We start from the raw sequence: 72,089 nt of genomic DNA, 5'->3' as shown, positions 1-72,089 counted from the left end.
TTCCAACATCAAAACTGTGCACCGGCCACACCATTTGATGAATGGAAAGAGACATCTGTTACAAAACACCAACAAGTTTAAAGACAAGTTCGATACTGGGTTCAAGGTAGGGAGGGATGTATTTGTCGAGATTGACATAGTATATTTGATTGTGGTGTTTAAAATGCAAACCATGATGTTGAAGCCCCCGAAGTCGGTATGCTTTGCTTACTGGTTGTGTGGTGCATTGGCACAGAAATCTGTTGGTGGAAAATTTGTTGCATATATTTTATATAATTATAAATATAGCATCAAAATGTTGAAAATCTGATTTCCCCCTAGCTGATCATTGTCTGCAGCCGGTTCTGATGGTAGTGTAATGAAACAGGCAGGAAGGGTGAGCTCATCCGTGGTGGTCGGTGAACCCTCAACCTTCTGGCCTGCATGGCTTCGAATGTGCCACAAAAGCATGCTGAAGTGTCAAAATCGATATCCACGTTATATGTTATTTGTGGTCGTAAACCATTTGTATTACAGTACGGGGGGAGGGGGGATCATTAAGCAGAAGTCATTAAACTAGCAGAAACCAACAGCACTGTGCATGTTCTTCACAGCAGCACCACAATCTGGCCCAGTCATATCGGCAGCAGCAGTCCAGTCCAGCAGAGTATTCCCCCTCCGCCTCAGATACAAACACATCTGACAAAAGGCCAGATGTCTCATTTGTCTGATTAACCCAGATCTCTTTGGCCAGGCATCTAGTGAAGTCTGCACTATTCATGTCTTTAACATTTGTGTTTTCTTACTACAGCTTGACACACCGATTCTCTCCCATGTTTGAGTTGGATGGAGAAATTTGAGAAATCCCTCGGCTGTCACACGTGACACATAAATATTATTCCAATTACAGCGTGTCCAGTCCGCTAGCTGTCAAATTACCAGCGCCGGTAGCTGAGCCGCACCTCTCTCTCCCGTCTTTCCCACACCTCCAGACAGAAAGGCAGGCGAGACACAAAGAGAGAGAGGAGAGGGGTGGAGCCTAGCCAGGCAGGATGTGTGTGGCAGGCAAGGTGGTTGAGCATTTTAAATTATCAAGTGATCAGACAGACCCAGAAAGACCCAGACAGACCCAGACAGACCCAGACAGACCCAGAAAGACCCAGACAGACCCAGAAAGACCCAGACAGACCCAGACAGACCAGACAGACCCAGACAGATCAGACAGACCCAGACAGACCCAGACAGATCCAGACAGATCAGACAGACCCAGACAGACCCAACAGACCCAGACAGACCAGACAGATTCTACAAGGCTGTTTTCCCCTCATATTTAAGGTCCCTCACTATACGCCTTAGTGTCTGAGATTTGTTTTTGCTTGAGTTATTTTGGTTTGTTTCCTCTTACATAGGCACATCAGCACTGTAGTGTGCTGGCAGTAGCAGTCAGTATGCAAGGCTATGTCATCCCTAGCAGGATCCACAAGTAGCTGTGTGTGTTTCACATCTCCCAGTGACACCTCAGCTCTGGAGACCCAGGGGCACGAGCCACCTGACGTGTGGGAGAGTTATTTCAGGCGTTTGAGAGCATCAGCCAGACAGAGAGACAGACAGCGTGGTGTGGAGCAGAGTGGAGCGGCATCACACACCCTGCTCTCATTAGTACCAAGCTCTGGAGGAAGCTGAGTAATAGCTGCTGTGCTGTGACGCTCAGCCCAGCCTGTCTTACAGCCTGTATCAGGCACAGCACAGCACAACACAACACAACACAGCACAGCACAGCACAACACAGCACAACACAGCACAGCACAGCACAACACAACACAGCACAGCACAACACAGCACAACACAGCACAGCACAGCACAACACAACACAGCACAACACAGCACAACACAACACAGCACAGCACAACACAACACAGCACAACACAGCACAACACAACACAACACAGCACAACACAACACTGCACAGTATAGCCACCCAATCAATATCAGACAGGAAGGTGGAGCTGCTTGTGTGAAAAATACTAAAAATGATGTATTATTATTATCATCATGATTTTTGTAGTAATAGTAGTATTAGTAGTAGTAGTAGTAGTATTAGTAGTAGTAGTGGGCGGCAGGTAGCTTAGTGGTTAGGAGCGTTGTGCCTGTAACCGAAAGATCGCTGGTTCTAACCCCCGAGCCGACTAGGTGAGAAATCTGTCGATGTACCCTTGAGCAAGGCACTTAACCCTAATTGCTCCTGTAAGTCGCTCTGGATAAGAGCATCTGCTAAATGACAAAAAAAAAAGTTGTAGTAGTATTTATTATGCAATTACAATACATTCATAACAGATTTCACAACACACTGTGTGCCCTCATACTACTACAAATTTACAACAGAAAATCCATGTGTGTATGTGTCTGTGCCTATTTTTGTGTTGTTTCACAGTCCCCACTGTTCCATAAGGTGTATTTGTATCTGTTTTTTAAATCTGATTATACTGCTTGCATCAGTTACCTGATGTGAAATAGTAGTAGTAGTAGTAGTAGTAGTAGTAGTAGTAGTAGAGGTAGTAGTAGTAGTAGTAGTAGTAGTAGTAGTAGTGGTAGTAGTAGTAGTAGTAGTAGTAGTAGTAGTAGTAGTAGTAGTAGTAGTAGTAGTAGTAGTAGAGGTAGTAGTAGTAGTAGTAGTAGTAGTAGTAGTAGTAGTAGTAGTAGAGGTAGTAGTAGTAGTAGTAGTAGTAGTAGTAGTAGTAGTAGTAGTAGAGGTACTACTATTAGTGTTGTTGTTTGTTGTTGTTTGTTGTTGTTTCTGCTGCTGCTGTTTTGTTATTGGAGTGAAGCAGATGCAGTCAGGGGGCACATAGCACAAAGTGAGAAGAAATTATAGGTTGAAGGCTGGAGGCCAAAGGTTGGGTACTTGAGCGATAAGGCACTCGGGGGAAAGGTAGAATACAAGCATGGGGAGGCAAGTAAGGGTCTGGAGGGTAGCTAGGAGAAAATAGGAGAGGGCTGAGACTGGAGGGAAGGCAGTAGCAGAAAATAGGAGAGGCTTAAAGCTAAAGAGGAGTTACCATAGAGGCCTGGAGTGTTATTGAAGGGGAGGCGGAGGTTGTGATTGTTGCAGCCCAGAGTCTACAGGGCTTGTTATGAATGCATTGCTTGGTTTCGACAGCACAGAAAAAGTCAAGCAGTCTAAGTGTCGAGCTCAACCATTTCTGTTGCCATTATCCTGTCTTCCTGCTGAACTCATAAAGACAGCTTCCAAGGTTTGCTGTTGACAGGTAATCAATCTGAGCGATGCCCATGTGTAGGTCAGTGTCAAGGAGCAATACGATCAGGCTGTTTCAGCATCTTCTCTAATCCCCTCCACCTTCAAAAGTCTGGGTTGTTACTCCTGTTTTGAGAGACAGCAATCTTCCCCTTATGACCCATAGTAACCCTTGGCACTCCACTCCTCATCCTCCTAGGATTACTGACTTGAACTGTGGTCAGTGCAGAAGCATTGAAGCTTATCCACAGATACAAGGACGGGGCTGTCCCCTCTGCATTCTATTTCACTTAGCATTCCACCCCTGTTCCACAGCTCCACTCACATGTCCGCCCTCATCAGGCCTGCCTGTAATCAATGGGGCCGGGGACAGGAAAACAAAGAGTGCGTGAATACAGCAGGGCTTACTTAAAAGAGAGGCCAGGGTAAACAGTGACAGGGCCAATTCATGTTACCAATCTCACAGCAAATGGAGGTCAGCAGGTAGAGCACCACAGGTTAATGAAGATACAAGAGGAGAGGAGGAGAGGAAGGAGAGGAGGAGAGGAGGAGAGGAAGGAGAGGAGGAGAGGGAGGAGGAGAGGAGGAAAGGAGGAGAGGAGGAGAGGGAGGAGGGGGAGGGAGGAGAGGAGGAGAGGAGGAGAGGAGGAGAGGGAGGAGGAGGGGAGGAGAGGAGGAGAGGGAGGAGGAGGGAGGAGGGAGGAGAGGGAGGGAGGAGAGGAGGAGAAGGAGAGGGAGAGGAGGAGAGGGAGAGAGGGAGGAGGAGGAGGAGAGGGAGGAGAGGAGGAGAGAGGAGGAGGAGAGGGAGGAGAGGAGGAGAGGGAGGGAGGAGGAGAGGAGAGGGAGGAGAGGAGGAGAGGGGGGAGGAGGAGAGGGAGGGAGGGAGGAGAGGGAGGAGAGGGAGGAGAGGAAGAGAGGGAGGAGGAGGAGAGAGAGGAGAGGAGCAGAGGGAGGGAGGGGAGGAGAGGGAGGAGAGGAGGAGAGGAGGGAGGAGGAGAGGAGGGAGGAGGAGAGGGAGGGTAGGAGGAGAGGGAGGAGAGGGAGGAGGAGAGGAGAGAGAGGAGAGGAGAGGGAGGGAGGGTAGGAGGAGAGGGAGGAGAGGAGGAGAGGGAGGAGGAGGAGCGGAAGAGAGGGAGGAGAGGAGGAGAAGGAGGAGAGCAGGAAAAAAGGAGAGGAGGAGAGCAGAGCAGAGCATCTCAACTACGGCAGAGAGGAGACAGGGTCCAGTGGCTCAGAGATAATGTGTAGTCTGAACACAGACACCACATGGAAACACTGAGGGCAATATCCCCCTCTTTCATCCGTTTCTCTCTGTTCGATCTAGCTTTTCTCTCTTCTTTCACCTTCCACTCTTCAGTCCTCCTCTCCATCTGTTGCCTCCACCACAGACACAGGGAAGAGAGCAGCCAGCCGTTTCCCTGCGGACTTGCCTCCCTACCCTCTCCTAATATCTGGCAGCGAACCAGCCAACATTATGTGCAAAGAAGTGCTCCACTTTCTGAACTTTTATAACAACCTCCAGCACCCTGTCTGAGCTGTCATCGATAGGGGAGGGGAGGGGCTCCTAAAGTGCTGCTGTGGCGTGCGTGCTCTGCGGATAGGTCAAGAGCTTCTCCAGCATCCTAATAAGATATGTGCCAATTAAAGCCTTCTGGTGCTGCGGCTTCAGCCCAGATAATTCACTTAACCAGTGGATCGCTGCTGGCAGGTAACATTTGTTTACACATCTCTGCTTTCACGAGCTGCCAACCAACCATGCCTCTGACGGCTCTGCATGATATTAACACAACCACCCCCTCCCATCCGACTACGTACAGTATAACACTGTTACTCGCAGTTTCCATGGAAATCAGCTATACGAAGGCACTGCACGCGTTTCCTTACCTTGAGCTTGTTATAAACTAATAAGCAGCAGTGTGGTGATGCCTTGGCTAGAACAGCTGTAACGCCTCGGAGCATGAAAGTAAACTACTCTGAAAACAATATACTGAAGATGTTCATGTGGAGGCAGCAGGCATCTCCAACTTTATTTTAAATAGCTTTCTTTCAGCTTCCACTGCATTCAGTTCTATTCCACTGAATATTGATGTGGTTCAATATGCTTAGCTTGTACTCTTACAGCTGAGCCATATGAGTCAAGCCATGTGTTATTAATGCATCATGGGCTGCTGATTAATGCAGACTGGTTGTGGGTTGTATACATGCTGGCCTGACCTCAGATTTCCACTAATAAGACTGTAGCCTATGACCCCTGCGATTACGAGCCTGTCCAATCTCTGACCTTCAGTTGGGATCAAAGGTTGAATAGAAGCCAATACATTTGCAGCGTCACGCAGCGCATATATGATGTATTTTATGTGTTCACTAATAAAACTATCCTTACATGTACCCTCTAAGGACCTGTGAAATGGAATTGTGTTTAGATGGATATTAGGGAGGAGTGGGTGTACAGGAGGTCAGAGGAATTTAGCAACATAATTGAGATTTAATTCAACACACGTATCAGAAGAGTGTCTAGGCCTATGCCCTTGGGAAATATCTTCTTTTAAATTATACCAGAATCATAAGATGTATGATCAGCTCTATATTTTCATTATTGTAGTCACACATTCTCAGTTTTTGAGAGTTAAAAATCCCCATTAGAAATTCTCTATATCTTCTACCACCCATAACCGGTCATCACCCTGTATCAGTTCCCCATGACTTCCACCATACAGGAAATCTCATTTTTTCCTCATACAGCTGTGCCCTCAAGCAGTTTTAGATAATGTCCAATATCAACCAAGGTGATGTGGTCATACTGACCTTATGTGTAATTACAGGGTCATAAGAGCCAATCACCATCCAGCTTCATGAGAGCCATCCAACAGACTGGCCAATAGGCCCACAGACAGACCAGAACTCACTCATTACCAACCCTCCACAGCTGCAGGTCTCACAAGCCAAAACGGAGAGGATTTTGGCACTAGCTGCCGAATGCTGTAACATCTTTTTATCTATTATTACAACCTGCAACATCAATGGACCAGAGCTTACAACCTAATGCCACTGTGTCTTGAGTGATTTCTGCTGTTAAACCACATCACAGTCAGTGTCTGTATTCCCACACGTTGAGGAGGCATTTCAGGAGCGCGCGCGTGTGTGTGTGCGTGTGGGTGTGTGTGTGTGTGCGTGTGCACCCTTGGTCATGCGCAGTGTTGCCCCACGTTATTCTTGTATTGCTAATTACTTCAGTAAATGTGAAGCTCAAGTTCCTTGTATTCAGAGTCTTCCTTATTATATCCCTAAAGTAATAAGAGATAAGACACTACAGGCTCTGTGAGCTGAATGACGGATGGAAGGCTAGTGGCTGCTGGCTGTGCTGCTCTTTACCCACCGTGGGCACAAGCCTGGAGGGGGGCCTGGTCACTAAGTCTCTCTGTCTTCCTCCAGGCTCTCTCCTGAGTTTCCTCTGGTTAAGAATAGGGCATTTAAAAAGTCCCTCCCTGTGTCCATGGCAGTGATCCTTCATTTAACAAGCTCATTATTTCACCTTGTTTTTGTCCCTCATGCTCCTCGCAGCCGCGGCTGCGTTTGCGTGAGGTGAGCGGCTGTGGTGGCAGCGATGGGGGGAGGGAAGGAAGGAAGCGTTTGATGTGTGTCGGTATCGGAGGAGAGCCGTAAAGAGACAGAGGTCTTTCAGACGGAAAGGCGATAATGGATCCCACTAATGATGTGGCCTTTGCTTTCATGACTCCCACAGTAACACCGACCTGGTTCTACATTGATTAAGATTATGATTAAGATGTTGGCGCTGAGGAGGGTACGCGTCTTGCCGGTTCCTGCTCAACTTTTCTACTGAGCATTTACTTAATGTTCGTATTTTTATATTTTATTATTTCTTATTGTTGTTGCATTGTCGAGAAGAAACCTGCAAGTAAGCATTTCGTTGGACAATATATACCATTCGTATCCCGTACATACGACTAATAAAACTTGAAAGATGAATATTCAGGTACCTGACGTATTGAAAGGATAACCTTGGGAAGCTGAAGGTTGGGGATGTAGGGATGCAGAGTGTTCTCTGAAGGTGTTAGGCAGGAAGGCAACGCATCTGAGGACATCACATAACAATGCATTAATATCCATTATCCACCTTCAATCTGCTCTCAATGGCAGCTACTGTAATGGAAGATAAAAATAACTGAGAAAATAGTTATTGAATGAAAGGAAGAATATTTCAGCTATGCTATCCATCACAATGAATGTGTTAAGTCAATGGAGACTCACATGCTCATTTGATTCACCTGGGTTTTGTACTATTGCTGCAATTTGTGACACAGCAATAAAAGACAAATGAACACCACTGTTTACTTGCATCTCAACAGTTCACCATGGACTTTGTGAATTCCTAACTTGTAAAAAGGAATTTGCTGAACCTCATAAGGAAGCAAATTTTAAAATCTATCATTGTTTCACAGCCTGGAGAAAATCTATAGAATAGTTCATTTGAGAGTGAAATTGACTGAGTATGAAATTGCAATCAAACAGCAACATATATTAGTTTCAACCAAATTCATGGTAGAGACATAAATGTTGTTTACGAAACGAAACACACAGCTTTTTACTGTAAGGCATTTTGATGCTATTCAGGGTATTCCCTAGCACCCAGAATGCATTGGTAGCCAGATAAACTAGGAAAGAGAGAGAACATGTATTAGTAAAGGCAAAGGTTAATTTCCTTTTTATTTGAAATATCAGTGAAATACTGAGATTTTTATAGCTATGTATTGCACATGCAATGACCTATCCACCAGGTCAATCACATCTAAATTCAAGTCAATTCAGGAATTGAATTGCATTCCAGTGAAGAAATGTACTCAACTGTATTCAATTCAACAGATATGAAATGAACTGGCATTGACCCCAACGAGGCCCACATTGGAATTACTGATTGTACTAATTTGAGGGGAATCCAGCACAGGGTAAAGCTGCCTTTAATCCAGCACATTAAAGCCACACAATTAAATATAACACTATTATACTGTTTCTCTATGGGTAAAGCTATGGTTGTGACAGTGAGCAGCATCACTAACAAAAGCCTGGTCCCAGATCTGTTTGTCTATTTTTCTGGCGTCTACGCGGAGCAATGCTGGTAAAATAAACAGATAAATTGCGTCTGTCATTTGTAGAAAAGGAATTAGAGGAATTTTTATGATCTTCCCTATGCTAAGTAGACTAAATATGTAGTTTAAAATTAATTTTAATGTATTGTAAAATGTAAGATAAGGTCTATCAGTCAAATAGGCTACATATTTGAAAACAATTGCAGCCTACCTGTGTTGATTTCGATCATAGGCATATAGCCTAGGCAGGCTTGCCAACCCCATACAATGTGACAATTATCATACAGTAGGAGTTGGCCAGACAGTACAAAGAGATCTGGTACCAGGCTAGTGAGCAGAGCAGTGTCAGTGACAACACAGTGCTCCTGACAAAAACAGCACTTAGCAGGAAGCAATTATTAGACCTCAGGAGATTTCAATTACCAGTCTGATGGGGTTCCAGATCAATGGTGAAGCATGTATCTAGATGAGATAGTCCAAGAAAGATGCTACAGTGTGTGTGTGTGTGTGTGTGTGTGTGTGTGTGTGTGTGTGTGTGTGTGAGCCATTGGAGCCAAGCAGTGCTGTGTGTAGTGGAAATGTTATCTTAGTAATAGTGTGGTGTGTCCTGTTAGATATGCATGTGTTTTATATTCAACAATGTCAACTGACATACAAGATGCACTGAGCCATCATTAGGGTTAGGAGATCAAATAAGGCTCCGACACCCGAACAAGATTAGAAAATGTCAAACCGAGTGCCATCACCTCCCTCAGCCTGCTACAGAGGAATAAAGAGAAGCCCAGACACTACAACAACCAACCCTCCAAGCCCTTCTCCAGTGCATACTAATCTAAAACAACATTGTATCTGGCTGTATGGTTGTATGGTTTTCTCCCAGCCCCTCTGAGACGTATCTAAGTGTGAGAGGAGACAGGGGCCTTGCAGTTCTCATCAGTTAAGGGGGGTGGTGGGCCGTGACCCACATCTGGGGCCCCTCTCTCTGCAGGTTCCTATCACTTCCCTCTGTAGATTGGAAGTGACAGGCCACTCAGGCAGAAGTGTCTGCGCCCCTCTCCCATTAGCAGCCGCACAGCCGTCCGCCGAGCTGTCGGCCTGATTACACATCAATGGGAGAGGGGGGGGGGAGGGGATGGGGGGATGAGGGAGGGTGGGGGGGGGGGGGGACCCCGGGAAAGACGACACACTAAACACAACGCCTGTCTGTCCTGTCTGTCCTGTCCCACTGGTTGACTGGTTCAATCACATCTGCCAATAGACACGCCACCACCACCTGTCCAGCTCAGACACTCCTCTCTATGTCGCAGAACCAATCTATCTTTCCTAGCAACCCCGCTAAGAAATCAACCTAGCACATAGTTCACTGACTCCCTACTCACCCCACTACTGGGACCATCACAACACAACTCATTTACCAACTTTTCATGGTGCTGCAGGTTCATTACTTAAATAGATCTAGCTAGCTACCTGTCTCTGTGCCCCCCTGTGTAAAGCAGCTAGTGCGGAGGAGAGGAGAGGAGAGGAGATGCAGTGAGTCAGCAGCAGTAGGCCTTCTACCTGATATTACAGCAGGGGGAACTCACTCCATTACTTGGGTCTGATGCATCAAAGGGCTACCTCCTCAACAAGCACTAACAAAACATGTTGTCTCATTTGCTTAAGCGTTCACTCTCTCTCTCCCCCTCAATTCAATTTCAATTTAAGGGGCTTTATCTTTCTCTCTCTCTCTTCCCAGGTGTGAAGCTAAGAGGAACAGCTCGGCAGTCCAGAGAGGTACGTTGTTTTCTACTCCTCCTCGTTCTTTCAAACAGACAGAGAGAGAGATTGTGTCAGTTTCTTTCTTATATCTAATAAAGTGTTGAGTGGCAGGGCTGTTTCTCTCTCTGTGTGTGTGTCTGATAACATCAGTATAGAGAGGCTGACCTGAGGCCTCCCCCTAATGGGCAAGCTCTCTGCAGCCCATGGAGAGTAAAGTAGTCTTGGTTTATGCGAGCTGGAATGGCTCATAGGAGCAGGAGCCTATCTCCTGTTTCTGTAGCGTGAGGCAGCTTGATGAACAAGTACATCCCCTGGAAAGGATGCTAGTCTATTGCAGGGCCTTACCCCCAATATATCTCCTTAATGCTGAGTGCCAAACAGACTGAGGTGCATTTTTACAGTCTTTGGTATGACTCGGCCGGGTATCGAACTCCCAACCTTCCAGTCTCAGGGCAGACACTCTAACCACAAGGCCACTGAGTTGGTCCAGCCCAGGGAGAGCCCGGGGTTAAAGGCTCTGTTGAAGTCTTGGTGTGAGGCTGCAGGAGAGAGAGAGAGAACGCGAGAGATAGGCCACAGCCAGGGATCCGACTACTAGATACTGTAATACCAGCCTGGAGATGAGGGGGTTGTGTCAGTGAGTAGCTGTAGGAGAGAGAGAGAAAGAGAGAGGGGCACATCCAGGGCTCAGACTACTACCCCCTTTAATACCAGCCTGGAGATGAGGCTGGTTCAGTGTGAGGCTGTGAAGCTGCAGGAGAGAGAGAACAGCCAGGGCTGGTTGCTACGTCAGGCACGCTCCTTCTGGTTCCTCTTTTTCCTCCCGCTGACCTCAGTTTGCTCTGATCTCCCGCTCTCAATAGAGATGAGAGACTTACATTAGTGTGAAACCTGCATGTGGGTGTCTGATGTGGATTGGCTACACTGTGGCTGATCCTGCTCAGCTTCCCAACATGAAACGGTCAGGGAACCATTCCTACTACTCCTTCCTCCTTTGGAGATTTCCCAGGGGATGTAGGTGGGAGTACTGGGCATCTGATCCACTGGATGTCAGAAAGGAGATGAGCACTGATTCATGATGTGCTCCCATCACCAATGAGGATTATACATGCAATCTTTTAGCTTTATGTTGCCATAATGGCTTTTAATTGAAATAAAATGTCAGAATGCATGATAGCCTCAGGCCATCTTACCATGGTAATCTGCCTGTAGATGATTCTAATTTAGATTTCCTATTAAGTGTTTATAAGACATTTATACGACATTAGAGCTCCGTTTATTGGTAGTTCACCCAGAGTCATTTACGTTGTGTGGCATTTCAATCGGAAAGGTTGAAGAGTTGGTCACGAGGTAGAGAAACATCACCACCAAGTGTTGTGTCTGAACACTGCAGAAATCAGGAATTTATAGATTCATTCTCTAAAGTTTTTTCCCACCAAAGAGTGTTGGTGATTTAGCTCACGGAGTGTTTCACTGAATAAACACATTTTCATTTTGAATGCCAGAGAAGTTTAAATAATCAACACCTGTTCAATCAAATCAATAAAATGTATTTATGAAGTCCTTTTTACATAACCAGATGTTACGAAGTGCTTATACAGAAACCCAGCCTAAAACACCAAAGAGCAAGGAATGCAAGTGTAGAAGCACCTGTTATTGAAGTCTTGCATACATTTTACATCTTGCAGTGCCATGTGTAAAGTCGATGTGTTATGTTTGTCCGTCAGGCGCTGTGTACTCAGGACGGTGAGGGTGTGAGGGTCGGCCCAGGCCAGGACCAGAGACTGGCTGTGAAAGGCCTAACCAGCCCCATCCCCCCCATGCAGTTCCCTGCCTTCGAGTGGACCAGACAGTCAGCTACCCCTGGCTCTAGGGAACAGGACATGGGCTCCCTGCGCGTCACCAAGCGCCACAGGAAACTACTGAAAACCAGCCCTGTGGTCTCTAACAACTCCCACAACTCCTCCTCCTCCTCCTCCTCCTCCTCCTCCTCGGGTTCCCCGGACTCTCCTGAGGAGAGCTGGCAGTGGCACAGACTGTCCCACATCCAGGAAGCTCGGCGGAGGCTGATGAAGGAGGTCTGTGCCAAGTACAAGAGCAGTATTTCCAGGACAATCACACCTCACCACGTGTCCCGGATCTATGTGGAGGACAAGTACAAGCTGCTGTACTGCGAGGTGGCCTATTGATGATCTGATTATTACATATTGATTATTGGACTTTTTAATATTGCTGTTATATACTGATATTTATGTTTTTGCAACTTATAATGATTATTGGTGTATTTTGTCATTGTGACTATAATGCTGGCTGCAATGATTTGACAAACCAATATCCCCATGGCGGATTAATAAAGTATTTTTGTTATCTTATCTTATCTCTTTAGGTGCCCAAGGCGGGCTGCTCCAACTGGAAGAGGATCCTCATGGTACTGTCTGGCCTGGCGTCATCCACCCACGAGATCAAACACGACGCCGTCCACTACGGCAACCACCTCAAGAGGCTGGACAGCTTTGACCGCCAGGGCATCACGCGGCGCCTGGAGACCTACACCAAAGTCCTGTTTGTCCGCGAACCCCTGGAGAGGCTGGTGTCCGCCTTCAGGGACAAGTTTGAGAATCCCAACACCTACTATCATCCTGTATTCGGGAAGCCCATCATCTCCAAGTACAGGGTAAACGCCTCCAAGGTGGCCCTCAGGACGGGCAGCGGAGTGACCTTCCAAGAGTTCATGCAGTATCTGTTGGATGTGCACAGGCCTGTGGGCATGGACATTCACTGGGAGCCTGCCAGCCAGCTCTGCAGCCCCTGTCTGCTGGACTACAACTTCATCGGCAAGTTTGAGACCATGGAGGAGGAGGCTAATTTCTTACTACGTAGGACTGGTGCCCCACATAACCTCACCTTCCCCAGTTTTAAAGACAGGAACCCCAAGGCTGAGAGGACTTCAACTCATTTAACCCATCGCTACTTTGCACAGCTCAGCACTTCAGAGAGACAGAGAGCTTATGACTTTTATTACATGGACTACCTTATGTTTAACTACTCCAAACCTTTTAAAGATTTGTATTGATTGACTCTCTAATCTCTATTTGAGTCCTCAAATCTCCCCTGGCTTTAAGTGGAGAAGTGCACCATAAAAATGACTTCCTTTTAAAAGTATTACTAGAAGATCATCATGTGAAAACAATGCCTCGGTCAGGCATGTCAATGTGGTACTAAATACCGATGCCTAACTACAAAACATTGAACTCACAAACAATTTATCACTGCACAGTCAGTGATGTGAAAAGACAGTTCAATGCTTTAAAATGTGTTAAGTGAAGTGGTACCCACCTATCAATTTTGCACTTAGTGTAGCAAATGTTTCAAATTCTCCAAAAACATTTTGACACAGACTGAGCATTAGTCTGCCACACCTCTGCTGAAGAGTGTGCCTGGGCGGTCATATAGGAGACCATCCCCCTTAAGAATCCCTAAGTACTACTTTACCACACCATCTCACTACCCTTTAGAATACACATCCGCATCACTGTCATCAAGGCTTTTTCTGACACTGATGTTTAAAAACTGTACAAAGGGCATTCAGATGACTATATATATTTTTCTATGTATTTCTATAATGGATATATTCAGTGCTTCTTTGTGGGGATTTTCATTTCTGATATCACTGATTGTTATGTCAGTAATGATATGGTGAGTGTGTGTAGAGAATATCTGTCTATATTTATGCCTCTTGGGTCCCCCTGTACATCAGACCCTGGAAAACACGTCAAACTCATTCCATGGAGTGCCAAGTGTCTGTGGGTTTTTGCTCCTCCCTTGCACTTGACTGATCAATGAAGGTCATTTATTAGTTAGGAACTCCCCTCACCTGGTTGTCTAGGTCTTAATTCAACACAAATATAAAGGGAATAACAAAAACCAGCATACACTCGACCCTCCGTGGAATGAGTTTGACACCCCTGCTGTAAAACAAGCTGGTTAACACATGGACACGTAGAAACTCCACTCCAATCTTTCCCTTATTCCCCAATATATCACTGCAGTGTTAGAGAGAGCAGAACACTGACACCGTCTCTTATACTGACACTGACAAAGTCACAAAGCAGCTTATCCTCCCCATCTCTGCCGGTGTGTGTGTGTGTGTGTGTGTGTGTGTGTGTGTGTGTGTGTGTGTGTGTGTGTGTGTGTGTGTGTGTGTGTGTGTGTGTGTGAGTGAGAGAGTGAGAGAGAGAGAGAGAGAGAGAGTGAGAGAGAGAGAGAGAGAGAGAGAGTGAGAGAGAGAGAGAGAGAGAGAGAGTAAGAGAGAGAGAGAGAGTGAGAGAGAGAGAGAGAGAGAGAGAGAGAGAGAGAGAGAGAGAGAGAGAGAGAGAGAGAGAGAGAGAGAGAACAACTGGAGCTGCTGCTATGATCTCTTTTCATGGCTCTGTGTGGAGCTCTCAGAGCTGAGGAGGAGTAAGCCCTGGCCCACAGCCCAGACACACTCAGATCTGCTACTGTAGGTCCCACACAAGACAGACAACTGTGAGGACAGCTTTACGATGAGATCTCTCAACAGGGTAACAACTAACACAACCCATAATAACACATAATCTACTGTCCCACAAACTGTACAGGCAATGGGTTGTAGGATCTGTGTGATAGTGTTCAGAGAAGCCAGCAATTGGAGCAGTATTTCAAAATATCCTCTTTTACCCCCTATGAACAACACTGATTTATAGCGCCACAGTAGAGTACCACAACTATTCTGCACAGTGGAATGGCAGGGAGCGGCAAGCATACTTGGGGCCAATCAAACACAGTTTCCTGGATAAGTCAGAAACATGATTCTTCCCTGGCTGCTAGAATGCTTGGTTGGTTGGCTTTGTGAAATCCGTCTGTAACAGAAGAAACTCAATTGCGTATGCTGTTGTGTTGTGAAGTGTATACAGGTCATATTATTGACTTGTCCCTGAAACGTGGTTGCTGGTTTTAACTAAATAGTCCTCTAATAAGTAAGCAGAATGATCCTCATATTCAATTGTGTTCTACTCCACAGCTCTAGTTAGAATGAATAACCCAGACAAGCCAGGGAGTGTGTCTAAAAGGATACAGCACAGAGGGAGATTCCTTTCTCTATGTCACCAATGACAAAGAAATGCACATTATTTGAATTATATATAGACACTATATTGAGATTTAAATATATTTTTTAAGAAGAAAAATAAAGAGATTACATATTTATGATGGCACATATTATAGGATTATGTCAATGTAGTGTGTTGGCTTTTGCAGTTCCAAAATCTATATGTTGTTTAGATGGTGGTCTGATTCTATGTAGTTAGCCAGACATAGCATAATATAGGTGTTACTTTAACCTACAAAATGCTCCCTCACTCACCAACCCTGTTCTATGGGGTTTCTTGAAAATGTAAGTATGTGGGTATGGGTACAACACAGATATATCAAAACTATTTACGGTAACAAGTGAATGTATAACTGTTTTATCGTTGGTGCAAAAGTGTATAAATACCTGTACATGGTCTGGAACCCTTTGCCTTATTTTACACTGCCAATCAAAATGTGTATTTCAGGAAGACATTCTGCAGGTGGTTGGTTTCTTTCTGCTGAGTGTCTACTAATAAACTGTCTTTAGCATTTTCACAACGCTGCTTCTTTTTCATGTTTAACACTCTCAACAAACCATTGAAATGATTTTGTCCCCAACAGTTTCCACAGTATTGCATGTGGAGACAGTCAAAAATAAGTTTTTTTCAGGTAAGAAGACACACTCAAACCAAAGTTATGCACCCCTGGTTTACGTATACTCTTTTATTTTGTCTTTCCAACATATCCCTATTCCAATTCGTAGGAGAGGAAAGAAGGCCTAGAAAGGAAATCACACTACAAACAATCTCAAGGAAATCGTGAATGTCATGGACACATTAGAACTAGTAGATATATGGAGGCTTAAATATCCTGATCTAGTGAGATATACATGGCGGAGACTCAATCAAGCTAGTCGTCTTGACTTCTTTCTTATGTCATTTTCGTTGGCACCAAAAGTTTAAAAAGTGTTGATAGGGGACAGAATGCGGTCGGACCATCATATAATTGGCATATACATTACTCTTACTGAATTTCCACGTGGGCGAGGATATTGGAAATGTAATCAAAGCCTATTGGATGATAACTTGTTTTTAAATAGGACAGAGGAATTTATAACTAATTTTTTCTCGACATAACATAGGTACAGCAAATTTGTATCCCTTATTGTATCGGACACCTTTAAATGTGCCTTTAGAGGCCATGCAATTCAGTACTCATCTCGAAAACAAAAGCAATTTAGGTCAAAAGAGTCCACACTAACAAAGGAAATAGAAGGTCTAACAGAACAGATAGATAGCAATAAAAACTGTAACATAGAGGCTCAGAATAAATTAGAGGAAAAACAAAAGAAATGGAGAAACTTATTCAAGAAAGATCAAGTGTAATATATTATAAAAATAAAGCAAACTGGATGGAATATGGGGAAAAATCATTTTTAATCTTCAACATAGGAATGCTACCAAAAATAATTTATTGAAGCTGGTTACAAATGACGGAGTCACCCATGATTCACTAAATTATATTTTGTAGGAGGAAACAAAGTACTTTAAGCATATGTTTTCGTTTCAGTCGCCTCCATCTCCTTTATCTGAAGCAAATTGTAGAGATTTTTTTTCTATTGATAAAGTAAAATTAACAGCCATGCAGAAAGACTCATGTGAAGGTGAAATTACAGAGGAGGAACTTCTAGATGCAATTAAAGACTTTAAGTCCGGGAAAACTCCAGGGTTGGATGGCATACCAGTCGAGGTATACCAAACCTTTTTTGATATAGTCAAAAAAGGTTTGGACCGTTATTAGCATGTTTTAACCACTCCTATGTAAATGGTAGATTATCAGACACTCAAGAAGAAGGTCTGATTTAATTATTACTGAAACAGGGTACAAGTGAAAAATATAAAGATCCAGTCCATTTAAAAAATTGGAGGCCCCTTACACTTCAGTGTTGTGATGCAAAACTTCTAGCACATAGAATTAAAAAAGTATTGTCGGACATTATTCATTCTAATCAGACAGGTTTTTGACATGGGCGATACATTGGAGATAATATAAGGCAAGTACTGGAAACAATAGAAGACTATGAAAAATCTGGGAAACCAGGCCTACTATTCATAGACTTCGAAAAGGCATTTGATAAACTACGACTGGGGTTTATATATAAATGCCTGGAGCATTTCAATTTTGGACAATCTCTTATAAATTGGGTTAAAATCATGTATAGTAACCTAGGTGTAAATAGTAAATAATGGCTATTTCTCAGAAAGTTTTAAACTATCAAGAGGAGTGAAACAAGGTTGTCCACTATCGGCATATCTATTTATTATTGCCATCGAGATGTTAGCTATTAAAATCAGATCCAACAATAATATCAAGGGATTAGAAATCCAGGGCTTAAAAACAAAGGTGTAATTGTACGCTGATGATTCATGTTTTCTTTTAAATCCACAACTTGAATCCCTCCACAGCCTCATAGAGGATCTAGATACATTTTCTAACCTATCTAGATTACAACCACATTATGATAAATGTACTATATTAAGTATTGGATCACTAAAAAATACAATTTTTACATTACCATGTAGTTTACCAATAAAATGGTCTGATGGTGATGTAAATATACTTGGAATACATATCCCAAATTAAATAAATGATCTCACTCCAATACATTTTAATAGAAAGTTAGCAGAAATAGATAAGATCTTGCTATCATGGAAAGATAAATACCTGTCAATTTGTGGAAAACTCACCCTGATTAACTCTTTAGTATTATCTCAGTTTACCTATTTGCTTATGGTCTTGCCTACGCCTAGCGAACAGTTTTTTAAAATATATGAGAAAAAAATATTCCATTTTATTTGGAACGGCAAGCCAGACAAAATTAAACGGGCCTATTTATGTAATGAATATGAATTCGGAGGACAGAAATTATTAAATATTAAAGCATTAGACCTATCACTAAAGCTTCAGTCATACAAAAGTTATACTTAAATCCGAACTGGTTCTCTAGCAAATTAGTAAGATTGTCTCACCCAATGTTCAAGAATGGCCTTTTTCCCTTTATTCAGATTACAACATCTCACTTTAAGTTATTTGAAAAGGAAATAATCTCCCAAATATCACTATTTCTAAAACAAGCCATATAAAGTTGGTTGCAATTTCAATTTAATCCTCCAGAAACGACAGAACAAATAATACAATAAATATTGTGGTTAAACTCAAATATACTAATTGATAAAAAAAAAAAAAAAAATTTACAAAATGTTTAAAAAAGGTATAATATTCGTAAATTATATTATCGGTAGGACTGGTGGAGTTATGTCGCACATGCAGCTAACAAAAACATATGGAAATGTCTGCTCTACCCAAAATTACAACCAAATAATTGCAGCATTACCGCAGAAATGGAAAAGGAAAGTGGAAGGGGGAAAAAGTAAGGAACTTGTCTGTCGGCCTTGCATTAAAGAATATAATTGGTTAAAGAAAATTGTGATAAATAAAAAGTATACCAGTTTCATTTAAGGACCAAAGGATTGACAGCCGTCCCATATAGATTGCAAAATAGTTGGGAAGAGATTTTAGACGTAACGATTCCATGGCATAGTGTTTATGAATTGATACGCAAAACTACGCCGGATTCAAAACTTAGAATTGTTCAATTTAAATTATTATATAAAATTCTTGCTACCAATATAATGTTATTTATATGGGGAATCAATCTTCCCAGCTCTGCAGATTTTGCTGCGAAGAGACACAATCATTAGATCATTTGTTTTGGTACTGTCCATTTGTAGCTTGTTTTTGGACACAGGTCCAGGAATGGCTAAAGGATTGCAATATTTACCTGGAGCTAACCCTGCAGATAGCACTACTGGGTGATCTGAAAAGTCATAGTCAATCGTTCAATAATATAATAATACTTTTAGCAAAAATGTTTACATTCAATTTACGATCTGTAGAAACAATGAGAATAGAAAAGTTTTTGTAAAACATCACAGTACAGTTGAAAAATATATGGCAAATAGAAATCCAATATGGATGGTGTTACGAGATAGATGGGAGGTGTTGAATGGAGCTGAAGGATGGGACTAATAACAACAACTAATAACAACAAGATAACTAATGTAAAGCATACTGTGTCCATAATAAGTATATAGCTTATAGGTTGAGAGCTTTTGTGAAAGAGCACAGTTAGAAAAATATGGCATATAGAAGCAAACCAGATGGACATCATGAAAATGATCGGAGGAAGTTCAGGAGTAAAAACAAACAAAATATAATTATTGTATTTATGTGTCCATAAAATGTATATAGTATGTATGGGCTGGAAGTAGAGGCCTAAGCATTGTTGTTCACTAGTTTACTCCAATTGGGGAAGGGGTGGTGGGGTTGGAAAGTAATGAAGGGAAATATAATTTTAAAAAGGATATGTGTGTATGTATGTATATGTGTGTGTGTGTGTGTGTATGTATATATATATATATATATATATATATATATATATATATATATATACAGTGGGGGAAAAAAGTATTTAGTCAGCCACCAATTGTGCAAGTTCTCCCACTTAAAAAGATGAGAGAGGCCTGTAATTTTCATCATAGGTACACGTCAACTATGACAGACAAAATGAGAAAAAAAAATCCAGAAAATCACATTGTAGGATTTCTAATGAATTTATTTGCAAATTATGGTGGAAAATAAGTATTTGGTCAATAACAAAAGTTTCTCAATACTTTGTTATATACCCTTTGTTGGCAATGACACAGGTCAAACGTTTTCTGTAAGTCTTCACAAGGTTTTCACACACTGTTGCTGGTATTTTGGCCCATTCCTCCATGCAGATCTCCTCTAGAGCAGTGATGTTTTGGGGCTGTCGCTGGCAACACAGACTTTCAACTCCCTCCAAAGATTTTCTATGGGGTTGAGATCTGGAGACTGGCTAGGCCACTCCAGGACCTTGAAATGCTTCTTACGAAGCCACTCCTTCGTTGCCCGGGCGGTGTGTTTGGGATCATTGTCATGCTGAAAGGCCCAGCCACGCTTTCATCTTCAATACCCTTGCTGATGGAAGGAGGTTTTCACTCAAAATCTCACGATACATGGCCCCATTTATTCTTTCCTTTACACGGATCAGTCGTCCTGGTCCTTTGCAGAAAAACAGCCCCAAAGCATGATGTTTCCACCCCCATGCTTCACAGTAGGTATGGTGTTCTTTGGATGCAACTCAGCATTCTTTGTCCTCCAAACACGACGAGTTGAGTTTTTACCAAAAAGTTATATTTTGGTTTCATCTGACCATATGACATTCTCCCAATCCTCTTCTGGATCATCCAAATGCACTCTAGCAAACTTCAGACAGGCCTGGACATGTACTGGCTTAAGCAGGGGGACACGTCTTGCACTGCAGGATTTGAGTCCCTGGCGGCGTAGGGTGTTACTGATGGTAGGCTTTTTTACTTTGGTCCCAGCTCTCTGCAGGTCATCACTAGGTCCCCCCGTGTGGTTTTGGGATTTTTGCTCACCGTTCTTGTGATCATTTTGACCCCACGGGGTGAGATCTTGCGTGGAGCCCCAGATCGAGGGAGATTATCAGTGGTCTTGTATGTCTTCCATTTCCTAATAATTGCTCCCACAGTTGATTTCTTCAAACCAAGCTGCTTACCTATTGCAGATTCAGTCTTCCCAGCCTGGTGCAGGTCTACAATTTTGTTTCTGGTGTCCTTGGCCATAGTGGAGTTTGGAGTGTGACTGTTTGAGGTTGTGGACAGGTGTCTTTTATACTGATAACAAGTTCAAACAGGTGCCATTAATACAGGTAACGAGTGGAGGACAGAGGAGCCTCTTAAAGAAGAAGTTACAGGTCTGTGAGAGCCAGAAATCTTGCTTGTTTGTAGGTGACCAAATACTTATTTTCCACCATCATTTGTAAATAAATTCATAAAAAATCCTACAATGTGATTTTCTGGATTTTTTTCTCAATTTGTCTGTCATAGTTGACGTGTACCTATGATGAAAATTACAGGCCTCTCTCATCTTTTTAAGTGGGAGAACTTGCACAATTGGTGGCTGACTAAATACTTTTTTTCCCCACTGTATATATATACAGTGGGGAGAACAAGTATTTGCTACACTGCCGATTTTGCAGGTTTTCCTACTTACAAAGCATGTAGAGGTCTGTAATTTTTATCATAGGTACACTTCAACTGTGAGAGACGGAATCTAAAACAAAAATCCAGAAAATCACATTGTATGATTTTTAAGTAATTAATTAGCATTTTATTGCATGACATAAGTATTTGATACATCAGAAAAGCAGAACTTAATATTTGGTACAGAAACCTTTGTTTGCAATTACAGAGATCATACGTTTCCTGTAGGTCTTGATCAGGTTTGCACACACTGCAGCAGGGATTTTGGCCCACTCCTCCATACAGACCTTCTCCAGATCCTTCAGGTTTCGGGGGCTGTCGCTGGGCAATACAGACTTTCAGCTCTCTCCAAAGATTTTCTATTGGGTTCAGGTCTGGAGACTGGCTAGGCCACTCCAGGACCTTGAAATGCTTCTTACGGAGCCACTCCTTAGTTGCCCTGGCTGTGTGTTTCCGTCGTTGTCATGCTGGAAGACCCAGCCACGACCCATCTTCAATGCTCTTACTGAGGGAAGGAGGTTGTTGGCCAAGATCTCGCGATACATGGCCCCATCCATCCTCCCCTCAATACGGTGCAGTCGTCCTGTCCCCTTTGCAGAAAAGCATCCCCAAAGAATGATGTTTCCACCTCCATGCTTCACAGTTGGGATGGTGTTCTTGGGGTTGTACTCATCCTTCTTCTTCCTCCAAACACGGCGAGTGGAGTTTAGACCAAAAAGCTCTATTTTTGTCTCATCAGACCACATGACCTTCTTCCATTCCTCCTCTGGATCATCCAGATGGTCATTGGCAAACTTCAGACGGGCCTGGACATGCGCTGGCTTGAGCAGGGGGACCTTGCGTGCGCTGCAGGATTTTAATCCATGAAGGCATAGTGTGTTACTAATGGTTTTCTTTGAGACTGTGGTCCCAGCTCTCTTCAGGTCATTGACCAGGTCCTGCCGTGTAGTTCTGGGCTGATCCCTCACCTTCCTCATGATCATTGATGCCTCACGAGGTGAGATCTTGCATGGAGCCGCAGACCGAGGGTGATTGACCGTCATCTTGAACTTCTTCCATTTTCTAATAATTGTGCCAACAGTTGTGCCTTCTCACCAAGCTGCTTGCCTATTGTCCTGTAGCCCATCCCAGCCTTGTGCAGGTCTACAATTGTATCCCTGATGTCTTTACACAGCTCTCTGGTCTTGGCCATTGTGGAGAGGTTGGAGTCTGTTTGATTGAGTGTGTGGACAGGTGTCTTTTATACAGGTAACGAGTTCAAACAGGTGCAGTTAATACAGGTAATGAGTGGAGAACAGGAGGGCTTCTTAAAAAAACTAACAGGTCTGTGAGAGCCGGAATTCTTACTGGTTGGTAGATGATCAAATACTTATGTCATGCAATAAAATGCAAATTAATTACTTAAAAATCATACAATGTGTTTTTCTGGATTTTTGTTTTATATTCCGTCTCTCACAGTTGAAGTGTACCTATGATAAAAATTACAGACCTCTACATGCTTTGTAAGTAGGAAAACCTGCAAAATCGGCAGTGTATCAAATAATTGTTCTCCCCACTGTATATATATATGTATATATATATATATATATATATATATATATATATATATATATATATATATATATATATATATATATATATATATATATATATGTATATATATATGTATGTATGTATATATATATATATATATATATATATGTACATATATATTTGCGAAAAAAAACACATGGGGGATTGGAAGTGATGCAGACAATTACATTGATGGAAGTTACAATCTATCTGAAATATTAAAGCTGATCTACACCCCCCTCCAAAAAAAATGCCTAGATACTCTTTCCCAGTCCACAAGAAATGCTCTCTTGAAGGAGTAGGTATACAGCTCCTGTGAATGTATTCTACACATTTTGCCATGAGGCTAAGAGAGAAAGGTTCTGTTTTAAAGCTAATTTCCTACAATTCTACAAATGTTGCTTTGTTTTTTAGTGGAGCCGAGTGATGGAAGAATATGTCAGCTCAAATTGATCAATATGTAGAGTAGACAGTATTTGAATAAACGCTGTAGGCTGATTTCCACAACAGCCTTCTGTATTAGTCATGAGAACAGTCAGGAAGTTTACAATTCTGTTTAAATCCATTCAGAAAACAAAAGCCATCCATCTACCTCATTAGTGGGAGAAATCTCTTGACATGCAGTGGAGAGAACTTCTATGTTCTTTCAGCTCCAGGCTACAGAAAATAAGGAATACAAGGAGTCTGCTGGAAGTGAAAAAACATTGTAGAATTTTTTTTATTTTATTTCAATAATAATTCTATTTTCTACTAATGTCAGTTAAGCCCACAGCTAAACATTCTAATTCTGCCTGTGAGGTAAACATGAACATGGCTGAAGAAAATTGTGGCAATGTTTCTGCTGTGAAGAAATAACACCGCTCTCTGTTGGTGAGTATAAACACTTCTGCACACATACATACACACCCACACAAATTCGCTCGCTCGCGCGCACACACACAAATAAATGATTGACACTGTGATGGCATGACAACATGAATCAGATCAACGGTTTGGCCCACTCCCATTCATTACCATAACAAATTTGCTGCTTTGCTTTCACTTCTCAATTCAACGGGTTGCATTCAAGAGACATCTATCTAAATAATATTTCATCAAAGGTTGATGATGTGGGTGAGCTCATCTGATTGATATGCATGCCAGAGTAATTTTCTCACTTTCACATGAATTTCTTGTTTGTTTTGACAATGTGCTGGAACACACTCAAGACGTGTCCTCTGCATTGAACTATTTGGGAGGAAAGCTCATTAAAATGATTTGCTAGGGGTCTATTAATAACTTTGATTCAAAGCAAAACGAAACATAAGAGATGTTTAGCTTTTTCTATTGAAAATTCCCAGAACACATCATTATTGAGGACATGTCCTTAAACACTCTGCTTTAAGACGTGATCTTATTTGGTTAACTGGCTCATCCACCAACAAGCTGTTGAGCCTGGATACAGGCCTGGTTCAGCATTTGGCAGGATGGCAAGGCTGTGTCTGGCTAACGTCTGAATAGTCTGCCTGCGGTTATGGAACCCCTACCTGTCCCAGACCTGCTGTTTTAAACTCTAATGATCGGCTATGAAAAGCCAACTGAGATTTATTCCTGATTATTATTTGACCATGCTTGTCACTTATGAACATTTTTGAACATCTTGGCATGGTTCTGTTATAATCTCCACCCGGCACAGCCAGAAGAGGACTGGCCACCCCTCATAGCCTGGTTCCTCTCTAGGTTTCTTCCTAGGTTTTGCCTTTCTAGGGAGTTTTTCCTAGCCACCGTGCTTCTACACCTGCATTACTAGCTGTTTGGGGTTTTAGGCTGGGTTTCTGTACAGCACTTCGAGATATTAGCTGATGTAAGAAGGGCTATATAAAATAAAATTGATTGATTGATTGATTGAATAGAAATTTATATAATAATAATAATAATATGCCATTTAGCAGACGCTTTTATCCAAAGCGACTTACAGTCATGCGTGCATACATTTTTGTGTATATCCACAGTTAAAATCTTTGGTAACATTTTAGTTGAAGGGCACCTACAGAAGGACGTCATAACATATTCAAAAGCCATACAAAAACACTTTCATGACAAGTACATAAGCATTTATGAAATGTAATCTGTGTAATCGTATGTTAATTTCTATGGCACATACACTAACGGCCACATTATTGCTCTATTGCCTGCTATTGGACAAATCCAACATGAACACAAGGTGGCAGCATATGATCTGAAACAAATGGCATGACGTGAAAATTCTATTGAACAAAGAAATATTGCATGCTGAAATAGTGATGATGTAACCACAGTGTGAGTTCATACACATGCCATGTATAGTAAAATTGCCATTTGTTTCAGCATATAATTCAAAAGTTGTCACGGCTGTTGTCAGAGCTCAGATTTGACATGAAAACGTCTGTGAAATCGGCTGCAACACTTTTAATTAAGCTATATGCTGACATTGACATTAATTATGCAACAGCTTTAATGAACTTGTATCAATAAACACAGGATCTATAATTAAGCTAGTCACGCAAGCTGGTGGGTGGGCATAGAGTAGTTCTCTAACCTTCAGGCTATAGCTATCTCTCTACAGAGCCGATACAGCTTGTTTGGATCTTTGCAACATTTGGGTGATAAAAAGATACTCCTGTGTGTCTGTTACTATCTAAGGAACAGTAGTTTTCCCCTAATGAAGACATTATGCAGATGTATTTTTTAATGTAAAAGTACATTTAGGCTGTGTGGAACATCTGTGCAGTGATGAGGATGGACAGGAGTAAGTATTTTCTTATGAGACAGTTTAGAGAGGGAGAGGAGTAGGGAGGAGAGACAGGGAAAGGACAAAGATAATATATTGACACTTGGTAGACGGAGTAAACAGTTCGTACAAGTTTAGTACAGGTAACTTCCAAAATAAAGGAAACACTTGAGTAAATTAGGGATACAAAGTAAATTGAATGCAGGTGCTTCCACACAGGTGTGGTTCCTGAGTTAATTAAGAAATTATGCTTAGGGTTATGTATAAAAATGCTGGGCAGGCCATGATTTTGTCTGCCATGGCTATGGCCCAATAGGATCAGCAGGTATAGGATGACAATGCCCCATCCACAGAGCACGAGTGGTCACTGAATGGTTTGATGGGCATGAAAACCATATGCCATGGTCATTTCAGTCACCAGATCTCAACCTAGTTGAACACTTATGGGAGATTCTGGAGCGGCACCTGAGACAGCATTTTTCACCACCATATTTCTTGTGGAAGAATGGTGTCACATCCCTCCAATAGAGTTCCAGACACTTGTAGAATCTATGCCGAGGTGCATTGAAGCTGTTCTGGCTCATGGTGGCCCAATGCCCTATTAAGACACTTTATGTTGGTGTTTCCTTTATTTTGTCAGTTACATGTATCTCATTCTATATATCTTACACACATACATTTTACTAGACACTCTTATCCAGAGTGACTTATAGTTAGTACATACATTTCTTTCATTTTTTTTTTTCATACTGGTCCCCCATGGGAAACGAACCCACAACCCTGGCGTTGCAAACGCCATGCTCTACCAACTGAGCTACACGGGACATACACTAGGATTGGCTCATATATAACCACTAGTCCTTGGTTATAATTTATACATTCCATTAACAACCCTTCAGTTCATAAAGGCATGCTTAGGGATGCTTGTCACATTGATGATGAAAAAAGTGTCTCATTTTTGTCTCATGAAACAAAATCATATTTCATGCATGTATGTATTTGAATGTCTATTTCAAATATCATGTGATGCTTATGAGGGTAGAATTAATAGAACTACTCAGACAGGATTGCCCTAGTCTATGGGTGCAGAGATTGGCTAGCTTCTGTAAAGCATGAGTCTATGGTGTATAATGTTCCACATTCAACACCTCCACACCTCCAGGCATAGCCAACAAACAGGTACAGATATAGGATCTTAATTTGAGCCAGTTTGCTACAGCAGGAAAATAATCCGGCAACAGGAAATGTGAATTATTATGTGGATAATTAATTTACATTTTTTAAGGGGGTTGATACATTTCTGGGGTTGATACATTTTTAAGTGGAAATTACAATCTTTAGAAGCCTTTTTGAACCTTGAATACACTACAAGTTTGTGCAGGAAAATTCTCAACAACAAATGATCACTCGCATTAACATATGCTAACCATGTGTATGTGACCAATACATTTGATTTTATTTGATTTTAAGATCCTACATCCTATAGCACAATGCAGAAATCAGCAGGGTTCCTTTACCAATTGAAAAAATGTCTCCCTAGATTTTAATCATCGCAGATCAGAGTTGTCTCATGTCTTCTAAAGTACTCAAAGTGCAGTCTGAATAACACCTACAGCACACTAACAAGGTTGAAATACTTTTTTTTACTCAGGCAATTTTTCTTGCCCGTGGCTCACAGCATCATTATCTCACACACCTGAAAAGCCCTGCATCTATTCCCCTCTATGCCTTCCCCTACTGCTCCTTTCAAGGAGAGAGAGACATACCGAGCAGAGCATTCAGTGAATAATTTCCATTCCCCGACACGTTCCTTCTTAGCTGTCTATCTCCCCCATCAAGTAGAATGGGGGATGAGAGTGACAGAAGAGACACCTGGCCCTGAACAAGTGAACGACTGCTGACAGAGATAGGATAGGAAAGAGAGGAAGAAGAGTGAGGGGCCCGCATCGCACTGCCTGATGGGATAGAATCGCACGTGGAGGCAACAAACTACCTGGGACTATCAGTTATAGTGACAGGGCAGGCGGTGGCGTTCTATTAGCAGGCCGGGGGATAGGCCCAAAGCAGAGCCCGTCCCGCCCAGGATGGATGGGCCTTTCTGGCGGGACTAAATTAATACTGGGGAGTCTAGTCTAGTGAATTGCTTTTGGAACCATGTCCTCCTAAGGAGCTAATCAGACAGGAGTTACCAGAGAGTGCCTGTGGGGTTAGGGCTCTGTGTATCAGGGCTGCCTGGGAGAGCGAGAGCAGGTGCACCACTACAGACACAGGAACTCATTCCAGAACAGGAGATATGAGCTCTTGTCTCATCCCTCTTGATCACGATGGTACAGTCTTAGACCACTATATATAGACTCTTTACAATATAGAATAACTCAATGTTTTTGATGTATTCACAAATGGCAATTAAAGGCTGGTTGTTTTACAGGCTATAAACTTAGATAGTGAACTGATACACCACAAGTAACTTATTGAGGTATCTGAGGACCCTTATAGAAGTATTCAAATTTCAAATATGCCTCAAAATGATGTGGTTAGGTTTTCTATGAAACTGAAGAAAAAAAACATATTCACTTTAATACCCACTATCAAAGTCCAGTGGCTACTGAAACCTCTGCTAGTCTAATGTGAACTCACAGAAGTAGAATAACTCTATGTATTTCTGAGTTAGGACCTGACAGGATGAGGTCAGGGCTGAAACAGAGTGGATAGCAGCACTGAGACCATACATGACTGAGTCATTAAGATGTACAAGGGAACACACTGTATGGTTGCATACAATGGAAACCTGGCGTAACTAATGCTACTTAACGCAAAGTGTTACTGAAAGAAATCTATGACCACGGGGCGGGGAAGAGAGCGAATGCGCCCCGGCCAGCTAGCGTTCCTTTCAGCCTGACATCAGGCCAGAGCAGCACAGCGGAGAGGCTTGCCTTGCTGCCCTGAGAGAGAAGAGCGCCTCTGGCCAAGTGTCTGTATCACTGCAAACACATTCACAGTGTGATTCACTGCTCAAAGGAGACACATCCCAGACTCAAAGGCCCATGAAAACACACACCATATTCAATAGTAACTGAGGTATACTGTAGTGTTGGGAATGCTACTGATAGACGGTTTTTGAGCAGCCATTGTCTTTGTTTACCAAAATTGGTATTGAGGATTTCCTGCTGATAATATCTGAGTAATAATAAACACTCACTAATGACTTAGGGTCTAAAATGCAGTATCCTGCTCCTTGTAACAAAGGCAAACGCAAAGACTATGATGATATACAGTAGTACTATGTAATATTCTATATGAGGATGAAACAAAACAAAAACATGAGGATTTGTTGCACGTTCAGTGTGCAAAACTGTTTTTTCCAAGTAAAGTTGGTGGGATTGCATGCTGTGACCATAAAATGTCATCAGCTAGCAGCTCTAGTCCCTATCAGCCAGCTTGCTGCACAGCACAGAGCACTCTCCCCTCTCGCCTCGGGCAATGGCCACACTCGCACCCTTCCCCCTCCTGTGTCTGTCTCTCTCTCTCTCCCATCTCTCTCACCAGGCCCCAACGACCCCCCCTCTGCCCCGGGGCCCTGGGCTCCCACAGTGTCAGGGAGGCCTCAGTGTTGACAAAGCAGCTGGCCTTCAGAAGACACATCAAACCCAGGCCCTGGTTGCTGTTAGGGGCTGAACACTCAACAAAAGGACAGGACTCCAAGTTTCAGTCCTAGGCCATTACTAGCCTCAACAACAGAGCTACACACCCACAGAAAGGCCCTCAAGGGGACATAATATATTATATTCCCTGTTAGGAACAGGATCCCTGACTGCTGTATCAGCTCACAATTTGCCAACCACTCAAAACACGTCCCATACACTGTAAATATTCAGAAGATGGCAGTGGTGTGATGGATTATCATAAATGTAAAGCATAAGTCGAGGTTAGGGGGTTGGTGTCATTTTAACACATGCACCCTAATGACAATTCTGGGTCCCCCCTAATGCTGGGTTTCTCCCCCTAGGCAACATTAACTGGGCACCTTGCATGTGATGTATATTAGATATGACTGGAAGCATCACACTGTTCACATTGTTATTGTGAATAAAATAGTAGACACCGGCCAGTAACAAAGGAAAATGTATTTGTTTTTATATTGGTCCATTCATCTTCTAAAACATTCCTGATCTAGTCCCAGAATTAGGAATTGAAGAGAGTAGTTCTCTTAGAAGACTAGAATGGTTTTACTCTGTTAGTAGTAGTATAGACCTGTCATCTACAGAGGTGAACAGATGAGAGATTTAACTGAAGCCCTGAACATTTTCCCCTGTGATTAGTGTCTTATAGACCACATGATGGCACTAGAAATGATTCTCTATGGTTAGGGTTAGGGTTGAGAATAGGTTTAGGGTTGAACCAGTATGTGGACATGAAGTTATGGTTAGGGTCAGGGTTGAGAATAGGGTTAGGGTTGAACCAGGATGTGGACATGAAGCTATGGTTAGGGTTAGGGTTGAGAATAGGGTTAGGGTTGAACCAGGATGTGGACATGAAGCTATGGTTAGGGTCAGGGTTGAGAATAGGGTTAGGGTTGAACCAGGATGTGGACATGAAGCTATGGTTAGGGTTAGGGTTGAGAATAGGGTTAGGGTTGAACCAGGATGTGGACATGAAGCTATGGTTAGGGTTAGGGTAAAGTCCAATCCATGGCATAAGACATTAGTCAGTTACAGTATACTTACATTGCAATTACCTTGTCATAAATGTTATTTGCATTTTTCAAGACAAGAAAATAATGATATTGATAATAAATTGCATGTTGCATTCTTGAACCAACCCAAGTAAATGCTGTTAAGTCTGCAAAACTAAGTTGACGTTCAACAGCCGCATCAGACTCCCACAGAGGATAAAGTACCAGCCCTCTTTCTGCACTTTTCCCAACTTAATTGCCAGCATTTAGCACTTGGGGGAATCACTCTGTGCCTGTTAAAAGGTGTCTCTATCTGTCTATATGCAACACAATTCCACACATTCTATTAATAAACTGGCACCTCTCATGCTGTCTTTGAAATAATGAACAATGAGTTTCGCTGCTGCACCTCAGACATATGCCAACATCAAGCAGAATGTCAAATGACTGAGAAATGGAGCGATTGACAGGAGCGAGACTCCATAAAGCATGCATATTACTAAAATCAAGTTCTGGGTGTTCTTTTAAAACCTCCTCCACACTTGCCAGGGGAAAAAGAGGAGTGTCGATAAGAGGTGCAATACTCAGGTTAGGGCACAGTTGTAAAGAGTAAGCAGGCATTTAGATAAGGTGAGTACGACTGCAATCTGTTTCAGTATTTCATACAGTTATAGGGTGCACTCGATGAACCTCATTAAAGCATAAAGGAACAGAACAATTTGGTAACCAACTTTTTTTTTGAATGCTTCATTTCAAAATGTGTGATTTGTGGTCAGGCTGAATATTCTAATGCATTACTTTGACCACATTTCAAAGGTCCCAGCAGGTAGTACTATGTTGCACCTCTCAGGCTATTACTGGAGCAGAAAAGCAATTGAGCAGAATGGTGAACAGATTAGTGGCTTGTGTTATACCAATGATCCAGGTTTACCCTGCCTGTAACTCAGGTGATGTCCATAAAGAGTGTGTATGAGCCAAAGGGGAAAAGTGTCACAGTATAGCAGACTGGGTTTGGCACCTTGCCTGAGATCTGAAGACTCCCAGATATTTCTAAACTTTAGCTCAGCAGGTTAATATGGTCTTGAGTACCACCAACAAATATGTAAACGGTTTTCTCAATCTCCCTCTAAGATTTCAAATACTATTTCCCTTTAATGCAGACACACATTAAACATCTGAAATGATGGAATGGCCTTTACAGTATGTTTCCTGGTGCACTGTACAAAATATTGAAATGTCATCCAATCAAACATATGCTTATACAATGCTGAGTGCAGAGGTTGACAAATTGGATGGATGCTGTAATTCCTGTGCACCCATGCCCCACATCACATCATACAAATGGATCTCCCAAGAGCAAAGTCTCACGTACAGTTTGTACAGACCAGAACCAAAAAGCATTCCAATTGCTGCATGTATCAGAACCACACATAAACACTTTATCAAACTAATATTCTTATGGGTCTAGGAAATCATACACACCAGGCATCACCCTTTACAAAAGGGACAAAATGCTGGATAATAGAATAGCACAATACTGTAGTCCTTAACATGTCGCTTTGGGCATCACTATTAATGACACCTGGTTTAAACCTGCAGGCTCTTATTATTCTTATAGGGTCATGAATGAATGCATACACCACATGAACATATGATCTCTCCAACAGGCCTAGCAAATCCTGACTAATTCTTTCATTCTAGAATCTATCATGCAGAGTACATTCACAATATTGTCTCTGGCACTGTATTAATATTCATTTGGTTTTGTGTAATTGTAGGCTACTTCATTTTACTGAATTAAATACCTGAAGTGTATAGGCTTTTGAAGGGCAATACAACTTCATTTGATCAAAAGGAAGATTATGTGTGTGTCTGACACAATGCAAATATGAGTGCTACAGTATCTCACTAAGTGGTCAAGTGGTGTGATTTTTTTCATTCAAGGTTGGACTTATAAAAATAAAAAATGAATAAAAAAGCAATTATTGTCTCGGGAAACACCCAGTTAGTTTAAAAATGACCTCATTTTGATTCGTTTACAGACTCAATTACAATATTTTGACATTGTTATTGGTGTGTGAACTGCTATTCTAGTGGTCAAGAGGGCATATATGAGGCCTGTATTAAGTCTACACTACATGCAAATCTTCAAGCTGACCTACTTCTCCTTTTCACATCAGACACTCAGCTAAAATCCATAAATTAAGGAAATTAACTGATGGGGCCCAGGGCAACTTTGTAAGCTATTTAAATCTTTAAATTTACAACATCCTTGCATACTTCATGTAATTGAACTAACTGCAGGGTTGTTACTTCAATGAAAAAAAATCCTGTCTTCTTGCCTCCAGTTTGTACTCCTGAAGACAACAAATGTATGCCAGAGGGCAAGTTTATCTTGCCCTGTTAGGGGGGCTACTTCCTAAGGCAGCTCTGATTTCTATCCAATTCTTATAACCGTTCGGTTTGGCGCGCCAATCCCCAGACATGAACCAGGAAACCACCTCATCTAAGTTACGCGTTTTAATTCGATCAATCAATCAAATTGGAGCATAAAAAGGCAGCTCTCGTTGCAATCGAATTCACCTTATTATTTTATTCCTTCAGTATTTTTTTTTTATTTGGACCAATAATCATTTCCCACACTGGTTGGCGCCAAATATCAAGAAACCAAATAGCTGAGCGCCGTGGAGTGTCTGGATTCGACAGTAGGCCTACAGTAATTAATTACTGGCCTCAATGCAACATCAATTATTCACAGTTATTTACACGCAAATAAACAAACACGCAAATAAATAAATAAATAATCACAAGCCTATGTGAACACCTGCACAGGAAGGAGGCAGAGCAAAGAGATATCACTTTGACTTCCACAGGGCGCCTTTTAGCCTGCTATAAAAGTGATGCAACACTGATTTATTTTTGCGTTTTATATAACAACATTAGCATTTAGCCAGACCGTTATATTCATTTAACATAATGCATCTTTAGGTAAATTAGTAAAATCTTCTAGCTGGGCTAGCAGTCTGTCTCACTGTTTGCATAGGACATTTTCACTGCAGACTTCTCCATCTAGCCCTGTGCTATAATTGAAATGGCGCGTTTAGCTGGAGGCAGGTTGTGAGGGCGCTTTCTGCAATAGCAGAATGCATGTCGATAGACGTAATTTGGTTTTAACGGCCTACAGGACATTTGGCGTTACTACTGGAGACATTAGTGGAGAAAGGACAGGGAAAAATCGCCGCATGAAAAGTATCCAAGGATATCTACATATTATTATTCTATTTTATTGACACTGTCAACAAGTTACTAGTGTGCCTTTTGTAATAGCTCCAAGTACACGACTAGGGAAGCGTGCCCTGTTTTACTTATTTAACTGGAGAATGGAAATATATGCCTAGCTGGAAATGCCTGGGGAAATTTTACATCAGACGAAATGACAATGATTAAAATCTGCTTTTTTCCTGCTCTAAATATATTGAGCGACGTGACACTTGCCTGATACTGAACAGCACTTACCCGTTATCCCCTGCAAACCAGAACGTTAAACCGTTACGGGGGCTGTATTTCTTTTCTCCGGAAAATACGAAAAACGTAACATTAATCGTTATATCTGGCAATAGACATAATTTATGTAACAGGGAGAGAGTATCACTTTTTATTTTTAAAATCGGACTGGGTGCGAGTAGAGTTGAGCTAATTGTAGCCTAATCCTTGCCCCAGAGGCGATTGGGCAGCCCGGAGCAAGAATTCTTTTTTAGCGCTGCTCTGTTATTTAGAGACGGGATTATTGGCTTTCTTCTCATAACAGACCGGCAGTTTCATTTAAGCAAAAAGGCACTCAAGAAGCTAAAATACGAAGCAGGATTTGACCGACTCAAATAAGAACCGAAAAGGGAAAGGAGAGATATCTTCTATGTATAAGGTAAGAACGCTTCTTTGCTTCTTCCTGTGCTGCTTTTGTGGAAAGAGCTTGGTCTGAACAAGTCAGCCAGCATCAGCTATAGATCTTTAAAGCCACAGCGACCCTTCTTTTTAATCAATGTAGTTATCACTGGTAGATTCACGTTTTAGAACAGTTTGTGGATACAGTGTTGGCAGTTTCGTTCCAAAGGAGCGGATCCTACTTGAGGAATGCTTGGGTCGGCTATTGGATGGCACTAGTTCTACGAAACTCCGGGCATGTGAAAAGGCGGAACGCAGTCATCAGCTGGGACTGATAGAAACTGGCACGGATTCCCTCGGACTCCTACGATGTTTGAAACGGTATGACTAAATTCATATTAAGATACGGCATTTCCTCATGGTATGATAGCCTACAGTATCAGCGAACAAACTATACTCAACACCAGGTAATTTGGAATAACTTTACTTGTAGTAGGGCTATGTTTTGTCCAGTCTGGGAAAGGTGTGAATGTTTGTCTAGGCTGTTGTCTTTCCCTTGTTGTCTATTGATGCTGTTGGCATATTTACGCATTCATTTTACGCATTGTTCGCTTTTGAATCAAACGTCTCTGGATCATAATTTCATGTTGGTAGAAATGAGTAAGACGCCATATTGTGCATCTGGTAGAAGTAGGCTATCCGTGGGCATCAATGTAAACTGTGTTCAAGAGGGCAAAAGTGTACACTATGGATCTCTGCTACTGTGCACGTTCTTTTTGGCTATTTTATTTTATAACAATTACGCACATTCTGATCTTTGCTTTGTACAATTGTCAAATATCTTTCTTTGGTACACCATTGCCCATAGTGAAAGCCAACTCTTGTGAACGTTTCAAACCGTTATTGGCTAGAGCTACTACAGCTAGAATGTTGGTCAATAGGAAACTATTATAACACAGAAAGTCACGGAACAGATGTCAGTTGATCTCATTCAAACGAGTCAATGGTAATAGTGCCAGTATTTGTATTTTTTATTTGAAAACTCTTGTGAGAGTTTCTTGGCTTATAGCCTTTTAATAATGATAATCTTTACCCCACATATTGATCATATAATATCAATATGCTTTCCTTCTGTCCTGTATTTCACGTTACCCTCCACTCCGTCAACTCCTCCCATCTTAACCCAGTGTGTGTGTGTGTGTGTGTGTGTGTGTGTGTGTGTGTGTGTGTGTGTCCTATCTGGTATATATTCCCCCAACAATATTATCAGTATTGGTTACTGTGGCCCATGGCTAAATGAAGAGGTGGGATAGCCTTATACGCCAAAAACTTCTTAAGTCTTTTGAAGTCTTTCTTTCACTGGGGCCTGAAATATATCATCCAGCGTGCGTATTAAATGATAATTATTCCTGAAGGCTTGGTGGTGTATACAGCGAGGCGGGCAACACCCTGGAAAATTCTGTAGTCTCCAACAACACTTTGTGCCCCAGGGCATCTCGCCTGGAGCAAAGGGCTGAATGAACCCTAACAACTGCCTTCTGTTGACCTTTTATGGTTAAAATTAAAAGCTTAGTAAATGTGCTCTTGCATGGAAGAACAAGTTGATGAAATGCCTTTCTTTCAAGTTATAATAATTTAGTTTATTCCAGCGACCCGCCATTTTTGCAGACATGATGGATGTATATTTTTTCATGAAACCACATCCTAATGTAAGTTGCTTGACTTTTCTAACTATATCTGATATGTTCCTATTAAACTGACTCTGATATTAATTAAAATGTTTGTGAGTTGAGATGTTGGGATTTAATTGACAGGCCTATGCCTGTGCGTAATTTGCCCAAATTACAGAGGAAAACATGTTATTTTGATCAATCTTGATTAAGTTCGATTGTGGTGATTGGTTGTACGCAAAATTGAGGAACTATGATCCCCAATACCCACATGTCTGTTTAATAGCCTACATCATTGTTTAACCCAACTCTGACGAGCTGGATCCATGCGCCTCGGACTGCGCTGTGGCCTGAAGCGCGCCAACCCAGTGTATGCTACCTGGATGGCCTGAGTGTTACGAAGGGGCTCTGGAATAGTTTGGGGAGGGATTCATGTAACGGATAGTTGACATTCATGAAGTGGTCATATGTTTCCCATGCCTTCCATCCAACATCCCCAATTCACACCAGCCTGAGGACTTGCATCCTTTCTCTGTTGAACATGTGGCCAAAGCCTGCCCACGTTTCTAAAAGTTCATTGGAGGATTCCGAGCAATTAATTAAAACTCCTGACCATTACATTTACATACATTTTCATGACAGATATTATAAAGTTACTAAGTAGTTTGTCTTCACATCTTGCTTGGTCCTTTTAAGTTTTATTGTGTTGGATACATATCATTTACCTTGACTCCTATGATATGAGATGCTATTTTTGATGCACCAGTAACTTTGTTATTACATTTACATTTATAGGACATTATTGTGTGGGGGTAAAATAAAGAAACAACATGACAATCTTGTAAGGGGTAAATGTTTTTCATATGTGTGGTTCAGGGACAGAGTTCATCAGGAACAAATGCCCTCGATTCTGTATTCTCAGATTGGTGGTTGGTGTGTCTGGGCATATCACGTCTAACACATAACACAACCTTTAATTATAATATTGCAGTTTGTTTTATCCACCTAGAGGCTGACACATAGCATTCCTCTTTCTGGAACCGTAATAATCATCCTCCCCTGCAGCATTGAATGAAAAGATGCAAACATACTTCATTAGAACGGTGGCAATATTCTGTAAGCTAAATATGCGAGCAGACAGACGTGGAAGTGATCTGATAAGGCTCAGGATCGCACTGGTGGAAGATACAGACTTTCTGGAGACCCAAGTAATTTATGATGTCTATGGTTTTTCCATTTACTTGTTTTCAGGAAGGAAGAAGCATGTCACGCCTGTCTTTGACCCGGTCCCCGGTATCTCCTATGTCCACACAAGGAATCCCTCTACCGGCTCAACTGACAAAGTCGAATGCTCCGGTTCACATTGACGTCGGGGGACACATGTATACTAGTAGCCTGGCTACTCTCACCAAATACCCAGACTCAAGGTAAGGAATCGGATATTCTCATTCAACAAGTGAAAGGTGTTTGTCTCGTTTATTATCCATAGTGCCAAGATACATTTTTCACATTTTTAAAACAAATTCTAGGAGAGTAGCCTACTGATACACATTTTCTTTGAAATTGTCTCCCACCATAAACTTAAATAAGTAATCGTGCTCAAAAACACTTTTTATAGGACATATATCCCAATATCCCCCAAAACCCCTCATTACAAGTTTTTGATATCAGTTATACAGTTGATTGCTTTAATGATAGTTTCTCTCTAGTTTGATATTGTATGTTGGATAGCCTAACCTCCATATGGCTTCATTTGAATTGTATTTGATTATAACATTTTCTAACACATGGAAAATGTGTTAATTGCTGTTGCTGACTCTTTCATTCACTGAAATGATGCTACAGGTTTATGCACTTTAGTTGTACATTATGGAGAGGGAAAATGTCAGCTGTTATTTCCCCATTATAGTAACAAAACCAACTGATCTAAAAACATTTCTAATCGATGTCCAAATGATTTGTAACTAAAACCAGCCATGCAACTTTAAAGTAATGCAAATCGTTTATGCTGAAGTTAGTTCATGTTTTCTATAGAAATGACCCCCCTAGTCAATTACTATTACTTGAAGCCAGAGTTTCAGCTAAGCCAAGGTAAACATACATCAGTTTGTAGGAAAATCTGAGGAAATGGTTAGAGGAAAAGTATCAACATAAGCCTTGGATATTCAGACAGCTCTGACAGGAAATCACTGTCAACTCTCTTTGTTTTCTTTGTCCATAAACCAACATGATTTATCTTGTTGTGAGAAAATCTCCATGCCTATAAAAGGCCATTGTTTATCCTTAGTATTATTATGTCATGTTTGTCATCGCTATTAGCTGTGTGTTTGGTTCATTTAAGAGGATTGGACAGCAAGACAGGACAAGACACTGCAGGTACACGTGAACATTTTTGTTATTACTAGCAGTATGTGCATAATACCCACTGTTTTATGACATTATAATTATAATTACAGTAAATCAATAGTTTATATATTAGGATGACTTTCCAGATGTTCAAATACAGGTTGTTTCATATACACTCACACATATACAGTGCCTTTGGAAAGTATTCAGACCCCTTGACATTTTTCCACATTTTGTTAGGTTACAGCCTTATTCAAAAATTGATTAAATTCTTTTTTTTCTTGATCAATCTACACACAATACCCCATAATGACAAAGAAAAAATAGGTTTCTAGAAATTTTTGCTAATTTATAAAAAATACAAAACTGCAATATCATATTTACATAAGTATTCAGACCCTTTACTCAGTACTTTGTTGAAGCACCTTCGGCAGCGATTCCAGCCTCGAGTCTTCTTGGGTATGACGCTACAAGCTTGGCACACCTGTATTTGGGGAGTTTCTCCCATTCTTCTCTGCAGATCTTCTCAAGCTCTGTCAGGTTGGATGGGGAGCATTGCTGCACAGCTATGTTCAGGTCTCTCCAGAGATGTTCGATCAGGTTAAAGTCCGGGCTCTGGCTGGGCCACTCAAGGACATTCAGAGACATGTCCCGAAGCCACTCCTGTGTTGTCTTGGCTGTGTGATTAGGGTCATTGTCCTGTTGGAAGATGAAACTTCGCCCCCAGTCTGAGGTCCTGAGCGCTCTGGAGCAGGTTTTCATCAAGGATCTCTGTGTACTTTGCTCCGTTCATCTTTGCCTCGATCCTGACTAGTCTCCCAGTCCCTGCCGCTGAAAAACATCCCCACAGCATGATGCTGCCACCACCATGCTTCACTGTATGGATGGTGCCAGGTTTCCTCCAGACATGATGCTTGGCATTATGGCCAAAGAGTTCAATCTTGGTTTCATCAGACCAGAGAATCTTGTTTCTCATGGTCTGAGAGTCTTTAGGTGCCTTTTGGCAAACTCCAAGCGGGCTGTCCTGTGCCTTTTACTGAGGAGTGGCTTCTGTCTGGCCACTCTACCATAAAGGCCTGATTGGTGGAGTGCTGCAGAGATGGTTGTCCTTCTGGAAGGTTCTCCAATCTCCACAGAGGAGATTGTCCACCGATTGCTCAGTTTGGCCGGGCGGCCAGCTCTAGGAAGAGTCTTGGTGGTTCCAAACTTCTTCCATTTAAGAATGATGGAGGCCACTGTGTTCTTGGGGACCTTCAATGCTGCAGACATTTTTGGTACCCTTCCCCAGATCTGTGCCTCGACACAATCCTGTCTCGGAGCTCTATGGACAATTCCTTTGACCTCATGGCTTGGTTTTTGCTCTGACGTGCACTGTCAACTGTGGGACCTTATATATACAGGTGTGTGCCTATCCAAATCATGTCCAATCAATAGAATTTACCACAGGTGGACTCCAATCAAGTTGTAGAAACATCTCAACATTGATCAATGGAAACAGGACGCATCTGAGCTCAATTTCGAGTCTCATAGCTAAGGGTTTGAATACTAATGTAAATAAGGTATTTCTGTTTTATTTTTTTATACATTTGCATACATTTCTAAAAACCAATTTTTCGCTTTGTCAGTATGGGGTATTGTGTGTAGATTACTGATAATTTTTATTTATTTAATGCATTTTAGAATAAGGCTGTCACATAACAAAGTGTGGAAAAAGTCAAAGGGGTCTGAATACTTTCCCAAGGCACTGTACCAGGATGTACATTATGCAAATGTACCGTGTTGTTTTACACTTATGTTTATACTATTTATCATTTAACTTTTACACCACCATGTACCTCAGTGGCGGTCAGTTTAAGATGAGGGAGGACATTTTTATTTTTTTTATGAGCATGGCCTTATTTCTATTACAGAATATTAGATGACTGTCATTCATATTCCATCCACCCAGTTCAATGTAACAGCGATAGGCTTAGGCTACTACATGATACTCACATTTTCCCTATACCCATCATGAGGTCGCTACAAGCTAGCCTATAAATGAAAGTTTACAACATTGGTGCACACAGATTGAGAGAAAAATTTGAGGCGACAGACAGTTACACATGGACAGACAGTGACACATTCAATACCGCCTTGCACACTCTTGCCTGCATCTAGCTGATCTAGGGTGTAATCATTAGTCCAACAGTTGCAAACAAGTGTTTCCTTTGGACAAATACAGGTATATTTATCCCCGTTTCGTTCTGTTTGCTTCCGTTTAAGAAAAGTTTTTCAACAGAATCGGCAGAATGAATACACCCTTGATCACGCGTAAACACAGTTCACTTTCATAGTAGCCACATTGTATTCCTTCTCGCATCTATGCACTCTCCTCCTCTCACCTTTTCCCTTCGCTTGTGGACTTCAATGCACAACACATCAGCTGTATGTGACCAGGCAAAAACAACTTTCCAAACCATATCATAACCGTTACACACAGCCTACATCGTTGTCACCATATTAGCTAAAGTAACGTCATAGTCAATGTAGCTAATAGAACTAACGCGTTAGTAAACCCACTACAATCATGTAGTTACAGTGTACAGTCAGTAAGCAGTTTAGCACTTACACCGGCGGGCCCCGGTGGCAATAAATTAGTAAAACCAAAAGCTTATCTTGACTTGGAAGAGTTCCAGTGTTGTGTTGGATAGTCATAGCCAGCTAGCTAACATAGCATCCCATCTGTTTGAGGAGGATGTTTGAGTAGGCTAAACTAGCTAGCTGCATTTGCTAGCTAAGTAAGTGATACTGAAAGTGATACTCTCTCGATCTCTCTCTTGCTTCTCCTTCATTTTTTTGGAAGAAATGTATTTGTTCAAAAACTGTTCAACTATTGTCTTTCTCTCTCGTTGAGTCAACTACTCACAACATTTTATGCACTGCAGTGCTAGCTAGCTGTAGCTTATGCTTTCAGTACTCTTTCTCTGATTCTTTGATTGGGTGGACAACATGTCAGTTCATGCTGCAAGAGCTCTGATAGGTTGGAGGACGTCCTTCGGAAGTTGCTTCTGCCGATTCTGTTGTCATAATTACTGTGTAAGTCTATAGAAGGGGGTGAGAACCATGAGCCTTCTAGGTGTTGTATTGAAGTCCATGTACCCAGAGGAGGACGGAAGCTAGCTGTCCTCCGGCTACACCATGGTGCTACCCTACAGAGAGCTGTTGAGGCTACTGTAGACCATTGCAAAAAAGTAAATTAATCAATTATTTGGTGATATGTGAATGTATTTAGTATAGTTTTATCTAAAAAGGATCACTTTTTAAATGTTTTACTTAAATAAATAATAAATGAAATTCACTGAGGAGGATGGTCCTCCCCTTCCTCCTCTGAGAAAAGCCTTACAAATGTAACATACATACTGTATAGTAGGGAGCTCAGAAGCAGTGCTTTTGCAGTAAGAGTAATGACAGGATACCACTGTGTATGTGAGAGCCAGTTCTCTCTCTCGTTCTCTCTCTCTCTCTCTCTCTCTCTCTCTCTCTCTCTCTCTCTCTCTCTCTCTCTCTCTCTCTCTCTCTCTCACTCTCTCTGCCTCCTCAGTGTTCCACACAGTCTGCCTCAGGAGTGCACTTTCCTCTGGAACCAGTGGAGGAGGAGCCCTTTTGTGTGAATTAGGATAATGGCTGACAGAAAGCAAAACAATTACACTGCAATAGCCAGACTTATATGCAGTCTTTTTAGAGGACATCCGGTGTGGTGTGCATGGAGGAGTCTAGTCCTAGTCCACCATCCATGATCCACTGAAACTTGACAATTAAAGAACAAGGTTCAAAGAATTGTAAGTTGATGATTACTTTTAAAAGATTGCTGCGTTAATAATGCAGAGTGCGTAGAGAAACTTAGTCTAGTAACTAATGTCTGGGTATTCATCTTCCTCTGTACAGACTGCATTAAGGGACAGGGGTCATCAAACATTGATACCCGCTCTGGGGAGTTCATAGTTAAGGAGATAAGCTTCAGAGCTCCATTCTACTGAGGCTGAGAAAAGTAAATGAGAAGAATATTACACAGACAAGGAAACTATTTTGAAATGACCTTTGACACAGGTTATTACTTGATACTTGTTTTATTTTGATAATCTCTCTGGTTTCCATTATCTATGAGGGATATATAGTATAGCATAAAAACAGATTTTTTTTCACCTCAGGTATTCAAACCAGCGACCTTTCGGTTACAGGCCCAACGCTCTAACCACTAGGCTACCTGCAGCCATCAGTGGTATTATCTACTATGCCAGGGGTTCCCAAACGTTTTCACTCAGGCCCCCCTTCCAGCATTGCAGGATATCACTGGCCCCCACAGAGCCAGTGTACGCCCTTGAAGTTGGGTTTGATACATTCATCCAAACACACTCTCTGGGCATTTGTTTTCACAGACATATGTAAGATGTCCTGCAACGTATGTCAAAATTTATTGGGAATCTATTGAAGACAGCTCAGGTCTCTTTCATTTTGGAGAGAGTGAAAAGCTGCACTTGTCTTGACCCACCCACACCCCTAGCCATGAGTTTCAGACTCTAAACTGTTAGTCTGACATGTGTGGGTCCATGAGATGTCTACCTACCGCCTGCTCACCCCCGCTGCCTCTACTCAGCACCGCTGGGATGGGAGATCAGAGATGCTCCAGTCCTTCACAAACTCCCACTCTGCCCTTCTCTCTCTCTCTCTCTCTCTCTCTCTCTCTCTCTCTCTTTCTCTCTCTCTCTCTCTCTCTCTCTCTCTCTCTCTCTCTCTCTCTCTGTCTCTCTCTGTCTCATCTGAGCCAGGCAGGCAGGCATGAGGGTGTGTAGCTGTCTCTCTCTCTACCTGTCTGACATGACAGAAACAAAGCTGGGTGAGGGCAGGGGTCCGTCTTTCAGGTGCTGAGGGCCCCGAATCTGTGATTTACCAAAAGAAAACACTGAGACCGAGGGAGATACAGAAATGGAGAGAGGGAAAAATAAATAAATAAAATAAAAACAGGCAGCATTTTAATTGCTTTAAAAAAAAGTGGAGATGAAAAACAGAGTTAGCCTGGAGGGGTATGGTGAAATTCTAGCTGGAAGAATTGCAAGACCATATGAGAAAGGAACACCTCGGGCATAACAGGGAGATGAGTATTGGTTTTTTATAAAGCATTTTGCATCGATTTCCAGAGCGAAAGAGAGAGGGGCAAGATGGAGAGAGAGAGAAAGAGAGGGAGAGCATATTTGCACTGGCTCTCTTTATACAGTTAACAGGAAAGGAAAAACAGGGCAAATTCTACATGATATGATTCAGTCTATACCTGATGAAGCCCTTTGATACAGGCACTGTGTCTTTACAAAGCAAAGGATTGTAATGGAAATTCAATGCAATTCGCTTTAGAGATTTAAACTATAAAGTCAACACTTATTGTGGTCCCGTGTGGCTCAGTTGGTAGAACATGGCGCTTGCAATGCCAGAGTTGTGGGTTCGATTCTCACGGGGGACCAGTATGACAAAGTATGAAAATTTATGTACTCACTACTGTAAGTTGCTCTGGATAAGAGTGTCTACTAAATGACTAAAATGTAATACAGCTGTGTGTATAGAGATTCCCAATGCGACTCTCTTTCTTGTGTTATGTCTTATAACAGGATTTAACAGTCACTGGGCAAAAGCAGCTTGTGTGAATTTGTCTTTCTTTGTGGTTTAACTGTACTCAGCTGACCTAAAAGCTGTTAGCATGATTAAAGAGCTGATTACATCAAAACAATGATAACAGCGAGCGAAGCCTTCTCTCTGCCAAGAGCTGTTTCTGGGAGAGAGGAGGGAAATGTGCAGTGAAATCGTTTTAAAGGTTACTCTAAATACACTTAACTGCCACTTCTACAGAAAACTGTTGAGTGACTCATACAAATACTTCAGTAAAACAGTGATAGAGACACCATGTCAATCATGTCTCTAATAATGACCAACATAAATGTCATATTTATCTTCCTTCCAGGTCTATAGCTATTATACACCTAGTGCAGATCTGAGGTGAAATTAATGAACTAATGGTTGAGAGCTACAGTAGCTACAGATGTAGGATATTAATTTGAGACTGTTTGCTACAGCAGGAAAATATCCTGCAGCACCAGGAAATGTGAATTATTATGTGTATTATAATTAAGGGATTTTTTTGGGGGGGTTGATACATTTTTTGTAAGGGAAAATCAAGTCAGAAATTTAAAAGTGGAAATTACAAACTTCAGAAGCCTTTTTAAACCTTAAATACACTACATGTTTTTAATTTCCTGCATTGCAGGAAGGTTCTCCTGCAACAAGGTGATCAAATTAAGATCCTACGTCTGTACCTTGACAACCTCACAAGAGATGAGAGAAATGTGTAGTTGTCCAACCATATTTCAAGTCATCGTATCGACAGGATATGGTGGGATGAAAGCTAACAGATTACAGCAATTTCAACTCCTTATTCACTCCTGGTTACAGTACATTTTGAGAGGCCAACTATGGATGGATGCTTGGCGAGCTACAGGTGTCTTAGAAGTTATGTCCATCATTCATGGAATTTCCCTCTGTTGTTCTGTATTCTAATGGGAAACCTGCGTCAGTTATTTTAGAGAAATTACTTTTTGAATGAATGCTGATTTTTACAGTGAACGGCATGAGGTGTAATAGTCACACTTCGTCTCTTACTTGTTTTAAAAAATGAACCAAATCAATACATAATTCAGTGGAATATTTGTATTCAAAACACAAATAGGTGTCAGAGTATGAAACTGTGAATATTGACATTATCATATGCATCATGGATTCACACACTATAGAGAAACATATATCATATTTCATTGTAGCAAACCCATTTTTTTTTTTTTTTACCCTTTAGTAATAGAGCTTTAAACTGAACCCATAACATTAATTTCTGTAAGTACCAGCCGAGACACTGTATGTTGTCCTAATCACACAGCAGAAGGGACACTTCAAACAGGCCTGGAACACAGGAAATGTGCCTTAAGCCCCTTGTTTCAACCAGGATGCTAATACATTTCAGCCTTAGCACTAATAAAATGGAAAAATAAATGGAGGGTAATTGTTTCATGCATTTGAAGGCAGCCGCTCAACTCAACCTCATTCCATTATGTGTGTGTGTGTGTTTCAATTTCCAGAATCAGCCGTCTGTTTAATGGCACAGAGCCCATCGTGCTGGACAGCTTGAAGCAGCACTACTTCATCGACAGGGATGGAGAGATATTCCGCTACATTCTCAGCTTCCTCAGGACCTGCAAACTGCTTCTCCCAGATGACTTCAAGGTACATTATGATTTGTATTTGCACACCATAACATCATGTGCACTGTATGCACTCACACAGTGAGAGATATACAAAGGATAGATTATTGATTAAAAGTTTGAGCTTCCCTCTCATCTGAGAAGAATGTCTAACATGTTAGTTTTCGTTGTCTATCAATTTATATTGTAAACATTATTTGGCACTACATTCACATTCAATAGGTCAATATCAGCAGTCATATGTTTTATTAATAAAAGATTGGAAATCTAATCTAATTAGTCCCCACTGATTTATCACTAAAGTGATGCTTCGAAGGTTTTGTATAATTTCAGCCAGTAGTTCTGAAAGTTGTGCTCACGAGCCAAAATGGGTCCCCGAAAATTGTGCACAATTGTGTACTACGTCATACATTTCACTTGATATCTTTAAAAAAGGTTTTTATGCAATTTGTATGATATGTTACGAATTACAATTCGTACAATATGTTACGAATTTGTAAGCGCTTAAGATCCCGGACTGCACCTTTAGTATACAGTGAAGGAAAGGTGAAAATTCAGTCTAAAACATAGAATTGTTCTGTGATGTGAACCAAAGCCCAGAGCTGTTGTTTCTCACAAAATAATATTTCTATAGAGGTGAAGCCAGGTGAAACAGGCTGTATAGCCCCTGTTCCACTTGTTCCAGTCTGACAGTACCACCCAGTCTCCCAGCCACTGTCTCTCTCTCTCTGCTCTCAATACAGTGCCATGACAGTTTAAAGGAACTGGGCTTGAGAGGGAAGTAGGAATACTAGAGGAAGCGAGAATAATGTTGTCTTGAGTCTGACAGAGGGGAATGTGAGGGGAGGGAGTGTACTGTAGGTGATGTCTACAGACAGACAAACACACACACACACACACACTCACAAAAACACACACTTTTATACAGTGCTCTATCTGGGACACTACTTTGGTCCATGTTAGCCTACTGTGGCTGCACACACCTGGCTCCTGTTTCAGCGTGCGCATGAGGAGACTCCTTCCTGGACGCGCTCGGCTTAGCACACCAACCGGCTCTGGAAATACACACATATTATTGTTACTAAGTTATTCTACTTAGTAACAGAGCAAAGATTCAGGCCAACGATCGATCATGGACTCATGCCAAATCTTCTGTGATTTAACCACTTTGATCGATCTAAAACACAATGAGTAAAATGTAAAGTTCTCTATGGTTGATGATGGCTAAGGAGAGCAGATTCTATTCCTGTCCATTCGGATCCCTTTTAGTTCACCCTATTATACCCAAACTTCCATGTCTTTCCCCTGTGGGCTTGGAGTAGTTCATCACTCTCGCTAAGGGGAGTAGAGGAGAGGCAGAGCCCCTGGCTAACTCTCAGGGCTAAGCATTAAGGCTGAATGGGGACTGACCTGAACAACAGTGAGGACATGAAAGCTTCCTTCACATTTTTGGCAAATTACATTTTGGTTTTGGTCTGATCTGTATAGTGTACTGTATGGAAGCTATAGCTGTTCTCATCCACTCCCCGTTCTACACAGTCCAATCAGCCAATGACTGTAAGCCAAACGAATGCAGCATCAGGCCTCATTGTTTAACTCATGACATTAACACCCTCGCATCATCCAGCCTCCTCTCTCTCTCTGTTGATCTGCATACCTTTCAATTTACGTGAACTCTGAAAGAAATGCAAATACAGTTAGGAGGACTTGAGCATGTTCTTATCTGAAAACAATCAGTCTTGGCGTCGCCCCAGGCCTGGGTCTCTTATACTGCTGGCAGCCACGATGCTGTGTGTTTAGCTAAATCAATGTGAAAGTCTGCTTAGCGGAATAGTAACAAATATTTAGCATAAATCAGTAGATATAATACAATATCCACCATTAATATGCCTTCCACATGACATATTTCAGACATTATTCAGACTTCAATGAATCACAAAGTGTGTAAGCAATGCTCAGTCAAATTAGGTTATGGTCCTTAACCATTCCGGTGTGTTTTTGCATGTTAGAATAATATTATTATATCAATGAACAGTAAGTTCTTTATTTTTCAGTACGATCTAGTAGATTTCTCAGTCACCCACAGTGCTAGACAAAGTGTTATTGCAATATTAAGGCTAATTGATTTCACATTTCACATTCATTATTGTCTTGTTCATTATCACCCCATATAGGTCAGTGGTATTACCATATCCATGTCAAATGACAGTGTAGAAGGTAACTTCTAATTTTGTTGGTTTAGTTAGCTGTAAAAAAGTATTTTGTTCCTGTTTTGGATCAAGACAATCTCTGTCTGTCTGCTCCCTCTCTGTCTGCTCTCTCTCTGTCTGCTCTCTCTCTGTCTGCTCTCTTTGTCTGCTCCATCTCTGTCTGCTCCTCTCTCTGTCTGCTCCCTCTCTGTCTGCTCCCTCTCTGTCTGCTCTCTCTCTGTCTGCTCTCTCTCTGTCTGCTCCCTCTCTGTCTGCTCCCTCTCTGTCTGCTCCCTCTCTGTCTGCTCCCTTTCTGTCTGCTCCCTCTCTGTCTGCTCCCTCTCTGTCTGCTCCCTCTCTGTCTGCTCTCTCTCTGTCTGCTCCCTCTCTGTCAGCTCTCTCTGTCTCCCCTCTCTATCTTGCTCTCCCCCCCTCCATTCTCCCTCCACCTCCCCCCTCCATCCATTCTCCCTCCATCCTTCCCTGCGATGTTGCCTTGCCAGTGGGTGATCAGGTCGGATCATTATTTTGGAGCTCAACCGGCCTGTCTGGGCACAGGATTGTGGGATAGATTGTCTCTTGGAGCTGGCAGCATACAGCAAAGACAGAGCTGTTGGGCCTGTCTCCCCTCTCATCCTCACTTCAGCATTACGTTAGGATTACTCTGTTGTTTTCTGTTCTGTTCTGCCCGGCTCAGGCTCAGGATGACTAAAGTGCCTTGCAGACAGACCCCTGTTAAAAACACATCCATCCATGGCTTCAGACCTGTGAAGGATGAGGAGCTACACTTCGATTCAGAGAGCACCCCGAAGGGGGAACGTCTCTGTATGTATTTTGTCAGCCGCAGTGAGAAGTGAGAGAAAAGAAGTGACCGACCCACCCCTTCACATTCTGTCATCTTACATATTACAATGTCTGCTTAAGATGTGTTGCGTCATCGCCCGCTTCAGCTAGAGTTGGTTTTGGGTCATTCCTGGTTTTCAGATGGGGGGGTTGAATGAGGGGTTAAAGAAGCAGAAGGTTTTTCATTGAAGGGTTTTTCAGGATGGAAGAAATAGCGTCTGTTTCTTCCATCCTCACTGTGGCAGGCAGGGTTAATGAATATGCTGTTTGCTGCTATTGCCCTACCACACTCTGTACCCAGCAGTGTTCTGGAGAGGCAAGGGAAAACTCTTTTTAGATTTGGTTCCCCCAGCACCCCTAGCACCCAACACCCACAGCCAATGATGATGCAGTCAGACTGAAACAGGCACTCACTCTTTCTCTCCTCTGCACAAACCCTAACTTACTTTAGAAGTGCATAAAGACTTTATAAACACTGCAATCATCAACTTTTCTCTTGAACCAGTATCTTTCATCAAGAGAATGATTAGAAGGTCCTGATACCGACCAAATACATGGAGGATATGGCAACTCATTATGTCATGGGAAAATTGTTTCCCTTTGTGCTAGGTTGAAGATGACAATTGTTAAGACAACGAGATTCTATTATCCCATAACTCTTTTCAACAATGGGACCTGCTATTCTAGTTAGCAACGGTGCTGGTAGTTAGCAATAGCGCTGGTCCAAGATTTGTGACGACGTTATCTTAACCTCTATATATTTTCGACCTTCTCTTTGTACAGGAAATACATCAAATAAAATGTAATGAATGCGGCTACCATGAATGTAGCAATTTACCTTTGTATAATTTCCAAGGTAGCAATTTACCTTTGTATAATTTCCAGCTAGAGCTAATGGTAGCTAAATCAATTACTGATTGTTTTGCAAGCACATTTACAATACTAATTTGACGCAATATTAAATTGTGATATCAGAGCTTAACATTGGGCCACTATTCACATTAGACATTACCATAAAATCCCCTCTATGCAAAGCATGCATAAAAAATCAACCATGGCTTATATTATAATTATCCTCATGTTCACTTCTTCTCCCACATATATTCCCCTCACCTCCCCTCTGTTAGCTAGTTACCAATAGCTTGCCTTTCCTCCTCAGTCTTCCTGGTATTTTCTATGGTAGTGTTGAATGATGGTGCCATCTGGTCTTGTGGGAAATTAGAGGCAAGCGCGCAGGGGCAAATGGCCCCCAGCAATCACAGCCCAGGGGGAGAAAGGCAGCTAGCAATCTGCTGCAGCTAGACTGTCTGCACACAGGAATGTACCATCCCATCCCACATCACTGCAGCCTGGGCTCGCTGAGCCTCTCCTCACTGACACAGGCCTCTATAGAATAGAGCTAGAGGATTACTCAGCCCTGCCAACAGCTACTGTTGGAGTAGAGACTGACTGGCTGATTGCAGCTATGGCCATGTTTAGCATGGCTGTGGTTCTGGTAGTAAAAAACAATACAGGCCTTTCTTGTAAACAACTGGAGACTGATCTGATTTACCAGTGAATCATTCTTCAATCTGAGATATTTGAATGTTCATTGTGGGCCTAACCAAAATCATTTGTAACCAGGAAATACCATGAGAGGAATATGAGGGACTATAATAGACGGGGAACACTCTTTTAACGCCACTTCGATACGGAAGTACTTTTTTCATAGCAGGTTAGGAGAATTTACGCAGCAGGTTAGGAGAATTAACGTAGCAGGTTAGGAGACTGAGGTTAAGGTTAGGAAAAGGTTTAGGGTTACCGTTAGCAAAACTGCTCTCCTAACCTGCTACGAAAATCACTTCGTATCGAAGTGCCGTAAAAAGGACAAAGAGGTCTGACATGAAAATTACTTGGATTTGAGTGTTTGTGCGTGTGTCCTATCCTGTCCCATCCAGGAGTTCCACCTGCTGTACGAGGAGGCTCGGTACTACCAGCTGTCCCCCATGATTAAGGAGTTGGAGCGTTGGAAGCAGGAGCGGGAGCAGCGCAGGACGGCCCAGCCCTGTGACTGCCTGGTGGTGCGGGTGACGCCTGACCTGGGTGAGCGGATCGCCCTCAGCGGGGAGAAGGTGCTCATCGAGGAGATCTTCCCCGAGACTGGAGACGTCATGTGCAACTCGGTGAATGCCGGCTGGAACCAGGACCCCACGCACGTAATCCGCTTCCCCCTCAACGGCTACTGCAGGCTCAACTCTGTCCAGGTAGATAATGAACGCTGTTTTGTCTGTGCATGAATGTCGGCAGCCATCTTTAATCATCACTAGAAGTTTTTTTTCCTGGTGATGAAAACCCCAGAGAGCCTCTGTGACTTCTGTTTTCCTATAGTCTTGAGGGAGGAGGGTTTAAAGTGGGTATAGTAGTGTATCACTTTTTACAGATGTGAAGTTGACTGTTCTAAAGTCGTCACTGGTGATCTATAGGACAAGGACTCCACTTTGAAATGTAAAGGCGTGTGACATGATTTGTAGCTTGCGTGTAGCCACAGACAAGATGACTGTTCTGTAGCAACAACCCCTCATCATAACCCACGTGGGATAATAGATACTCTCATGTGATTTAGTGTGAATTTATTTAAGATGTTCGGAGATAGTGACACGTTTTTTCAGCCACTTGTAGGCGTATGTCACAGTGATAATATTCATCTTCCTCTCAGAAAGCACTCTTCCCTCTCCAAGGTTTGAATGAGGCTTTAAGGAACGCAGCAGCCTCTCACCACAGCTCTGTGGTATCATCAACACCTCATTGCCAATAGCCATACAGATCAACACATAGAGGAGCCTCACCCAGCGCCCAGCATGCCCCACACTACCCCCAACACGCCAGGCAGGCATTCTGCTCTGACACCTCCACGCCCTCCTGCCAATGTGAGAGACCACCTCCGGGGCTGCTGCCTAGCTGCCTGAGCAGCGGGACAAAGCCATGTCTCCTCTCTACTGTCTGCCTGCGCTGCGGCCATGTTTTCTTCTCGCAAAATATGATATGCATAATTTACGTTTGACTCCTTTTTAAGACACAGCTCCTCTTTTTAAAAAGACTCCAATATAACACCGCCCGGGGAGATTGAAATACACGTATTGCATTTTTTAATACCATACTTACAATTTCTCAAACAGCCTAAACCGGTTTATACTTATTTGATAGATTTTTAAATGGCTTGCAATATAATTAATTGGCCGCATCAACTAACACAACATTTTCCCACTATGTTTCCCGCTGAGTCTGGTCTCAGTGTGCGCCGTAGATCCGTCTCAAATGGACTGGGAAGTATCCCTCCTATTTTAGGTTTTCATTATTAGGCCTTTCCCACAGATTCACTGTCTCTCTGTGGCGCTGAGGTGAAACAAACCCCATTATTCAGTGGTTGCATCCCAAATGGCACCGTATTCCTTACATAGTCGGTGAATATGGCACCTTATATAGGGAATAGGGTGCCATTTGGGACAGACAGCGTGTGAATGACTTGGCGCTGGCAGAAACGGGAGCCTGCCTTCTCTTCAGGGTTTCCTGTTTGTGATGTTTGTGTTAGTGAATGAGGGACACAGTGGGGCTCTAGAGGGCTTTGTCTCAACGTATGGACTTTGCCACCGGATGGGGAGGCATTGTTTACGGCAGGGCTCTTTCTCTCTCTGGGCTGGCCCCTTTAAGACCCACGCCCACGCGCGCAGGCATGCACACACACAAACACGCACACACACACACACACACACACAAGCACACTGCAGGGGTTGGCTGATAGGCTCATTGAGCTGCTGTAGGTTAGGGGAACAGAGAGCAGATGGAGGTGTTTTCTGGTGTAAGGGGAGATTTTTCTAAACAACTTACTCATCATGTCCTGTGTCATTGTTGCGTGAAGGTATGAGAAGGTTATGAGAATAATCCTCATCTTACCTGGCCAGACAATGTGCCTGTGATCTGATTACAGTCCTGGACCCCGACCCAAGGAAATGCAACCACACCCCGCCCACAGAGGAAGAAAGAAAAGAGAGAAAGAAAGGGGGAGAGAGAAAGAGAGGGAAAGAGTTGAAAAAGAGATGGAAAATAGATAGTATTGAGAACTTGTGTATTTCCATGTTGCCCTGGTTTGGATTCTTCTGTCTCTGTTTTAAATACAGAGTCATCTGGTGCCCTTCGTTACAGCATTTTTATTCCGATACAAGGCAGGTACATTCATTATAATTATTTAACAATAAGATTTTTGGCTCATTCTGTCTGAGAAATCAATCTTGCCAACTCCAACGTAAGAGCAAACCAATAAACAACCCCACCTTGGTGAGTGAACGATTAATTCCTGCAGTCATGAGAGGAATTTAGGGGAAATAATGCAAACCACCTGCTCTGTGATGTAGAGCCATGGGAAAAAAGGACTGGTCCACTTAAGAAAGGGAAAACATTTAGCTAAAGAGCCACAGAGGTGTACACTACACACACACACACACACACACACACACACACACACACACACACACACACACACACACACACACACACACACACACACACACACACACACACACACACACACACACACACATACACATACACACACACACACACACACACACACACACACACACACACACACACACACACACACACACACACACACACATACACACAAACACACACATACACAAACACACACACAGTCCCAAAGCAGGCGGCCGGTATACTCCTCCATACATCATAGTGATGGAGCACTGTGATCAGGCCAGACGCAATCCTTCCTTCATCACCCTGACAGCAACACTACTCTGAGACACGGCCCCTGTCCCCCCTCCTGTCCCCTCTCACTGCCAGGGCTGCCAGGGCCAGGGACATTACATGGCCGAGCCACTCTCTCTGACATGTCATGTCACACAGCCAGCCTATCAATCCATACTGGGTCAGCTAGTAACAGGGAGAACCACCCTGCAGTCTGCCTCCATCACCATCACCACCACCACCCTCACCCCTCCCTTCTGAAAAGAAAACATAGAGCACATGATAAACTTACCAAAACTATTTCCGGCCCTCCTGTGTCAAAGCATTACTAGAAACTTATTTTGTGAACTTGTCTCTTAGACAAGGCAGCAGTTGTCCCTCCTAGAAATGGCACGCTTTAGTATGATCAGACAAACACTTTCTAATTGGTATTTTGTTGTAGATGCTTGTGATGAAGTGGAGAATGAAGAAGAGGTAGAAACAGCGGTGTGCCTTGTCACATTTTAATGCCCATGTATAGTTAAACAAAGTAGGACTCCCTCCGTGCAGCACCACATTACTCTGAGTCTGCTCTACCTGTCACTCACACCCAGCCCAACGTCCTGACATCTGGAGACAGACGAGTGCTGCACAGGCATCTCTGGAGATGTGTCTGTGCATGTGTGTGTGTGTGTGTGTGTGTGTGTGTGTGTGTGTGTGTGTGTGTGTGTGTGTGTGTGTGTGTGTGTGTGTGTGTGTGTGTGTGTGTGTGTGTGTGTGTGTGTGTGTGTGTGTGTGGATGTGTGTGTGTGTGTGTGTGTACATCCGTGTGCCTGCATTCCTGCGTGTATGTGTGTGTGTGAACTCCGGTGTGTGTATGTGTGTGTGTGTGCACTCGGGTGTATGTGTGTATGTGTGTGTGTGTGCACTCGGGTGTATGTGTGTGTGTGTGTGTGTGTGTGTGCACCCTGTGTGTGTGTGCACTCCGGTGGCCATCAATATTACATCACGCTCTGTTTCCAGCCATGAGGCTCATCCACTTTGATTCCTGCCTCACCGTCTTCTCTTCTGTCTCTACTGCGTTCCGTTCCGTTATGATGCTGGGAGGTTAGTGGAGCGAGCTTGATACGTATCCCCTGCTCATCCCCATGGCGACCCCAGGTTTGAGTGGCAGCACTGTGATGTCCCTGTGTGCTGTACAGGGGGGTGGGGGTTGAATGTGACAGTGGCTGATCCCTCTGCAGCCAAGTCAACCCTGCAACAGTGAGAATAGTTTAGTGTGCTACATTAGGCTACGTGTATGAAGGTGCACAGGGGATGAAGTGAGGCCATGCTTCTGTTCACATTCTCAGCTTCAAATGTAGACAGAGGCAGTAAAAGGGGAACCAAAAGTGCTGCTACAGTGGAAGAAGTTTAGAAAGTAGGAAACTTTCAGAAACCACCATAACTCCTGGGTTTTGTAAAAGAGCCAATACCTTATTTACAGCAAGAAGCGTTAAAGACACTTGAACATTGGGACATTTGGCATTTTGAATCAAAGATCAATGTACATGTGTTGAAATGTACATGGTCATGTGTTGAAATTCAATATGAAATGTTGAGGTTAAATTCAATGTATTTACAATGTAATAATGCCTCATTATCAAAATGTTTTAATTAAGAGTATCTTTATTGATCAACCCTACTCTCCTTTGTGACCGAACGCGTCGCCTAACATGACAGAGTCCCACATATGTAAAAAAAAATATGGGGGGAAAATGCAATGTGATGCAATGATCAAAGCTGGGAGTGTAATATCATTTCCATAATCATTACTCCTCTCCATCGTCTGTCGTGGATTTGGGGAGTGTTCGTTTGATGCTTCGGCAGGTCTCTTAATTAGTGCCTCTCTTAAACTCACCATCAGCCGTCTGCCGCCTCTCTTTCCCACAAATTACTGACTCCGTCATCGCCACAGAGCTCCGGAGGGGAGGGGAAGAGAAGAGAGAGAAGAGAGGGGAAAGAGGGAGAGGGAGAGGGGGTAGTTATCGTTATCGGAGTTAGTTAGGTGCAAGAAGAAAAATGCTGCTGGCCCACATTTAATCTCAGCCTGTGTCCCAAATGGCCCCATGGCCTATTCCCTATATAGTGCACTAGTTTAGACTACAGCCCTATGGGTCCCTGGTCAAAAGTAATGCACTACATAGGGAATAGCGTGTCATTTGGGACACAGTCTCAGCCTTGTTTTTGCATCAGGGCAGGGGGGAAGCAGGGAGAGGTGGTACGGGGGGTGTTTAAACCAGCCATTAATAGTTGAGCAGGCCTGTTTAACAGGCCCTATCAGTCTGTGTGATCTGTGAATTCCTCAGCAGGCACCCTAACCCCCAGACTGAGGAGGCTGCATGACTCAACCACCAGGACTAATTGTCCCGCTTTAGCTCTCCAATGAGGCCACTCTCACTGGTGTGTGTGTGTGTGTGTGTGTATGAGTGTGTGTGTGTGTGTGTGATTATACGGGGCAACAGGCGTAAACTCATGTATTTTGCGTGATCTTGGTCTCTGGCTTCATATCTGGCAATATAGGGAGAGGGAGGCTAGCCCTGAGCGAGACCTTTCATTTCCATGTGCTGCAACACTCTATTAAAGGAACTGGGGAATAAGTCATAACACAGCACTCCTCACATTGGGATTTAAAGATACCCCCTCTCCTAAAAAGGATTACAGGAGATGAAAAAAATCTGAGTCTCACTAACGTGCATCCATCCCTCTCACATCTCAGTTTTCTCCCTCCAGCTCCATTATCCATTCGGGGGCACATTCCCCCTCTTCCTCATTCACCACGCGTCCCTCACAGCCCCTCACAGCCCCTCACAGCTCCTCACAGTCCCTCACAGCTCCTCACATACCCTCACAGCTCCTCACAGTCCCTCACAGCCTTTCACAGCGCCTCACAGTCCCTCACAGCACCTCACAGCCCCTCACAGCTCCTCACAGTCCCTCACAGCTCCCCACAGTCCCTCACAGCCTCTCACAGCGCCTCACAGTCCCTCACAGCACCTCACAGTCCTTCACAGCACCTCACAGCCCCTCACAGCTCCTCACAGTCCCTCACAGCTCCTCACAGACCCTCACAGCTCTCCCTCACAGTCCCTCACAGCCTCTCACAGCCCCTCACAGCTCCTCACAGCCCCTCACAGCTCCTCACAGCCCCTCACAGCTCCTCACAGCCCCTCACAGCTCCTCACAGCTCCTCACAGCTCCTCACAGCCTCTCACAGCTCCCAGTAACTTACAGGCCTCAGCCTCACTCCTCAACCCCTACTGCTTCATTACTGAAATTAGGAGCCTGTTATCTCTCCATACACTGAACTCAAGCCAGCTCCCTCCAAACACACCTAGCAAACTCTCTCTAATACACCCCCAAACCCGTCATCTATTTGAGCTTATGCCCTCATATCATCATCAGCAGATCCTTCAACACACCCACCACCATGAATATTACAGAGACAATATGATGTCCGACCGCCCCTCCGGGCACGTCCATCCATCTATGTGATTGGGTTAATGACATGTGCTACTGTATATGTGACTCATCACCAGTAAATGAGCTTTGATTGATGAGGAGGTGGTGGGTGGACAAGGTCATTATTATTGATAAGTCTGTGTTAACCCTTTGGGAGTTTTTCCTGGCCACTGTGCTTCTAATTCTACTTGCGCTTTCGGGTCTAGGCCAGGTTACTGCAAAGCATTCTGTGGCTGCTAATGTACAAAGGGCTTTATGAATACATTTGATTGATTAAACATTTGTTGTTGTTCTGTCCCTGCAGGTTCTAGAGCGTCTGTTCCAGAAGGGTTTCAGCATGGCAGCGTCCTGCGGCGGCGGGGTGGACTCCTCCCAGTTCAGCGAGTATGTGCTGTGTCGTGAGGACCGGCGGAGTATGTCCATGAACACCCCCATCAGGATAAAACAGGAGCCCCTAGACTAGAGAGGGACTTTAGGAGAGGAGAGGGACTAGCCACGAGGGGCTCATCACCCCCCTACTGGACAGAACAGAACAAATCCAAACCCTAATATTCCTCCACCTCACACCACAAAAAACCAACCCAGCAAGAAACACCTAAGTATTAGCAGACGCCTGGTAACGTTGCCAGCTCTGAGGAACTCAGTGCTCTGAGGGGAATGTATCAAACACAAAAAAGGAAATAAAGAAAACAAAAGTCTTTGATTCTGTTTACTAATAACACCCAAAGAAATCTGGGACTATGATGAAGAACAAAAAGACTGAAACAGCAGCTCCATCTCTTGAACCATTTAAGCACCGTGACCAATCTCTATTTTCTCCAGTTGTAAGGCTCTCTGACCCCTTGTGAAGAGGTGTCTCCTGACCTCAGTGAGGAGCACGGCCCCCTTGCCGACCCCCCCTCGGTGCAGTGCAAGGCGGTGTGTCGTCCAGTCCTGTACGTGTCTGTGTGAGGCCCATGTGTTGTGTGCGCCGGCCAGTGCAACTGAGTGGGGACGAGACAGGTCCAATTTAGGGAGGCCTGGCCTGACAAGGGACAGGGCTGGCAGAGAGGAAGAGGAGGAATCGACAGAGTCATTCAACAAACACACATCGTCCCGCCAGCCCAGTGGCCATCCAGCCCACATCGCTCTTATAGCCAGCAACCAGGCCTCGCAGCCAAGAGAGGTCCGATTGATTGTCTTTCTGGTTTTCATTGTTGTTTATGAAGTGCAACTTTTTTCTCTGTTTTTTGCTGTTCTATCACAATATGGTGTAAACAATTATTAATAGGATTGTTTTATGTTTTTTTTCCTCCTTTATGAAGGAGGTATGAACGTTGTATTCAGAGTCATTAGGTTTGAAAGCTTGAGAGAATGAGAAAGAGAGAGAGAGAGAGAGAGAGCGAGAGAGAGAGAGAGAGAGAGACTTGGCAGTGGCTATAGAAACACTATTATGTCTGGAGGCTACGTGGCTAAAGCAGCAGTCTGGCTGGTAATGCATTCAGAGCTGGAGTAGGTCTCATTGTTTAAATGAGGCTGCAAGGGATCCTGGCTATTTGTACATCTTTCAGAGGAAACATTTGTAGCACACATAAAAAGTGCATTGGCGCTGTTGCAATTAGCTGTAAAACATATCTTAAATCAAATAACATTAACAATGTGAGAGTACATATATGTATTAAAAAGTTAAAAGTCAAAAGGTAAAATGATCTGCAATGTGAAATGAGAAATCTTTATACGAAGGCTCTGAATGTGTTGCTGATTGGTTGTGGAATGCCAGAATGTTCATAACTTGAAAACGAACATGTGAACTGAGATAAATCAGTGTATCTCCATGTTTTTGATGAGATGTACTCTAAATGCTTGAACTTTGTTTGCACTTATAACACATCATCTACAAAACTTCTGCCACCCAAAACAAGTTATTAGTATACGTCCTGATGACCAGTGCCAAGTCAACCCAGATGTTATCTCATTGTGTTTATAGTAATTAGCACATATTAATATGTTGAGAGAGCCCAAAACAATGTAAGTAATAGCAAACTTCGGTGATAAAGCTAAGGTGCCTATTTGATGATTGTACAAAGTTTAAAATTCATGTTTTCATAATTGTTTATTTGACACAGAAATCACTATGATTTTTCAAAACTATTTTATACAAACAAACACAGTACAAATAGTCTGACAATTGAAAGAATACCGTTCAATCATGGAAGCCCCTAATGTTTGTCTTGCGGACTGTCTGTCACCTCATTTCTAAGGCAGGATTATTTCAATCACTCTTCACGTCTGCAGCAGTATAACCTAAAATGAAGTGTAAGCTGAGCATCAGAGCATTGTTTACAGAGTGGGAGGCACTTACTCTATCCTGCTGTGATTCCATGGTTTGATTCTCTACATTTGTGGATCAAAGAGAGAAACAAGAAAGAAAGAGTATACGTTTTCATACTTTCTATCTGTGTAACTTACAGACACTGTTTCTTCCATTCCAAAATACTTGATAAAAAAAGAGGCCCATTCTGATCTTGGTTCAGCACAGGCTAGTTAATGAGTTTGTTTTGAAATTTCCTATGGTGGGTGTTTTCATTAAACATTACGAAAATCTTAATTCAAATGGGATGGTACTCTAATAATTTGTAACAAACCAACTCTCGACTTGGTCCTAGTGTCCAGTGTCCTCTCTGCGGATGGCCACTGATTAAACAAGCCACAGGATTCTTCAATCTTCACTTCTTAAAGATGGCCAGGCTTAGTTAGTTAGTTTAGCTCCTAGAAGTCCAGAAGGCAGCACAGACCTCCTGGGGGGCCTCCCTCCCAATCAGGCTCCTCTTTGTTCTGACCTGCTACTGGCCTGGGCCCTTGCATCCAGTCACCTCAAAGGGAATGGCCAACCAGGCCTTTCATGTTGCTGAGGGATGTGGAGCTTCAGAGCCCAGCAGGTCCCCCGGGCTCCCATGCACTCCCAGCTCCTCAGCAATGCCAGTAGAGACAAGGGTTGTGCCCCCCACTGCGTCATCACATTCCTAGACCTTTCTGTACAGAGCACCCTCCTAACATTACCCCCATGGCTCACTGGATTGCACCGCACCACACTAGACCAAACAAACATTCCCTCCCTACTTTATGTCCTCTGGTGTCTCTAGATTCAACTTTCCATCTCAAGGTAACCGGCTCAGTTCTCAATGGTTCTGAATAGTTACAGTATGTGGCAGCATTTAGCTCACCTTCATCAGTTCACGTCCTTGTTGACACAAGAGTAAAGCAACTCAACAATACCTCTTACAGGTGGCAGGTTCTCACAGATACCTCATTACATTACTGGGGCATTTCCTCTAATATACTGTATGTTTTCACACATACACTCTCAGAAAAAAAGAGTGCTATGTAGCACCATTTGTCCTAGTTGGAGAACACCCTGAAAATTGGCTCCAGATAGAACCCTTTTGGGTTTCAAATAGAACCTGGGTTCCAAATAGAACCTGTTAAAGGGTGCTATTTGGAACCAGAAAGAGCTGTATCTGATCTTAAATGGTTCTATCTAGAAACTTTTTCAGAGGGTTCCGCTACAGGGAAAAATGGTGCCACATAGCACTCTTTTTTTCTGAGAGTGTACCATTTTCTTTTAGTAATTTGTGGTCAGTAAGTTGGTAGACCATAATTAACAAGTCCAGAGACCAGAGGGCAGTTGTACAGTTGTTTGTATATTAAATTGTTATAAGGACTGGCTTTTACTGAGCCCTCGACCATCTTATTAGAAAAGAGACCTCTAAGTCCTCTCACTCACTACAAAACAAAAAAATAATTTCAAATTCGCAAGCATTATTGTTGTGTACATATGAATTAAAAACATTTCAAAAGGGTATACTTAAGGTACAAAATGTATATTATTTAAAATGTTTTAATAATTAGACTGTGGTATTAAAGGGCATGTGTTCACTTACAGTGTGTCCATTAGATTTTTCTTGCATATTTGCGATAATAAAAGGATGTACTGTATATTTCCTGCCTCGGCCCTGTCCTTTGTGTCATTTCTTGGATAATAGGGTGTTGTTTTTTCATCCTTTCATCTGCACTAACACTGTCTCTTTCAAGACGAAAATACAGTACACCTCATGCAGTTATATGTAAAACAGATCTCATGAGGTTTCTTATGTGGTCATTTACTTTTCAGTTTGACCTGACGTGAACTCTCAATATACTATAATCCACCAGAAAAAATGTGTCAGACCCTGCACAAACATATCTTTGCAGTGCACCAGTCTCTGCATGGGTAAAGCAGGGGGCGTTAAGGGTTAAATCAAGATCAGCAGTCTGAGGCGCCAAAGGGACTTTCAAATGGGCCTGCTGCTGCATCTAGAAAAAACCCCACCAGAATCTGCTCCCAAATCCCTGTGTTTTGCACTGAGTTAAACGTTTTGGTCTTTTCAAAATGCTGCCGCTTAATTAGCAGTAGAATCCGGAGGGGACTTCTTCTTGGTCTCTAGCACTGGTACTTAACTCAATTTGTACTTAGCATGTGGAATGCTAGTAAATAGAAATGAAGTTGGTTTCATTAGTCAATTTCAGTTTCGGTACAACTAACTGTCCTGTAAAAACATTACTGTTGATTTTGTGGTTAGATTTGAAATAATAAAGGGAAACTGATTATTATGCGTAGCTAACATACTAACCAGTTATATAGTACAGAATTACAACACTTAAGCTATAGCTACACATTTTAAGTACAGTTCTTTTAATAAAGCTGTACTACTAAATCCAGTTACTCTGCTTAACTACAGAACTGTACTGTATGGTATCAAGGGTTACTAGACATTACAGATTGATATGGAAATGATGGATATTCAAAGAAATTGTATTAATATCACAAAAGTCTGTGTCTGTTTAGTTTAGTAAACAGCTTATTTATTCCTTTACAAAATAGGTACAAATACAGAAGTATGTTTTTCACACAAACATAACATTTTCAAGATATGTACAGAGTTTACCAAAAATAACGTAGTTCTAATAAACACATGGTCATGTAAACAATATTTACAAATTATGCATACATTAAAACATACATTTTCCAACTGGGTACATCAGTAATCCTTATATTTTGGCTAAAAAGCTGAAGTAGTAGAAATGTTCTCCATATTTATTTATCAGAAATCATACAAATAATTATTCAAATATGAACCACTGAACAAATAGGTATTTTTGTGCTTCTTTTAAACTTCAATTTTTTAACTATAAGTACTTTCGAGATAAAATTGCATTGTCTAAATTGTGGCAAATGAAATGCCAATTAAAAAAGAACTCAAAAGAAGAATATATAAATAGTTAAAAAATACGTTTCCCTTTCAACACCAACTGACAATACTGTTTGATGCTTAAAAGAGACAGGAACTATTTATTTCTATACATTAGTAACACAGCTTTCTGTTTTTTCTCATAGTATAAGTAATAAAAAACAGTATATAATAGTGCTGTTAGAAAAAACTTCAATGCACATTAATTTCCAAATGTTGCCCATTCAACAAATAAATTACAAAGCGACACAAGACAGAAGCTGCATAGAGGCGAGGGTATTCAAAACCAAACAATAACAGAAAGACCATGTTAATAAGAGGTTGGTCAGAAACAGGTGACAACACTGAGGCCTTGCAGAGTTTGACCCTAATTACAAGGATGTATAGCTACTGACAGAGAGGCATTGGTCTCCTACCTCTCATTCTAGAGACAACATAAAAACATACAACTATAAAAACAATGCAATGTCAATATTAGGCTAAAATTAAGAATTCTCAAAACTGTACTCCAACAACTGTCCAGCTCCTCACAAGTCTGATATGTATTGTTAATTGTCTTGAAGTGAAACAGAGGAAACCCTAAGATGGGAGCTGCTTGTCAAATGACCATACTGCACTCTGGGCGTCTGCTGAGGGTATGGGCCTGGCTTCACAGAATAGGTTCTTCAGACAACCTAAAGCATTGTGGAAATGGGCATCTGAATTCTAAAAGTACATCTAGAAAAAATATGTTTCTCCATAAGTTTGGGTACAGAGAGAGACTACTGTGCCTTGCTCATTGGGGGTGACTGGCCAGGATCCACCATATTGGTGGACTATGGTAGCTCTGACCATGGTTTGATTATTGACCTGTTGGATTGGCTCAGACTATCTGCATTGCATTAAAACAAAGTTTATAAAGTGAAAGAATACAAAGAATACAATTTGCTTATTGACAGTTAAATGTTACCTTTCAGGTATTTTACATTTGTTCATGTTTTTTAAGTGTACTGTGTGTAAATTGTAAAGTATTTTAGTCTGTAATGTCTTTTTCGTTATGTGTCGGACCCCAGGTAGACTAGCTGTCATCATGGCGTCAGCTAAAGGGATCCAAATAAAATAAAATCATAACAATTTTCAATGCACATGATTTTACAGAATATCTCAGTATTGAGTCATTGACATTACATGTGGTAAAAATATCATACATGCTGTTTAAAAGTATTCAAAATGACTATTTACATTTAAAGAGCTCGATTTATGTTATGCTGTAATCCATTTTCTGAAGATAAATGTTCCAAAAAGCTGCTCTGGTACATTTCTGGTGTAAAGAATCAGACTACTCTATGAATTGTTAGTTTTGTGTAACCATATTCATTGAACTTTGTTGAACAAATAAGTTCTAGAGAATATTGTAGGATGTATTAAGTTCGAAATATGATTATTTTAAAGAAAATAAACATGAAGTTAAGCATCACTTTGAGATGGTTCATTCAGTATATCGCCTTGGACGTCAAATTTACAACTAACTGATATACAACTGACATGGAAAAAGTACTGGCTCAGGTCCTTAGACACAAAAACACATCAATTCTTAAAAACCAGTCCCACTAAAACCCAAGGAGTTTGCATCACCATGGCCTTAAATCCAACACTCTAAATACATATAAACAGAGTATACAAAACATTAGGAACACCTGCTCTTTCCATGACATAGACTGACCAGGTGAATCCAGGTGAAAGCTATGATCCCTTATTGATGTCACTTGTTAAATCCACTTCAATCAGTGTAGATGAAGGAGAGGAGACAGGTTAAAGAAGGATTTTTGAGATATGGATTTTATATGTGTGCCATTCAGAGGGTGAATGGTCAAGACAAAAGTAGTAGGTGCCAGGCGCACCAGTTTGTGTGAAGAACTGCAATGCTGCTGTTTTTTTCACGCTCAACAGTTTCCCGTGTGTATCAAGAATGGTCCACCACCCAAAGGACATCCAGCCAACTTGACACAACTGTGGGAAGCATTGGAGTCAACATGGGCCAGCATCCCTGTGGAACACTTTCGACACCTTGTAGAGTCCATGCCCCTACGAATTGAGGCTGTTCTGAGGGCAAAAGGGCAATATTAGGAAGGTGTTCTTAATGTTTGGTACACTCAGTGTATTTATCATGAAGCTAAAACAGATAAAAACGCATACAATATATTTTAGTGAGTTTTTTCTCTCGCCTTTATATCAAAAGCTACGTTAATATCAACATCACAACACAGACACTGAGCTGAAACATCTGACCCGATTGAAGGCACGTTGCAGGGGTAGAAGGAGATAGTAAGGGGGGAGAGGGAGGGTGCTACTTGAGCAGAGCCTGGTAGAGCAGAAGTGAGTGGGCTGTCTCTCTCTCCTGCTCCATGTAGAAGATGAAGTCCCTGAGGTTGACGCGGGTGATGCGATGACGTTGCCGCTGTGACGACGTGGAGGGGGAAGGAGTCGGCGCACGGTGACTCCACTGAGCTGCCTGATACCTGAGGACAGAGAGAGGAGGACAGGGGGTGAGTCCTGGGACAACAGATCCATCTCAACATCATGTAGACCTGAGGACAGAGAGAGGAGAGGAGCAGAGGGTCTGCTCCAAGACTAGCCGCTGTAGGTAGTTGGTAAGAATTAAATAACCAATTCAAGTTCAAAAGGTTTGAGTTGGCACTCAAACAGACAGAGCGAAGAGACAGAGAGAGGAACATAAAGTGGTTAGGGACAACAGATCTCTGACATCAATATCATCCAATCATGACTTTCAATACTGTGAATGCCTTCACTGCTCTGTGTCTAAGTCACCCAACCTGTTGAAAATATACCTTGACTGTTTCCCATCGTCTAAAAATGAAGACATCCTTGTTTGACAGCAAACATCTGAGTGATACATACAGTACCAGTCAAAAGTTTGGACAAGCAGCCAACAAATGCTTAGCATACAGTGGCATGCGAAAGTATTCACCCCCCTTGGCATTTTTCCTATTTTGTTGCCTTGTATCATTTGATTTACACAACATGCCTACCACTTTGAAGATGCAAAATATTTTTTATTGTGAAACAAACAAGAAATAAGACAAAAAAAACTGAAAACTTGAGCGTGCATAACTATTCATCCCCCCAAAGTCAATACTTTGTAGAGCCACCTTTTGCAGAAATTACAGCTGCACGTCTCTTGGGGTATGTCTCTATAAGCTTGGCACATCTAGCCACTGGGATTTCTGCCCATTCTTCAAGGCAAAACTGCTCCAGCTCCTTCAAGTTGGATGGGTTCCGCTGGTGTACAGCAATCTTTAAGTCATACCACAGATTCTCAATTGGTTTGAGGTCTGGGCTTTGACTAGGCCATTCCAAGACCTTTAAATGTTTCCCCTTAAACCACTCGAGTGTTGCTTTAGCAGTATGCTTAGGGTCATAGTCCTGCTGGAAGGTGAACCTCCGTCCCAGTCTAAAATCTCTGGAAGACTGAAACAGGTTTCCCTCAAGAATTTCCCTTTATCTAGCACCAACCATCATTCCTTCAATTCTGACCAGTTTCCCAGTCCCTGCCGATGAAAAACATCCCCACAGCATGATGCTGCCACCACCATGCTTCACTGTGGGGATGGTGTTCTCGGGGTGATGAGAGGTGTTGGGTTTGCGCCAGACATAGCATTTTCATCTGACCAGAGTACCTTCTTCCATATGTTTAGGGAGTCTCCCACATGCCTGTTGGCAAACACCAAACATGTTTGCTTATTTTTTTCTTTAAGCAATGGCTTTTTTCTGGCCACTCTTCCGTAAAGCCCAGCTCTGTGGAGTGTACGGCTTAAAGTGGTCCTATGGACAGATACTCCAATCTCCGCTGTGGAGCTTTGCAGCTCCTTCAGGGTTATCGTTGGTCTCTTTGTTGCCTCTCTGATTAATGCCCTCCTTGCCTGGGCCGTGAGTTTTGGTGGGCGGCCCTCTCTTGGCAGGTTTGTTGTGGTGCCATATTCTTTCCATTTTTAAATTACGGATCTTCCTTGGGATGTTCAAAGTTTCGGATATTCTTTTATAACCCAACCCTGATCTGTACTTCTCCACAACTTTGTCCCTGACCTGTTTGGAGAGCTCATTGGTCTTCATGGTGCCACTTGCCTGGTGGTGCCCCTTGCTTAGTGGTGTTGCAGACTCTGGGGCCTTTCAGAACAGGTGTATATATACTGAGATCACGTGACAGATCATGTGACACTTAGATTGCACACAGGTGGACTTTATTTAACTAATTATGTGACTTCTGAGGGTAATTGGTTGCACCAGATCTTATTTAGGGGCTTCATAGCAAAGGGGGTGAATACATACAGTGAGGGAAAAAAGTATTTGATCCCCTGCTGATTTTGTACGTTTGCCCACTGACAAAGACATTTTCAGTCTATAATTTTAATGGTAGGTTTATTTGAACAGTGAGAGACAGAATAACAACAAAAAAATCCAGAAAAACTCATGTCAAAAATGTTATAAATTGATTTGCATTTTAATGAGGGAAATAAGTATTTGACCCCCTCTCAATCGGAAAGATTTCTGGCTCCCAGGTGTCTTTTATAAGGGTAACGAGCTGAGATTAGGAGCACACTCTTAAAGGGAGTGCTCCTAATCTCAGTTTGTTACCTGTATAAAAGACACCTGTCCACAGAAGCAATCAATCAATCAATCAGATTCCAAACTCTCCACCATGGCCAAGACCAAAGAGCTCTCCAAGGATGTCAGGGACAAGATTGTAGACCTGGCTGGAATGGGCTACAAGACCATCGCCAAGCAGCTTGGTGAGAAGGTGACAACAGTTGGTGCAATTATTCACAAATGGAAGAAACACAAATGAACTGTCAATCTCCCTCGGCATGGGGCTCCATGCAAGATCTCACCTCGTGGAGTTGCAATGATCATGAGAACGGTGAGGAATCAGCCCAGAACTACACGGGAGGATCTTGTCAATGATCTCAAGGCAGCTGGGACCATAGTCACCAAGAAAACAATTGGTAACACACTACGCCGTGAAGGACTGAAATCCTGCAGCGCCCGCAAGGTCCCCCTGCTCAAGAAAGCACATATACAGGCCCGTCTGAAGTTTGCCAATGAACATCTGAATGATTCAGAGGAGAACTGGGTGAAAATGTTGTGGTCAGTTGAGACCAAAATCGAGCTCTTTGGCATCAACTCAACTCGCCGTGTTTGGAGGAGGAGGAATGCTGCCTATGACCCCAAGAACACCATCCCCACCGTCAAACATGGAGGTGGAAACATTATGCTTTAGGGGTGTTTTTCTGCTAAGGGGACAGGACAACTTCACCGCTTCAAAGGGACGATGGATGGGGCCATGTACCGTCAAATCTTGGGTGAGAACTTCCTTCCCTCAGCGAGGGCATTGAAAATGGGTTGTGGATGGGTATTCCAGCAAAACACATGGCCAAGGCAACAAAGGAGTGGCTCAAGAAGAAGCACATTAAGGTCCTGGAGTGGCCTAGCCAGCCTCCAGACCTTAATCCCATAGAAAATCTGTGGAGGGAGCTGAAGGTTCGAGTTGCCAAACGTCAGCCTCGAAACCTTAATGACTTGGAGAAGATCTGCAAAGAGGAGTGGAACAAAATCCCTCCTGAGATGTCTGCAAACCTGGTGGCCAACTAAAAGAAACGTCTGACCTCTGTGATTGCCAACAAGGGTTTTGCCACCAAGTACTAAGTCATGTTTTGCAGAGGGGTCAAATACTTATTTCCCTCATTAAAATGCAAATCAATTTATAACATTTTTGACATGCGTTTCTCTGGATTTTTCTGTTGTTATTCTGTCTCTCACTGTTCAAATAAACCTACCATTAAAATTATAGACTGATCATGTCTTTGTCAGTGGGCAAACGTACAAAATCAGCAGGGGATCAAATACTTTTTTCCCTCACTTCACCAATTTGGACTATTTTGTGTATGTCCATTACATGAAATCCAAATAAAAATCAATTTAAATTACAGGTTGTAATACAAACAAAATAGGAAAAAACGCCAATGGGGATGAATACTTTTGCAAGGCACCGTATGTGGGAACTCCTTCAAGACTGTTGGGAAAGGATTCCAGGTGAAGCTGGTTGAGAGAACGCCAAGAGTGTGCAAAGCTGTCATCAAGGCAAAGGGTGGCTATTTGAAAAATATAAAATTTCAAATATATTTTGATTTGTTTAACACTTTTTGGGTTACTACATGATTCAATATGTGTTATTTCATAGTTTTGATATCTTCACTATTATTTTACAATGAAAAAAATAGTGGAAATAAAGAAAAACACGTGAATGAGTAGGTGTGTCCAAACCTTTGACTGGTTGTGTATAGGCTAGCCTCTCTCAACAATTAGGCACATACACTAATTTCAGTTTTAACAAAGTAAAACCCTCTCGTAGAGTAAGAGAACGAGATCAAAGCTGATTCACTAATAAAGTCCAGAACTTCAGGTGCCTTCTATTGAACAAATAAATCATTTATAGCATTATATTGCACTTAAACTAGCAGGATGTGAAGATCATGAAAACAATTGGATGTACTCAGACTGAGGGGGAAGTCATCATTCATATTTAACTGTGTTTTATATCTCTTTATATCACCCTGGAAATGAACACATTTTCTCTAGATAAACAATCAGCTGACATAGATCTGAGCTGACTTTTCCATTCTGAAAAGGAACACATTGTTTGTATTAAAGTCTATACAAAGAAGTGGGAAAATGAAAATATAGAATGAGTGCATACAGAACCCTGATATAAATCACAGACAACCGCTTACATTTCCAAATGAAAAACATCAGGTAGCAAATCCACCAAAATGCCCACTCACCCACTGTAACCAAGGCAGAAAGAAATAAGACAGGCATTTCCGTTAGGAACTCCCCATAACACCCTCCCACAATGACATTGATTGCAGCGCTCTATAAACATCCAGTTGTATAGACAGTGCGTAATTGCAAGCATATGAAAGGTATGGATTTACCGGACAGAAGACTACAGTACAGTTGTACAAACTCACCCTATAGACTTTGTATACATGACAGTATCTAGCTTCAAATACACTGCAAGGGTGGCCACAGCCTCTCTGTAGTCTCTAGGCTGCATCCCAAATGGCACCTTATTCCCTATAGAGTGCACTATAGTGCCCATAGGGCTCTGGTCAAAAGTAGTGTTCTATATAGGGAATAGGGTGCCATTTCTCCCTCCCATATCTCCCTCCACACATCTGTTCCTGTCAGTGATGTTGACAGGTCGGGAGGGCCAGCCGGGGTAGAGGTGCACACGGGACAGGCCTCCGTCGGTCTCCTCCGCCCCCAGGGTCCTCACTGGGAAGGAGCGCCCCTACCCTCACCCTGCCTGGCTCATCAGGCCAATCACGACTGACCACACGTGAAAGATGGGCCTGCCCGCTGCCATGCCAATTACTGCCACTCACCCCACCGCCCTGCGCCACAGCAACACACTCCACCAATCAAAGCCATTCATCCACCTGGACAGACGGGGCGGGTGACCGCTGGCGTGTGGTGTGGAGGGGTGAGGAGGGAGGTAGGGATGGGAGGTGGGCAGTAGCCCTGGACATTACTACTAGCCCCCTGGCCTCATGGTCTGGAGCTCCCAGAATGCCTCACTCAGCTCCTGTGGGTACCCGGTGCATGGCGAGCCTCAGCCTGGGTAAGTGATCCAAATACAGGGAGAAAGGTCAGCCTGCTGCCAACGAGCCAAGCTGATTTCACTTAGCTATCGCAGCAGCGTCGCAGGCAGCCTCTTCTCTTCCTCCTCCCCTCCCCTCATCTTAATAAGCCCTCTGCAACCTGCCAGCAATCCAAACACATGGTCTGTTGTTGTCTGTATCTATGGAGACCAATCCCTCTTTCAAATACATGTTGACTCATGTTAAGGAAATAGGAAAATACACTCACAAACACAAAACAAAGCAGATGGCTGAGTGTCAGTTATAAGGAGAGGCGAGATGTCAAAACACCACGCTTTTCCCGTCACCAGCAATTATATAGTAATGGTGTCTGACATTAAATGAATGGCAAAATGGCAGGCTTCGTAAGGTCACCGTGGAGAGAGAGAGAGAAAGCGCGGGAGAGAGACAGACAGAGAGAGTTCGTCTTTGCAAAATCGTCTTACTGCTGAGAAAGATCCACGAGGCAAAAAGCAGCATCTGTCATTTTATCTGTGATGGGTGCTGCGAGGCATTATGTCATATGACATATCCATCCTACAACACGCGCAGGGGTACCTCAATACATCCTTTCAGACGTTTGAGTTGTTTGGGGCCCTGAGACACACAGAAAGACAGACAGAGCTGTGGAGAACCTGAGGAGAGGACAGGGGCTGAGAGGAGAGGTGGCTATAAAGACCGGATACTCTAGAGAAGGGCCCCAGTCCCCTAACACTGGCTACAGCCCTTACCTCCTCACCTCCACACTCTTACATGACAGTGTGCCAATGGGATAGACACACTGCAGTTCACCCTGGCTGGGAGAGACCAGGGAGCGTGGGTGTGCACGTACACGCACATGCACAAACACACTACAATAGAACTGACATGATGTGCATAGTGTACAATCAATATCATTATGGCGCCTACATACAGTGCCTTCGGAAAGTATTCAGACCCCTTCCCTTTTTCCACATTTTGTTACATTATAGGCTTATTCTAAAATGGACTAAATAAATAAAAATCCTCAGCAATCTACACACAATACCCCATAACGACAAAGCGAAAACAGGTTTTTAGAAATTTTAGCAAATTTATAAATAAAACTAATACAGAAATACCTTATTTACATAAGTATTCAGACCCTTTGCTATGAGACTCAAAATTGAGCTCAGGTGCATCCTGTTTCCATTGATCATCCTTGAGATGTTTCTACAACTAGATTGGAGTCCACCTGTGGTATATTTAATTGATTGGACATGATTTGGAAAGGCACACACCTGTCTATATAAGGTCCCACAGTTGACAGTGCATGTCAGAGCAAAAACCCAGCCATGAGGTCGAAGGAATTGTCCGTAGAGCTCCGAGACAGGATTGTGTCGAGGCACAGATCTGGGGAAGGGTACCAAAACATTTCTGCAGAATTGAAGGTCGCCAAGAACACAGTGGCCTCTATCATTGTTAAATAGAAGAAGTTTGGAACCACCAAGACTCTTCCTAGAGCTGGCCGCCCGGCCAAACTGAGCAATCGGGGGAGAAGGGCCTTGGTCAGGGAGGTGACCATAAACCCAATGGTCACTCTGACAGAGCTCTAGAGTTCCTCTGTGGAGATGGGAGAACCTTCCAGAAGGACAACCATCTCTGCAGCACTCCACCAATCAGGACTTTATGGTAGAGTGGCCAGACGGAAGCCTCTCCTCAGTAAAAGGCACATGACAGCCCTCTTGGAGTTTGCCAAAAGGCACCTAAAGACTCTCCGGACATGAGAAACAAGATTGAACTCTTTGGCCTGAATGCCAAGCGTCACGTCTGGAGGAAACCTGGCACCATCCCTACGGTGTCATGAGCACTCTCTCTCCCTGGTAGCAACATTAATTGCATTCAATTATCTTCCACTCTGCTCACCTCCCTCTCTCTACTCAGCCTAACTAGCTCCACCTGCCCTGCTCTGCTCTTGTTACCTGGCCAGCTGCACTGCATTTCCCACTCACCATCCTCACCTTGCCTCACTCTGTTCTAATTACTCTGCCAGCTGAACTGCATTTCCCCACTACCTCTCCCAGTATATCAAGCCCTGGTTTTCAGCCAAGCCCTGTCAGATCGTCTTCAAACCCGGACCAGTAACCTGCCTGTCTGCGCTCTGACTCCTGTTTGTGATACCGATCCTTTCTTGACTGCCTCCTTGTTCTACTGCCCCGTCTATCCCAACCTGCCTTCTGGACCTCGACTACTCTCCGATCTTCAGCCCCTCCGGTAACTCGTTTCTGCCTTCTGTCTCTCACCACGATATTTGCCCAGCCCTGATCTGTACTTCTGCCTGCCATTCATATTGCTGTTGTGTGTGTGTGTTCCCCAGGTCTCCGACCACCAGATGAGCGTGCCCAGACGTTT

General features: G+C 42.7%; 2 protein-coding genes across 5 annotated transcripts; both read left to right on the top strand.

The window, feature by feature from the left end:
• The first annotated feature begins 9,918 nt into the window (after positions 1-9,918).
• Positions 9,919-14,283, top strand: LOC121534526 (carbohydrate sulfotransferase 8-like). Its single transcript, XM_045206107.1, has 3 exons — positions 9,919-10,110; positions 11,823-12,272; positions 12,482-14,283. The coding sequence occupies exons 1-3, from the start codon at positions 9,979-9,981 to the stop codon at positions 13,166-13,168; spliced, it is 1,269 nt and encodes a 422-aa protein (XP_045062042.1). The 5' UTR covers positions 9,919-9,978; the 3' UTR covers positions 13,169-14,283.
• Positions 14,284-33,362: 19,079 nt separating this feature from the next.
• Positions 33,363-60,744, top strand: LOC121535809 (BTB/POZ domain-containing protein kctd15). Of its 4 annotated transcripts, XM_041843105.2 has the most exons (6): positions 34,660-34,677; positions 35,860-35,919; positions 37,132-37,307; positions 45,378-45,522; positions 50,470-50,775; positions 57,060-60,744. In XM_041843105.2, the coding sequence occupies exons 2-6, from the start codon at positions 35,881-35,883 to the stop codon at positions 57,216-57,218; spliced, it is 825 nt and encodes a 274-aa protein (XP_041699039.2). In that variant the 5' UTR covers positions 34,660-34,677; positions 35,860-35,880; the 3' UTR covers positions 57,219-60,744. The 4 variants fall into 4 exon arrangements, with proteins under 4 accessions (XP_041699041.2, XP_041699040.2, XP_041699042.2 ...); XM_041843107.2 differs by lacking the exons at positions 34,660-34,677; positions 35,860-35,919 and adding an exon at positions 33,363-34,250; XM_041843106.2 differs by lacking the exons at positions 34,660-34,677; positions 35,860-35,919 and adding an exon at positions 34,274-34,591.
• The last annotated feature ends 11,345 nt before the right edge of the window (positions 60,745-72,089 follow it).

The sequence above is a fragment of the Coregonus clupeaformis genome, chromosome 21 (assembly GCF_020615455.1).
Source record: "Coregonus clupeaformis isolate EN_2021a chromosome 21, ASM2061545v1, whole genome shotgun sequence".
Taxonomy (NCBI): Eukaryota; Metazoa; Chordata; class Actinopteri; order Salmoniformes; family Salmonidae; genus Coregonus; species Coregonus clupeaformis.
Note: the sequence above shows the minus strand (reverse complement) of the source record. Positions and strands in the feature narration are given on the sequence as shown.

Coding starts and splice junctions, on each gene's coding strand:
- LOC121534526 (XM_045206107.1), top strand. CDS start 9,979: ATGTTGTCTCATTTGCTTAAGCGTTCACTCTCTCTCTCCCCCTCAATT. Junction 10,111..11,822: donor CAGCTCGGCAGTCCAGAGAG/GTACGTTGTTTT, acceptor TTTGTCCGTCAG/GCGCTGTGTACTCAGGACGG. Junction 12,273..12,481: donor ACAAGCTGCTGTACTGCGAG/GTGGCCTATTGA, acceptor TTATCTCTTTAG/GTGCCCAAGGCGGGCTGCTC.
- LOC121535809 (XM_041843105.2), top strand. CDS start 35,881: ATGATGGATGTATATTTTTTCATGAAACCACATCCTAAT. Junction 35,920..37,131: donor TCATGAAACCACATCCTAAT/GTAAGTTGCTTG, acceptor ACTTGTTTTCAG/GAAGGAAGAAGCATGTCACG. Junction 50,776..57,059: donor GCAGGCTCAACTCTGTCCAG/GTAGATAATGAA, acceptor CTGTCCCTGCAG/GTTCTAGAGCGTCTGTTCCA.